This window comes from Nelumbo nucifera, chromosome 2 (assembly GCF_055504915.1).
Source record: "Nelumbo nucifera cultivar China Antique chromosome 2, China Antique-T2T, whole genome shotgun sequence".
Taxonomy (NCBI): Eukaryota; Viridiplantae; Streptophyta; class Magnoliopsida; order Proteales; family Nelumbonaceae; genus Nelumbo; species Nelumbo nucifera.
Window position 1 is genome coordinate 109,034,931 of NC_142650.1, and position 65,169 is coordinate 109,100,099.

At 39.0% G+C, this 65,169-nt stretch overlaps 2 protein-coding genes across 8 annotated transcripts; both read left to right on the forward strand.

Annotated features, from left to right (window-relative positions):
- Positions 1 to 27,346: 27,346 nt before the first annotated feature.
- Positions 27,347 to 41,822, forward strand: LOC104590093 (outer envelope protein 80, chloroplastic-like). Of its 7 annotated transcripts, XM_088897654.1 has the most exons (9): positions 27,349 to 27,456; positions 27,538 to 27,929; positions 28,437 to 28,530; positions 28,662 to 28,744; positions 28,823 to 28,911; positions 29,014 to 29,096; positions 33,471 to 33,541; positions 33,681 to 33,759; positions 33,873 to 41,822. In XM_088897654.1, the coding sequence occupies exons 1-4, from the start codon at positions 27,450 to 27,452 to the stop codon at positions 28,715 to 28,717; spliced, it is 549 nt and encodes a 182-aa protein (XP_088753780.1). In that variant the 5' UTR covers positions 27,349 to 27,449; the 3' UTR covers positions 28,718 to 28,744; positions 28,823 to 28,911; positions 29,014 to 29,096; positions 33,471 to 33,541; positions 33,681 to 33,759; positions 33,873 to 41,822. The 7 variants fall into 7 exon arrangements, 6 of the variants coding, with proteins under 6 accessions (XP_088753781.1, XP_088753780.1, XP_088753779.1 ...); XM_088897655.1 differs by having other exon boundaries at positions 27,347 to 27,456; positions 28,854 to 28,911; positions 33,681 to 41,822; XM_088897653.1 differs by having other exon boundaries at positions 33,681 to 41,822.
- A 10,811-nt stretch (positions 41,823 to 52,633) lies between these two features.
- NTT (C2H2-type zinc finger family protein) lies at positions 52,634 to 55,063 on the forward strand. Its single transcript, XM_010248625.3, has 2 exons — positions 52,634 to 53,352; positions 54,348 to 55,063. Exons 1-2 carry the CDS (start codon positions 52,771 to 52,773, stop codon positions 54,783 to 54,785), a joined length of 1,020 nt encoding a protein of 339 aa, XP_010246927.1. The 5' UTR covers positions 52,634 to 52,770; the 3' UTR covers positions 54,786 to 55,063.
- Positions 55,064 to 65,169: the final 10,106 nt, after the last annotated feature.

Below are 65,169 nucleotides of genomic sequence, written 5' to 3' on the forward strand. Positions count from 1 at the left end.
AGGAAAAACATGAATTTGGAAACTTTCTAATAAGTCTATAATTAGAATGCATTTATTTTAGTTGGAGTGACAGTAAGAATTCAAATAAATCCAAATTTATTGGGTTACTTCAGATAGCCAGGACCAACATTGGGTAATGGCCCTTCTATAGTGTAACCAGAAGCTGAAAGAAGCCAATGCCTTTGGCCTACAAGACCCCTGCACTCACTAGATCAAACAGATTTTTTTTCTTTTTGAAGAAAGGTAAACTATGTTGTATTAAAAGCAAAAAGAATATGGTCCTCTATACAATGAGATGCTATACAAGTATAAGCCAAATAAGGACCTCAAAAAAAAGTTGAAAAAGTATCATCTTTGGGTTGGGTTAACTGTCTATATCACCTAGTTGTGCATCTTTTGTCCTCTAATCTAGGGCCACCACCATCAATTTTTGGTTTCTCTAGGTCTGGATAGAGGCATTGAGCAATGACAGGAGTTGGAGTTGGATCTACCCTTTTACATGGTATAATTTTATGAATTGTTTTACATTGTATAATGGAGAGTTTGTTTCTTAATTGGGTGATAGTTAGGCTGTTGTAAAAAGCACTTGATTTTCTATGAGATACATACATTTCTTGCATTTCCATACACTATTTCTTTTTCCTATCCATTTCATATTTTCTTTTATATCTTTTTGAAGGGCTACATGACCGGGGGGGGGGTAGCCCATCCACCAAACCAGGTGCAGGCGGGATTCAATCCCAAGTCTCCGCTACGACCAGCATGAGACCTTACCAACCAGCTGGTTGGCACATTGGTCCTAGGCATTTCATATTATTAATCAAGAAAGAATATTGTAAAGTGTTGTTTATTCTAAATTCTCCCGATAGCCTTACCCTGCGCTAATGCTTCCAACTGCCAAAACTATCAAAGAGATGCTCCCAATCAAATATGGCACAAAAAATGATGCCAACAGGAAACATAAAATATCAATCAGTGTTCAAAATGAACCATTCTCACAGCTCAAACAGAACATATAAAAGCGGTTCTATCCTAGCATGTAACTTAAATTGAAAATTGTACCCTGTGGGAATTTCATAAACTAGATGGACTAGAAAAAAAAAAGAAATCCAAGGAGAAGATCAAATTAAATTACACACTGAAACAGTAGTTGCTTTTTCAGCCATTGGCCATTCGATTTTTGTTGCACTATTATGGGTAAAAAATAAGAAAACAGTTTAATTCACTATCATTATCATGATCTTAATACCACAATAATTTGTACAATTCTTCATATCACCTTTGATATATATATATATATATATGGGCCATTGTACTCCTCAACTCATATGGTTTTTTATTTGTTTTAAAAAATCATGTTAAACAAGTTAGTCAACCATAATTAACTCATCTACCAATGTACCTTCAAACTATGATTGGAATACTATCCGGTCCTAGAGCATTTCCTACCTTTATCTTTCTTAGGGCTTCTTTAACTTTTGAAGATTTTATTCAATGACCATTTCTATGTTTGCAACTCTCCATATATTTCCTAAGGCCTTTAAAATGTGAGCTCTTGATATGCTTTTTATTAATCTTCTCATTCTTTATAGGAATCCTTTGATCTCCACTTTCGATGCATCTAACATGATCTAGGTCTCATTTTCCATCTCTCTCATCCTTAATAGTTTGTACATATTGTTTTTACCTTCTTTTGTACTGGAATACTGGTAAAGTTCATCAGATTCTTTAACCTTAGCTTCATTTAATAATTTCTCAACTTGCTTCTTAGTATTATTTTTTCTATTTTGTCCATTTCTACTAATTTTCCATTTTTTGGGTCTGATGTAGGCTTGGACCCAGGCCAGGCCTGGACACAAAATCTAGGCCCAAGCCTGGAAATTTGTGGACTGGGGCAGGCTGGGCTAGAAATGATCACCCCTTATGATGAAATGGCTAAACTGATGTGGTCATGGTTTCTCATGTAGTACGTCGGAGTATTTGGATGGATAGGAGTTCAGGAACTATAGAATCTATGAAGATAATGGAAAACCTTTTGTTCAAACATATGCAGATGTTTGTTTCCTCACTGATGGGAAACCATGCTAAAAGATTTTTTATTTTTCAGATAGAATTATATTTTGGGTGTAGAGGGTGGTGGTACACTGAACTAAAGAAGAAATTTTGAATTAGTTAAGTTTTGTACATTCTTATCATTAATAAAATTTTACAGAATAGAAAAGTAATTAATAAGCTTTTTTGGTTATTTTTTGATGAGTTAAGCTTTTTTGGTTATTAACCATAAACAGAAGTTAAGCCAACCTTGGAATCGCTGTTTATCAAAAATTTCAAATGTTGAATTTTGAAATAAAAATGGGAAATGTACTAAATAAATTCTTTGCTCACTTCCTACCAATAAGCTAAGATGCGGTTGCATGTTGGTCACGATTAACAATAATAATAATGCAACTCCAACCAGCCATTTTCAATTTTGCACCAAGGAAATGATTATTAATGATAAGATACTATGGTCCATACCTATAATTTAGTTTCAAAGTCCTCAGGAGACCAGTGCATCAAATTACATTCATGATTTAATTCAAGTTCTCCAGCAGCAACCTGCAGAGAAGTAAGATCAGAGGTGATCGATATACCTGTTAAAAACAAAGTCACCACTGGCAATGAACTTGTAAGTGAATAGATGTAGGGGTTTCATAAAAGAGGCTATTGCCTGGTACAATAGAAAAACCTCTTGCTGACAAGTGAGATTTTAGGTGAGCCTGAGAGTGGACACTGTAAAAAATGCCAAAGGTAACTTCCATATTCAGTCCATCCCTCGCATGACCCTAGATAGATTGGACAAACATTGGATAGTGGCCCTTTTAGGGCTTCTCATAATTTTGTTTGCAGAGTGATTTCTGGTCAGGTCATTCAGGGAAGAAGCCTGAGGAGGTGTTTGCCTACGTGGTCATTTCCTTGAGGGATTTCTCAAGCAAATGGGACCAAAGTAATTAATGTGTTTTCACTACCTTCACAATCTGTAAACGGCAAAAGTCCATTTTTTTCTTTATTGTCTGTTTTCATTCTCAGAAGTGGGTCCCAAATACTGTGTCAACAAAAGATGATGGGTGGACTAAACAATGATTCCTATGGTGAGTAAATGGGTTCCATAGATCATTTGGTGCCAACCTTACCAGAGGAACCAACACAAGAATCAACTACTTATTTGAACTTAAGATTGTTTTCAACCTTTCTCAACTCCACCACTTGTTGCTATTGAAAAGAAAAGGGCAGAGTAAGAATAGAATACCAACAATAAAGAAAAGGAAAATGTTCAAAAATATATAATGAAACAGGGAGGAATGAGGTTTAACCTTGTACAACTCCTTCCACCATATGTCCACTCTTGTTTGTAGTAGCCTCCATTCCATAAGCAACCACCATAAAATGTAGATATTGCTCATTTCTGGGTAAACAAGAACAACCGCCATAAACAGTAAGTATTAAATAAAAGAAAGATAACCCCAAAAACCAATAGAATGTAAAAGCAACATATATACAGACCATGTCCTCATGCGGCATTTGAAGTCTAACTTTGTCAATGAAGAGATGCCCAACAAAGGCAGATCGTTTTCTTTGCAATGCAGGATTTGTTCTGCTACCAATTATAAGAGATCTACAAATAAAGCAAAGCCACAAAATCAGACTCCTGAAATATGAGAAATCACATAAAAGGCAAACAGTTTTAGTACCATGTCTGCAACTTATTATGTTCTTGTCATACAGCCCATCATATAATACATATTTCTTGTGTTTAATTTACGGCTTTACTATCAAAATATAAAAGATTCAAAGGGATTTGAGGAGAGAGAAAGAAAAGGACAAAAGAAGAGGGCTCATACATTTTCTTTTTCCTCTTTTTGTTTTTGAAATTATCTTTTCTTTCACTAAACAGAACATGGGAAGAATATTAGATTTTTTTTGTTAAAATTTTCTGTCATTATTCTCTCTCTCTCCCCATCTTAATTCTTTTATTAGTAGAAAACTACAGCCTTGTTTGGCTCCTAATAGTTTTTTACATCCAGATTCTCTATTAATTGCTTTAACCATGGAACCTAGTTGCAGAATCCCCTGCTAGATGATGAATCCAACCTATCATTTCTTTCCTACCATAAAGAAAGGAAAAACTTGTTTGCAGCTGATACTCTTCTGCTCTTGCACCACTACATCCAACCCCATGCAACTAAACAATGGATCAGGACTTCATGGATTCTTTAAACCATCACCAACACGTATACGTATGCATGTCTTCTTAGACAATATTTCTCATGGGTTTATAAGGTAGTAAGCTAGGATGGAAATTAGAAAAAGTTCAAGTTTACCTTATTTGTCAGAGATGGATCAACTAGAAAGCTCTGTGGCCGTACTTTTTGAGCTAGAGATGTAAGTTTGGGCTAGCATGAAATCGAAAATAATAAGAGAACACAGGGTGTTCACTCCATTCTTCTCAAAATCTGACAGAACTTTCATTACTAGATTCTATAAATTTAGAGGAAACTAAAAAAATCTAGAGCACCATGTTACAAAAATATACTATATGTATTAACAAGATGAATTAGGAAAAAGAAATTTTGATTTATTGATTTGTTAAAGTACATTACCTCTGAAGACGAGATAGGGGGTTGGCACGCTAATTGGTATAAGAATGTTGATGGAGCCAAACAGGGGGAAAAGGGAAAACCTAAAAACAACAAAAAAGACAAATAGAACAACAATTGAAAAAAAAAAATCAAAACTTCTCTAAAGAGATTTCAAGAAATGGAAATTAATATAGCAGATATTGCTATTGTTGGGCCTAGAAGGATTTTACCATTGAAAAAGAGAGAACGAACCAAGCAAACACTCCCTCAAGGATTCTACCTTCAGCCCCAACCTTATAAGTGGTGTGTCCGGAAGTGCGTCGTTAAACACTTCGGAAAACTAGTTTAAATATTTATAAAAATTTCCGACTCTCAAACAAATACTAACGCAGTCAATGGATGAGAACGGGTTGTATCCATAGGGAAGCGAGGGAAAAATTATTACAAACCTTAATCCGGGTAAAAGAATGGAAAGGGAAATTGTAGAATCACAAAACTTGCATTAATTAAATTGGAATTAAATAGAAATGGAGTTCGAACACTGTTGAAAATGAAATAAATAACAACAATAAATAAATATCAGAAATTAAAAAGAAGAAAGCTGCAATTCGATCAGGGGTAGTAGTCTTTGGATCTCGCCATTGACCCTCGAACTTCTTGAGCTAGGCCTTCTGTCTTACCTGGCTGAATTTCAGATCTGCAGAAAAGAAATAAAGTACAAATTAAATCTAATAAAAGTAAAATTTGAAAGAAGGAAAAATAAACTAGAAATTAAATAACAGAAAGTAATTCTAAAACTGAAGAAAAAATGGTTGGGATTCAAATCCAGAGGTGGCAGTAGTGGTGTTGGCGAATTGCAATTAGGAGCCCCTCCTCTTGCCTGGGCATCCTCCTCTTCCTCTACCCTTGAATTTCTCAAGATCAACCTTCATTCTTATCTGAGTGAATTGACCAACCCCTTCTACAGGGCCCCTGGAACCCTTTTAATAGAGAAGCGTGGACACAATTGAAAATAGGGAGAAAGATGGGGAGTGGCAGTTGGGATTTAGCAAAGTTAGGGATGCCCTAGGGTTTCTAATGGATGGCTAAGATGATTTTTGGGTGATCCTATGGCTAAGAATGGAAGGAGAGGGCGCCCAATATTATGTAGGGCTGAGATTTGGACACCCAAAAATGGAGGGTGTAGATTAGAACATCTAGGGTTAAAGGGTTAAGATTAAAAGAATATGTGGCACCCTATATTGAATGGTTGGGATATAAAATGAAGGGAGTGGCTGAGATTTAATGGTAGGGGATTAGTAGAATAAGTGGTGCCTTAGGGATCAAAAGCTACAAAGGAGAGCCCTAAAATGGATGGTGGAGATTACATAATTGGGGCGGCAAGGGTTAGCTAAGGAGGAAAAGAATGGGTTAAAAAGGCTCCCTCCTATTCTCAGTTCTTTACAAAAACACCCCATTTCTTAGCTGGACTTTACACCAGCTTCCCAAAAACTATACTTCAATCATAAAAACTTTCCAGTTTTCTACATAATTTGCATAGAAATCTTCAAAGGTCATTTAATTGATTTTAACTGGAAAAATGGTGCACTTTGACTAATCTAAGACAAAAAATACCCCTAAATTGATGCTTTTAAGGCATCAAAATGTAGGATTATCAATAAGTCACATGCAACTCTGAGACTTCTCACTCCCTCATGTCTACCCTCATTCCTAATCAATTTCAAATCTGCTGCCTCTACTTGTCGCTGTCAAGGATGCCATCTGATGAAATATGCTACTAACCTCCATCGCCACCCTGCACTTCATCTACCGATTCATGCGAAGAGGAAGCATGGGTTTGGGCCCTGATTAAAACTAAGGCTTACAGAAACACCGAAGCCAAACTCGCACTCACCAGACTCTCGCTCACTTCATCTCCTTCAACCTCAGCAATAAGCTCTACTTCTTCACCCTCCTCTCCACTCTCCTCTATGATCTCTTCCTTAGCTTCTTCTCCATCAATCCCTCTCTCCGTTCTGCCACCGTTGCTAACCGGCCTCCTTGCTGACCATTGAAAATGTGGGAACGGTTTAAGGCCTTAGGCGAGTGAATTCGCACGTGGAATATTATTTGAGTGCACGAAGAGTTTTTTATCAACTAAATTGGTAGTGTATTTTTTTTTTTTTTTTTGCTTCAAAATCGGTGGTGTACTTTTGCTCGGTGCTTTTTATACATTTTAATAAAATATTTAAATGTGCATAGTGGCAGAGAGTAAAGCGCAACTTTTACAATTACCGGCAGTTGCCGTTTAGCCCCCTTTAAAATTGCCGCTATTTATCAGTTTTCCTGTAGTGGCATTATAATGACAATTTCTAGTTACTAATGTGAATAGGTTCTCTTGGGAAATCTGGGTTGTAGGAGAAAGGGGTCATAGTTGTTGCAATTTTGAAAATTTTTAACAGACTTATAGTTCTTTCAGAAGAAAATTTTGAGAAAATGTGAGGGATCCATTGTTAAGGTCGAAATAATTGATTATCCTTGTGGCTGCCTCCATAGAAATTCATTTAAGTTTATGCTTTTCTCATGATTATAAAACGTTACTAATTCATGAGTGGGCTTGATGCATTACATGGCCATAGATGCTCCCTTAATGGTTTAGTCCTCAAGGGAAAAGAGAAGGAAAAGATAGAGTAGGATTTCAGACTTGGAACACCTCATAGTGCTTTCACTTCACATGCACCATTTCAAGCATACCATAGGTAGCTAAGTTACAATAACACATTAGGCTCATAGCTCTACACCTTTTCTTCTATTACTCGATCTAATTCAAGGACTTTTATTGCATTGTTGTATTAGACACAAAGATTTGCATCTTCTCATTATTTCAAACTCGAAGAACAACAATACATTGTCCTCATTTTTTTTTTCTTTTTACATTAATTGAGGGAATTTAGGAACCTAAATTGCATTATAATCTCAGCCACATAGATCTGCATTTTCTAACTGTTTCATTTTAAGGAGATAAATTATAGACATAGGTCACATTTCAGCTGGTTAGGCTTGTTGACAAGGAAGTTAATCCTTAAGTAAGAAGAAAGCAAGAGAATTAGCTAATAATATGGGTTGCTTTTTTCAAACTTGTAAGCAGAAAATCAAATTTCATTATGGCAGCTCCTTAATCTTAGCCATTATTGAAAAATTCAGGTTTGATTTCAAAAAACAAAAAAAAAAAATCATTTCCTTTTATATGCTATTGCCTTTCGATTTGAACTTGATGAAACCAGTTTCCTTTTTCTATGAATCTATTGAAGGTTGGATTCAAGTAGCAAATCCTTGTTTGGTTAAGTTCTCTCTTCATTAGTTATTTAAGTTTCTATGGATAAATTGTTTAATAATTAGATTTGATTGGCAATAAATCCTAAATTATTGTTTTTTCTGCATAAAACTTTAAACCTAGTTTCTCTTAAAACCCACATGTGGCCACCTAAACACTTATAAGATTGTATGTAAAATTGGACGAGTAGATACATTTTCCCCTTTTTTCTTTAGCTTGTATGTTTTCATTTAATACTGCATGCTTAAGACACTCACAATAACACACACTTTCATGAAAACTAGTTCTAGAACCCATGACTACCCACTATAGGAGGATAGTAGGTGTATTTCCGCTGGACTTTGGTCCTTCTTGGAATCCACCAAAACCCTCAAACCAGCCACCAACCAAAGAAGCCCTTTTATTCACGGGTGGAGGTTCGAAGGCTGGTGGCCTTGATGAAGACTTTGAGTCTATAACTAAAACCCTAATAACCTCATGTATTGCACTAAGTACACCCATATTTGGCATGCTTAGTTGGAAATGGGATAGAGGAAACTTAGAATTTAGGATTAGGATACCCAATGTGCTTCACTATGTAGTTTCCATCCTTAAAAGTAAGGTCAAAGTAAAACCCAAATCTTATCAATATAATAAGAAAGACCAAGCCCAAGACAAGGTTATCTTCCAACTTCTAAAAGAGCCATTCAAGAGTAATAAAGCAGATCCTCCATTTTAAACCATAAACCAACTCTAAGTATTCCTAACTAACATCTTAAACGAATTCCAAATCTAAGGTATCAAGTCTCGAACCACCAATTTCGAGTTAAACATCCATAAGACAAACCATGATCAAACCACTAACCTTAGGCAATCTTAACCTATTTAAATTAAACCCTTGATTTCAAACATCTAAAGCCTTAGATCAAGATTATATAAAAAATCGTGAATGTTGAAATTCACCTAAGGGAAAACATAAACTTACAAAATTCAAGGTGGCTAAGTAATCTATAGTTTTCTTAAAAAAAATTACAGAACCCATAGTCCTATTGCCTATCTTTGTTCATCCTTGGTCAAAGCTGAGTAAATGCACGACCCTAAGGATCAATTCCTAGGGAATAGCATCAAAAGTCACTTTTTTTTACCTACTCATTCTTGTAGAATCTGGGAATGTCTAGTAAATACATGTACGGTTAGGGATTAAATCTCCCTAAACCAATGTCAAAAGACATCTCCATTAGATCCATAATCTCTTTGAGCCTAATCATCCCTTTAAAATTTGCTTGTCAAGTAGATCCATACATGGTGTAGGGATTAAACCTCCCTTCACCAGTATCAAAAGGCTCCCCTAATCTCCTACTTGATCTTTTAAGAAACCAGACACCTCTCAAACATGTCAAGTAGATGTATGAGTCTAAGAATTAATTTGTAAGGAATAAATACGTGTATAGTTTATGGATAACCTTCCCTTAACTAGTATCCAAAGACATTTCCGTCCTCCCCTTCTCCAGTATCCTCAAGTCATCCTATTTGCATCTCTACTCATTTGGGTTCTGAAATGGTTAAAACAACTAGAAATATTGCAATAATAGCCATTTAACTCTTCAATTGTAGTCTCAGATGGATCAAGGATTGTTCGGGTTATGAGGGTGTTGTAAAATTCTCTATGATAGGATTTACCAAAAGGATGATGATATTAAGGCTTTACATAAGGCTGTAACTTGGGGAAATATAAGGGATTTGGCTTTAGTACCTTTAGATTGGCGTTTGTTGAAGGCAGCTATCAAATGTTGGGACCTGAGTGTATGGTTTTTTGCTTTGGAGATAATCAAGTGTGTCCTACATTAGAAGAGGTGGCTTATCTACTCCACATGAAAATTGAAGATGATATAGCATTTCATGTAGCTAAATAAGGATATAAGGCACACTTGTGTGAGTTCCTTAGATGCAAAAAGCCTCAAGTTGAGATGGTAGACGAGGAGTCTCTTTCTATTGGGTTCCTCTTAAGGTGTAGCATTCAGACTCTTAGACCTAACAACCTTACCAAAGATAAGGAAGGATAGAAAAATGCTCTCTTCATGGCAATTGTAGGTTACCTACTCTTCCCATTAGATTGCAAAAGGATCCACGCACGATTGGTGACGGTACTACAACAGATCAAAGGAACTCCATTAGTAACTTTGGTTCCAATGATCTTGGCAGAAATCTTGAGAGGATTAACCATGTTACATACCCATCAATTATGGCCATTTCGGGGTTCTTTACAGGTTCTACAACTATGATTGATTCATCACTTTTCTTCTTTGGTCATTATGGGTGGGAGGCATATGACCCCTTGACCTTCATATCGAGTGAAGGAGGTCTTACATACGAAGCCTCAATCAACTTATTTAATGGATAGAGAATATTATGCAAAGTTGTAATGGGTAAAAGAAATTGAGATCGAGTGGAAGATCAACATTTCTATACAAAAGGGTTGTAATCAACCCCTATTAGCTATAGAACACCGACAAAGCATGGTCTTAGCAGAACTTTATAGATCCTCTCCCTATGTCCCTATGTCCCAACAATTCCATGTATCTCATGTACATTTTATGAATGACATACACAGTTAATCATAAAATATCTAATTTTTACGTTTTGTATGATAAATATTTTAAAAAATGCATCAATGAATTAATATTAACCAATAAATGTTAATTTTTATAAAACAATAGTAAAATAATTAAATAATTGTAAAATATATATTAAATATTTAAAAAATATTATTTCATTGATAAAAATGTTAAAATATTAATACTTAAATAAATTAAAAAAGAGTGAAAATGAGCACCATTGGGCTTGTGCTAGAATTAACATTAAATATATTATTTTATTGATAAAATAATAAACAAATAAAATTAAAAAATTATTACATTAAAATTTAAAAATTAAAAAGAATGAAAAGTATGTAGAAGAGATATACTGTATCAAAATACAGTATGGAAAATGTTGTGGACCAACCACATCCACGAAATATAAGCATGGCCGAGATTTTGGGCTGTGGACAAGGACGGTCCATGATATATTATGGACTAATCTTGTCCACGACCAATAGAATGGTGAATTCACCCCATGGCGTGGACTGAAATGGTCCATCCACGAGATGAACACACTACTGAATGCTACCTTATTTACTTAATCAATATTTCATTAAGGAGTGTTTGTTTTGCTATTAGTCTCATTATTTTTTATTCCAAAAATACCCTTAATACTTTTTTGTATAAAAAACAAAATTGACCAAATATAGCCAATAGAGTGGTTGTATGTGTCTTATTAAGGGCAAAAATGGTATTTTTATTTTTATTTTATTTTAATTAAATTTATTTAAATGAACATTAGGGTCAACATTGTCATCTTCCACTATCATCTGACGGAAGATTGATTAAATCCATTGCCAATTATAAGTGGTATTTTAGTAAAATGCTAACTATAGGGTAGATTTTAGCAAATCCATGAAACTATAAGGGATATTTTAGTAAATGACATTTTTCAATTATTTAACTTTTGCTTAATAAATCGCGTGCATCGCACGAGTCCCTACTAGTATATATATTAAAACAAAGTGGTCAAGAAATTTTTTCCTTTTTTTGATTTTTTTGTTTTTTTATTCCATGTCATTTTTGAAACAACCAATGAGATGCACTTTTCCAATAACCTAAATAATCTCTTATCCTAAAATTTTTCCTAAACTACCTCCCGCAATTTCTCCATAATTATCTCTAATTCCTATTTATCATCTCCCCTACTTTTTATCTATATCTATCTAAAGAAAGTTTGGATTAAAAAAATTAAGAATTATTTAAATATTTTGTGTTATATAATAACTTTAAAATATTTATTAAAATACAAAAATAATTTTATATTTTACAAAATATATCATGAAATTATGTACTAACAATTTAAATTATGTTTTCTCGGATTATCAATTTAAATGCTTTTCAAATATTTAATAACATGTAATAGCTTTAAATAAACAAAATTCAACTAACAAAAAATTTAAATATTTTATATATTATTTAAAAAGTTAAATAACTAAATATTTATAATAACTATATTTTAAATAATTAAAATAACTAAATTATCTAATAAATAATTTTATATTTTTACAAAATATATCACGAAAATATGTACTAAAAATTTAAACTATGCTTTTCAAGGTCATCAATTTAAACTTTTTTCAAAAATTTAATAATATGTAATAGCTTTAAATAAATAAAATTCAAATAACAACAAATTTTAAATATTTTATATATTATTTAAATATTTAAATCACTAGATATTTATCATAACTAGATTTTAAATAGTTAAAATAACAAAATTATGTACTAAATTTAAAGATTTTTTTAAAGCAGAGAAATAATTATAACACTAGCGGGGATCCGTGCAATGCACATGATTTATTAAATGAAAGGTAAATAATAGAAATGGTCATTTACTAAAATACCTTTATATTTTTATGGATTTACTAAATTCTACCCTATACTTAGCATTTTACTAAAACACCACTTATAATTTGCAACATTTAATCAATCTCCCATTAGATGATAGTGGAAAATGACATGTTGACACTAATGTTCAATTAAATAAATCTAATCAAGAGAAAATAGAAATAAAAAAGCCATTCCTTTCATTAATAATGATATTATGTAATAATAGTAAAAATTATGATTTTATGGATAATTAAATTCCATAAATAATTAATATTTTAAAATTAAATTATTTTACATATTATCTAAGTATTTAAATAACTAGGTATTTTAAATAACAAAATATTTAACATAACTTGATTTTCAATAGTTAAAATAAAGAAATTATGTTATAAATTAAAAAAATTTCTGAAAAGTGGAAAAATAATTATAACATAATATTGAATTAATAATAATAAATTTAGAAACGAAATGATTCCATAGTCAAATAATAAATTTTTAAAAAATAGAAAATAAAAAGAATCATAAAAATAAAAAAAAAGAAAAATTGGGTACATATCTAATGTTATATATTTATAAAAAGTAAAATATTAAGTACATCTCTAATACTATAAATTCATTATATTGAGCAAGAATAAGAATTATACATAAAAAATAATTTTATCAACGATGGAAATGTAATACAAAATTTATTGTCAACCTAGAAATCAAACTATTTTCCTTGGGTGGTATAGTGGTTTGGGTCAAATGGATTAATCAATGCTATGATAGTTAAACAACAAATATTTAAAAAAATAAAAAAGTACAAGTAATCAAAATAATATATATATATATTATATTTATAACAAGTAATCAAAAATTACTTATAATTTAAAACTAATTTGAAAGCAAAGCTATTTTCTTATGTAGATGGTGGCTCAATGATCCAACTTTTCAAAGAAACTCATGATGTCATAATTGAATAATAAATATTTTAAAAAAGATAGAACGTAAAAAAATGAAAAAGTACAGAATTTTGTCAAAAACATTTGGAAACATTTCTAATATATATTCATCATATTAAATAAAAATAATTGTTAAAATAAAACTTATTTTTATTTATGACAAAAATGGAATACAAAATTTAATAATAATAATTGTTCATGAAATTAAAATTTCCATGTGCAATGCACATGTACATTACCACAAGCATTTAAGTTTATTTTTAATTAAATTGTTACTTTTGTTAATTTTCAATTTCTATCTTAACTATGATATATCTAAAATTCAATTAATTAATATGAAGAAAATTTTCTTACGTGCAACGCACGTGCTTAATTACTACTTTAGTGAAATGTATGAACGGGACAGTTCTGACTTGAACTTGGGCTCAGGCCAATCTCAGGCCTTAGGGCCTAGGTTGAACTTAAACCTGGCCCAATCTGCCCAACTTGCACAGCTATATAAAATCAATGAATAACTTGACCATGAAGAAGAGCAAGAAAATGCAATCTCTTTAACCTGATTTTAGTTCTAACATGCAAAAGAAGAGAGACCTCTCGGATCTGGTACGCTATTAACTACATAGGAGAGCAAGTTTAAAGAATTTATGTCTCAATCCCTTCCGTTGGAACACCTTCTTCCACTTTTATTCGAATTCTTTGAACTATTCATTTCTTCATAAGAACCAACATTAGATTCACGTGAGCTGCTGATATCAATCCAGTGGAAGAAATGTCGAGGTTATATGCTAATAGGGTGAAAATGAGTCACCGTTTTCTGGAACAACGACATCGATGTCAAATAGACGCTAAATTAAAAGGTTGGTATATAATGTGGATTAGGGGAGGGGAATGAACAGATGGACCTTCAATGATAGGGTCTGTAATCCAATGGGTGGATCCGAATGCCTCGCATTTACTCCACATTGGCCAGCTAAAAGAACAAATTCTTTGGAACTATGTTCTTAAGAAATCATAAAATATCATTTTTTTCCTTGAACTTTGATTACGTTTGCAAATGGATCAGATTTAATCTGATAAAATTTCAAATCCAATTCATTTAAGTCATATTTTAGATATTCGTTTATCAATATTGATATCTGAAAATGACCGATTTAGTAGTTAAATCGAATCCAGATATTCTTGAGAAATTAAGTGGGATTTGGGATTTGATAAATCTAATTTTTACATTAGTAGTATATACATACTTCTTGTTTTATATTTTTCTCCAATTTGTAACAAACACATTTATTTTTATATTTTTCCACCGATTTGTATTGATCAACCGAAAAGGTTTCATATAGAAACAGCAATTGTAAGAAAAACTGATCAAGGATCTTTGATAAATGAAAAATTCAGAGCATTTTCTGTTTAGAATGAACAGAGAAGCCATCAGGATCAAAAAAGCAAAACACAGAGAAAAAAAAAAGCCAAATATGAGTGGAAATGGTGGAAAAAAAAGTGCCATTGATGAGATTGGAGCCATTTACTGAAGTCTAAGTCAAGATATGGTGGGGAGAGAAGAACACTGAACACTCACTTCACGGTCAAGCAGGGGATACTGGACAAAGACCGAGAGTGATAGACACGTTGAGATCATGGAAGACAAAGACCGATAGGACTTAAGACTTGGTTGTGTTTTTCGATAATTACTACAAGACCTAGATCGCCTGTGGTCAATTCTCTCAAGAACAGAGCATGGTAGAGACGACTGGACTACTTGTTATATTGCTTGGATGGTGAAGGAAGACAGTTTTCAACATCAGTATATAAGTTATTTTTCCCATGTCATAGACAAGAAATCACCTTTCTTCTGAGTGATGCAGATAGTGATCTCGCTATCTACCTTTGTCATTCCCCAAAGTCCCCATGAAGATTGAGCTCCCATTGGTTTGCTCCAGTCTGTTTCGGTTATCTGCAATTCATGTGTTCTTTCTCTTGTTGTGTTCAGAAGGTCCCATCACCACCAATGCTACCCCCATTAGGAAATGAGACGGATAGACTGGCCTTGCTTCAGTTCAAGAATGCGATAACTAATGATCCTTTGGGAGCTCTAAGTTCCTGGAACGAGTCTCTCCATTTTTGTGAGTGGCAAGGGATCACATGTGGTCGCCGGCATCAACGAGTTACCGTATTGAATTTACAGGGACAGAGCTTGGTGGGAACTGTATCTCCTTGTATTTCGTTCCACTGAACTCGGAGATAACAAATTCCACGGTGCAATCCCCCAAGAAGTGGGTCGTTTGCTCCGTCTACGGTATATCAACCTTTCCGATGCCAATTTTGAAGGAGAAATTCCAAGCAATCTGAGCAACTGCTACAATCTCAAAGTGCTTTACCTACGAAGAAACAACCTTACCGGAAAAATCCCCTTCGAGCTGGATTCTTTGTTCAAGCTTTCTGCAGTGACTCTTCGTACAAATCACTTGACTGGAAAAATTCCACCTCCTTTTGGGAACCTGTCATCGCTCCAAGATCTTGATCTAACGGATAATAGCTTGGAGGGAAGCATTCCAAAAGATCTTGGCCGATTGACAAGATTATCGATTCTCTATGTTGGTGTAAATGAGTTGTCTGGTATGTTCCCTAACTGGATTTACAACATGTCATCTATTACTTACATTAGTGTTATACTTAATCGATTCTATGGGAGAATTCCAGTACTGGATATAGGACTCACTCTGCCAAAACTTTTCGGACTAAACAATTTCACTGGGCATATTCCAGTTTCTTTGTTCAATATTTCGGGACCTGAATTTCTTGAGCTTGCCGAAAACAGTTTTGTTGGACCAGTCCCTCTGAATATCGGTGGACTTCAAAATCTTCGGTATCTAACTCTTGGTTACAATCGGTTTGGAATAGGGCAAGCTCGTGATCTAGCTTTTCTTACTGAACTCACCCACCAACTGTAGTAATCTAGAAATATTGAAGCTACATGCCAATAACTTTGGAGGCTCTGCGCCCAAAGCTATAGCTAATCTGTCAACCCAACTCACAGTACTATTACTTGGACAGAACCAACTCTTTGGAAGCTTACGGAACCTCATGAACTTGACTTATTTGGGCATGGAGGCAAACTTACTTGGATGTAGCATTCCAACTGCTATCGGAAAGCTCCAGAAAACTACAGTAGTTGTTCTTGGGTGGAAATAGATTCTCAGGAGAGAAATTGCCAAAACTTTCTAGCCTTAACCCTTCATTCTAACAATCTTAATGGATCCATACCAAGACAAGTACCAAGACAAGTTATTGGTCTTTCTTCTCTAACGAAGATCCTCAACTTATCTTACAACCGGACCCATCCCTACTTACATCCGTGCATCCCACGTGTCGTTTTCCCGAGTGAAAGTTGTTCCACAACCGGCGCATGTTAGCGTGTTCAACTATACATTGAGCAGGCCTTCGTGTATCACACTTCCCGCTAAACGGTCGAAAAATTGCCGCTCGTGCTGTTGCAGTAGCAATGCACATAAGAAAATGGCGGAAAGCTAGGGTTTATTAGAGAGCTTCAATTGTAGGATTTTATTTATGCTCCAATAGACCTGTAAAGACCTCAATTACGCTGTAATGGAGAAAAATGAAGGCGATCAATTCATCTCATCTTCCATCAATCTCTCCCCGTCTAAAGTTCACCACCCTCTCCACTTATTCTCTAATCTTCCATTGCGCTCTCATACACTCTGATCAAGGGAAATTTGGCCCGACCTCGCAATCGCCCGACGCGTGGCAAAAGCAAGCAACTCGGGACAGTAGAGTGCCCGAAGCGAACATCGGAAGCAAGTCCAAGCTCACTACCGAGCCCGAACTCCAGACCGCTCTACTGAGTCCGAGCTCCCTACCAAGAGTCCGAGCTCCCTACTAGGAGCCCGAGCTCCCTGGTAAGAGCGAGCTCCCTGTTAAGGGTCCGAGCTCCCTAAGTAAGAACCTGAGCTCCCTAAGTCCGAGCTCCCTATTAAGAGCAAGCTCCCTATTGGGAGTCCGAGCTCCCTATTAAGAGCGAGCTCCCTATGGAGAACCCGAGCTCCCTGCAAGGAGCACGAACTATACTGGGCCCCAAGCCTCACAAAGCTGACCCGAGTTGGCCCATGGCAGCTCGGAACACTCCAAACCGAACTCAAGACACCTCGCTCGCCACTCCACTTCGCTTCCGAAAACACCAGGCTGACCAAACGTACCCGACACCAAGGACGTCCGTATCCAAGGTCGACGCACCTGACTGATTTGGGATCTGACGCCTGACAGCCGCACTTCAAACGGCTTCCTACTACCGCCACTTGCAACCGTTGTCACTAGCCGCAGAGACGGCTCCGACAAAAGGAACAGTGGCGGTTCTGTCCGGCCAGAGGAAATGACATCCGAACTACAGGGGTTCAGAAGTAATCATGCCCGATCTGACGGAAGCCTGGAAGTGAGTGCGCGAGGTGGTTATAAAAGGCTCCTACCCCCCAGGAACGAGGTATGCTAACTTTGCGCTATCTGGTTTATCTTGCCTTTGAAGGATTCTAACTTGAGCTTCAGAGCCCTTACGCCGGGTTCTCCCCGGAGCTTCTCTTCTCCTTCCGTTTCAGGTCCCTGTTACTCAGTTCAGAGGCAAGATCATTGACAGCTAAGACCGGCCAGATTGTGCATCATCAATTGGCGCCGTCTGTGGGAACGCTTCAAAAGGCCTCCCTCCAAAACTTTCATACCCTTTTCTTCTTCCTTGAAAAATTCAATACTCATGGCCTCATCCAGCAACGCTAGACGCGGCATAGAGACAAACACCACCGGGGAACAGCCCCAAGTTCCCGTGGTGTGTGTTGGGCAGTTCACCATCCCCCTCTCGGTGGATGGAATCCCCAATCTGACTACGCCACAAGCAGTGGCGCCTGTAAGCCTACCTGCCGCAAACATCCCCTTCCCTCTTCCCATCGAGACTACCTTCACTGAACCAACCGCCGTTCCCCTGGCAGCTAGCCAAAATCGGTTGGACGACCTAATGCAGTGCATGCGGGCAATGCAAGCCCAGATGCAACAGTTCCAGCAACACCAGCTTCACCAGCACCAAGTGTTGCACAACCTCTCCCAGTACCACTATCAACAGCAGTTCCCCCAGCTGACACCGAACCAACCACTACTTCCACCTCGCCACCCTGCCCCGAAGCCAGTCAAGGCCTCTCCGCAGGATGGGCGCCTCCACTAAGGAAAGGCCTCTAGGCCCCAGAATCCCCCAAACAGCCAGGCCTCGTCCCCAGGCCGGAGAGAAAGAAAAGTCATCCCCGCCTCGCGGCTCGCAGGCGGATCGGGAACCTCGCCCGCGAGATCGGCACCTCGGGGCTCCAAACCGGAGTCCCCACTGGTGGAAAACCGATTCGGCGCACTGGCAGCAGCAGACTACCAGCACTCCGGGCCCATCGAGCTTGGCAACACGGAGGCCAGTAGCGCCAGTACAAGGCCCACTCCGCAGCGAAGGCGCCGTCGAAGTCGACGAACCACCACCCGCATCCTATCAGAGCTGAGGGGAAAAGGCGAGACGGGCTCGGACGAGGTAGGAGTTGCCCCGATTCTCTCAGTTCCTTCCCCCCTCGCATCAGAACTCCTGGCAGTCCCCTTGCCTAGAGATTTCAAGCTCCCGCCCCTAGACAAGTATGACGGGTTCTTCGACCCCAACGACCACGTGGACGCTTTCCAGTCCCAAATGCACCTCGCCAGAGCCAGCGAATCATGCATGTGCGTGACCTTCACCACCACCCTCAAGGGGGTAGCCCGCACTTGGTACAGGAACCTGGCCCCCGGATCAATAAAGTGTTGGGCTCAGTTCGTGCAGGTCTTCACTACACACTTTGTCACCAGCAAACGGTGCCCCAGAGCAGAGGAAAGCATCTTCGGGGTAGTCCAAAGGGAATGAGAACCCATACGGGGCTACATCAAACGATTCAATGAGGCATGCTTACAGATACCGCGGTTAGACCCCGCGGTGCAGCTCGCCGCAGCAAAAAGAGGGGTGACGCACAAGGAATTCAAGTGGCACATGGTAGCTAACCAGCCCTCGACCGTGGCCGAGTTCCTCAAGCTCGTGGACAAGTTCATGAGGACTGAGGAGGAAATCAACCAAAGAACCGAGGGCGGAAACAAGAAAAGAAAGAGGGACGGCGAGCCCTCTAGCTCGGCCGACCGAAAAAACCCGGCCCGGGACCCAAAACCGAACCAGTCGTTCCGAGCTCCCCTGCCAGTTTGGACGGATTACACACCACTGAACACGAGGCGGACCGAGATCCTAATGACGATCAAGGCACCCCATACGTGAAATGGCCACCTCGCCTAAAGGGAAATCCGAACGAAAGAAACAAGAATTTGTATTGTAGTTTCCATAGGGACCATGGTCACAGTACCGAGCAGTGCAATAACCTCCGAGACGAGATAGAGGGGCTCATCCGTCGCGGATACTTAAGAAACTTTGTACAGCACAGCAATAATAGCAACAAAGCAGATCAGCCAGGCGAGCACTTAAAGGACGCCCCCGAAACTAGCAGCAGGCCTGCCGAACCGATGCAGCGACAGCCTCCGGTAGAAAGGCCAGTTCGGGGAACCATCCATGTAATTGTGGGAGGTTCGGTGGTAGCGGGATGCACATCGGCGGCAGCCCAGACTTCAGTTCGCAAAGCGGTCCTCGAGGAGCGGAACCCTCCGAAAAGGCCAAAGACCGAGGAGCCAATCCTTTTCACAGAAGACGACGCGTGAGGAGTTCGCTACCCTCACGATGACGCGCTTGTCATTAAACTAAGGATCAGCGACTTCGAGGTTAGGCACGTACTTATAGATTCAGGCAGCTCGGCGGACATCCTCTTCAAATCGGCGTTTGATCGGCTACAGCTGCCGAGGAGCGAACTAAGGCCTGCAAGCACTCCCCTGGTGGGCTTCAGCGGAGAGGAAGTCAGGCCCCTTGGGAAAATAACGGTGCCTGTGGAAGTCGGCACGTGGCCTTGTGCGGTCAGACTCAACCACGACTTCTTGGTGGTCGCGACCCCCTCCCCATACAATGCCATAATAGGGCGGCCAATCACGCATATTCTACGGGCGGTGGTCTATTTGGCCATGAAATTCCCTACGGACTTCGGTGTGGGGGTAGTGCGGGGCGACCAGCTCGAGTCCCGCAAGTGCTACGTTGCCGCCCTAAAGGGAAAGACCAAGGCGGCCGGCGACCTCGATCTGGAGCGGCCCGCGGAGCAAGGCGAAGAACGAGCCTCGCACACAGAAGAAACAGTCACGATCCCAACCTCGCCTACGGACCCAGCTCGCGCACTCCAGATCGGTGCTTCTGTCAAAGAACCCCTACGGACCGAACTGGTAAGTTTTTTACTCCAAAATTTAGATATTTTTGCATGGTCCGCGGCCGATATGCCCGGTATTGACCATGGTCTTATAACTCACAAACTTAACACTGACCCTTTAGTCAGACCCGTTAGACAGAAGAAACGGAACTTAGCCCCAGAGCGCTGGAAAGCGGTCGATGAGGAAATCGAGAAGCTCCTCGCGGCAGACTTCATAAGGGAAGTCCATTACCCGAGCTGGGTGGCCAACCCTGTGCTGGTGAAAAAGGCGAACGGCAAGTGGTGCATGTGCGTCGACTACACCGACCTGAACCGAGCTTGCCCGAAAGACTGCTTCCCCCTTCCTAGGATCGACCGTCTAGTGGACGCGACCTCGGGACATGAATTGCTAAGCTTCCTGGATGCCAACTCAGGCTACAACCAAATCTGGATGGACCAATCCGACGAGGAAAAAACCAGCTTCATAACCGAGTTCGGTCTATACTGTTACAAGGTCATGCCCTTCGGGTTAAAAAACGCCGGGGCGACCTTTCAAAGACTTGTAAATAGGCTGTTTCGGCCCCTGATCGGCAAAAGGATAGAGTGCTATGTAGACGACATGGTCGTCAAAACACAGTTTTCACAAGAATTTATACAAGACTTAGATTCTGCCTTCCAAATCCTGCGTCAGTATAACATGAAATTGAACCCCAACAAATGTGTCTTTGGTGTCATCTCGGGCAAATTCCTGGGCTACGTTGTCAATCGACGCGGTATCGAGGCCAACCCGGACAAAATAAAAGCCATCCTAGATATGAGACCACCTCGAAAAATAAAAGAAGTCCAGAGGCTAAACGGCCGCATAGCCGCTCTAAACCGCTTCATGTCCAAGTCGACAGATCGCTGCCTACCCTTCTTCAAAGCAATAAAAGGCAAAGGGTTCGAATGGACCCAAGACTGTCAGCTCGCGTTTGACGAGGTAAAAGGCTACCTCGCCAGTATGCCAACCTTAGCTAGGCCCGAGGAAGGCGAAATCTTAGAACTGTACCTCTCGGCTAGCGACAAGGTGGTCAGTTCGGTACTAGTAAAGGAAGCAAACCGGGTCCAATGACCCATATATTATGTTAGTAAAATCTTGCAGGGAGCAGAGACAAGGTACCCGCAGATAGAAAAGCTAGCGTATGCACTGGTAGTAGCAGCACGGAAACTCCGCCCGTACTTCCAGGCTCACACCGTCATCGTCCTGACCGACAAACCTCTGAGACAAGTTTTACTCAAACCCGAGGTTTCCGGCCGGCTGACGAAGTGGGCCATCGAACTCAGCGAGTACGATCTCCAGTACAAGCCAAGAACTGCCATTAAGGCCCAAGCCTTGGCAGATTTTATCGCAGAATGCACGTTTAGCCTCGAAGCCCCCGAGCCGGTCGAGCCCGAGATCCCCAGTTCGGGCGAACTCGGAGCTCCCAAGCCAAACGAGTCCAAACCCCGTGAAGTAGCAGCCAGTGTGACATCCCTCCTAGTTAGACCAAGCGCGAACTGGGATGAGGAGCCCTGGATCCTTCACGTAGATGGCTCCTCGAACCAACAAGGCAGCGGGGCTGGAATAGTGCTACGTGGCCCGAGCGGAACAAAACTGGAATACGCACTACGCTTTGAGTTCGCGGCGTCCAACAACGAGGCGGAATATGAGGCACTGATAGCCAGGCTAAACCTAGCACACAAGGTCGGAGCAAAGCACATGGTTATCTCCAGTGATTCCTAGCTCGTGATCAACCAAGTTACAGGCGAGTACGAAGCACGCGAGCTCACTATGATTGCGTACTTGGCAAAAGTAAAGGAAGGTCTGCTCAACTTCCAGTCACACTTCATCAAGCAAATCCCGAGGTCAGAGAACGCTGAGGCCGACGCCCTGTCCCGACTGGCTAGCACGAGCCACAACACCAGGAGAACCGTGTACGTAGAGGACTTACCTCGGCCCAGCATTCACGGTGGGGCAGAAGAGGTCGCTCCCGTCACCGAAGCAGAGCCGAGCTGGATCGACCCACTCGCGAGCTTCCTGTTAGACGGAACCCTCCCCGCGGACCGCAACGCAGCCAAGAGAGTGCAGCGCCAGGCAGCCAAATATGTCATGATAGAGGAACGGTTGTACCGACGATCCTACACGCTCCCCTATCTGCGATGCTTGCGCCCAGTCGAAGCCGAGCTGGTACTCCGCGACATCCATGAAGGCTTGTGCGGCGGACACCTGGGGGGCAGAGCCCTCGCCCAAAAGGCACTTCGACAAGGATACTACTGGCCAACGATGAAGACAGAGGCAACCGAGCTCGTCAGAAAATGTGACAAGTGTCAGAAGCATGCCAGCATCCACCATCAGCCCACTGCCGACCTCAAATACCTCACCAGCCCATGGCCCTTCGCCCAATGGGGGATCGACCTCCTGGGGCCATTCCCACCAGCGACAGGCGGGAGAAAATTCCTAGTGGTGACAGTAGATTATTTCACAAAGTGGATAGAAGCCGAACCCCTGGCAATAGTTACAGCCCGAAACATACAAAACTTCTTTTGGAAGAACATTGTATGTCGCTTCGGGCTACCTCGGGTATTGATCTCCAACAATGGCAAACAGTTCGAAGATATCAAGTTCCAAGAATGGTGCCGAAGTATGGGAATTAGTCAGAACTTCACATCGGTCGCACACCCACAGGCAAATGGCCAAACAGAAGTAATGAACAGAGCCATCCTCCGCGGACTGAAAGCGCGATTGGACCGAGCCAAAGGTTTGTGGGCAGACGAACTACCAAGTGTTCTATGGGCACACCGAACCACGGAAAAAACCGCCACAGGTGAGACCCCCTTTAACCTCACCTACGGCACCGAAGCAGTGATCCCGGCGGAAATCAAAGTGCCTACGTTGCGACTAGAAGCGTACGACGAACAGACAAACGAGGGCGAGTTACGCACCAACCTCGCGCACATCCGAACTGCGGCCTACCAACAAAAGGTAGCTCGGTACTACAACGCGCGAGTAAAGAAGAGGGACTTCCGCGTCGGTGACCTGGTTCTCCGTAAGGTCATGGTGCCCGAACCCAGCGTAGGGAAACTTGGACCAAACTGGGAAGGACCCTACAGAGTAATGAAAGCACTCGGTGGGGGAGCATACGAGCTCGGAACCCTAGAAGGAAAACAAGTACCCCGAGCGTCGTCAACTTAAGAAGATACTACCTATAAACCACAAAGGCAAGCACCCCGAAGTCTAGGTAGAAAACGGACTGAAGGACCGAAATGGTCAGTTCGGCAAAAAACGCAGCTCGACGACGACCAGAAAAACAGCCGTCAGAAAACGAACTGAAGGACCGAAATGGTCAGTTCGGCAAAAAACGCAGCTCGAAGACAACCGGACTTGAACAAAAGCCATTTCATTTCAGAATAGATGTGTACATTCGAAAAAAAAAAAGCCATTGCAAGCCAGGGGCCACTTCATCATTATCAGAAGCCACTTCGACAACGCCCGAAGGACCTGCCTCCCCCTCGGAGTCCGGTTCGGCATCCGCAGCATTAGCCATCTCTTGAGTAATGCGCGAAGTGGATATGGCGCTGGTATCGAGGTCGGGGTACGTATTCCAGATCATCCACCGGCTTAGCTTGAAACCCCTCCTGTAGGAGTCCACCATCAGATCATCGAAATCCGGCGAAGCAATGTAATCACTGACAGGTTTCTTCTTCGCATCCTCGATGCCTTGAGAGAAGATCTGAGTCCTCTCCCTGATATCCTCCTGAAGATACTCGACCTGGTGCTCCAGGTCCAGTTTTAATTCCGCCATATGCTTCACCACCACTCCCATGGCCTCGGCATCTCTCTGAGACCTCACCTGCCTAGACCGCGCGCGGCGAGCATCAGCCTCAGCAGCACGAGCATTCTCCTCGGTAGTTCGAGCAGCCTCCTCGGCAGCTCGCGCCTGCCTCGAGCATCTCTCCACCTGGTTCGCCAAGGCGTGAATGGAAGAGTTCACCTATCAAAGGAAAGCAAGATCAAAGGAACAAATAGAAGAATAAAAGCCGAACTCTAAAGAAGGGAGCACTTACCACCATGGCATGAGTAACAGCACGACAGGCCACTTGGTGCAGAGGGAGCTCGGTCCACGCCGCAACTTCCTCGGGAAACATCGCCTCCTTACTCCGTTGAAGAGCATGAATAGGCGACAGCACGCTCCTGAAGTCCCCCGGGGCTTCCGAGCCCGACGGCTCAGCTCGCGTATGGGCAGACTCAGAGTAGGCGGGAGCCCCCATGTGTGTGGTTTCGGCATAAGGAGCCCCCGCCGGCTCCTGCATAGGAGGAACCATCTCGGGCTCCTCTGCCGGATAGTCCGGCACCTCGGGCTCCGCACCCTGGGATGGCTCGGCGCGAGCTCGCTTAGCCACCCGTTTTCTCCTCTTCATGCCTTGGAACAAGTGCCCACCTCGGGTCCCTCGAGAGTCCATCGTACCTGCGAAAAGGAGTTCGGCATCAGTAAGACACGTAAAAGAAGAGCAAGACAGGATCACTAGGGAAAGAACCTACCCGAACTCAAGCCCGCAGCAATAAGCTTGGCCTCTGTCAGATACCATTGACAATCCAGCCCAAGCCGCACCCATTGCCGGAGGCCCTTCGCCGTCTCCTTATCAAGTGTGATGCCGGAATCGGGAGCGGCCATCCCCCAGCCGGTCTGAAACGGCCACCCCAGCGCACTTCACACCCCGAAATAGTTCCGGTTCCACGCCGGGACCTTATTGGGGAGTCCGTGTAAGAGCTTGAAGTCCGGGCGAGGAGACAGGTAGTATGCCCGCCTACGCCCAGGAAGGGGACCCGCTTGTTTTTTCAGCATTAAAATAGAGGAGAAAATCTCCAGATCCAAAGGAAAGTTCTCGTCACAAAATAAGGAGATCGTCCCCACTAAATTTCTAATAGAGTTCGGGTGAAGCTAGCCGACCGTCACACCGAAGTGGTTTAGAACCTCGACGAGAAGAGGATGAAAGGGCAGTCGTAGCCCCGCAGCAAGCTGTTCCCGAAAAATCACGATCTCATTAGGACCATGTTCCTAAGGGAAGCTGCCCGTAGGGATGAAGTAACCGTGCTCCCCGGGCAAGTCGTAGTAGTCTACGAGGGATTGAAGCTCCTCAGGCGTCATAGTCGAAGGGCCGAACTGATCTACAACCCGGCCACGACGGGAGGTGGACGCCGACCTACCCGAAGCACCTCGGGCTGTAGGCCCGACCCCTTCCTCAGGACCTACATCGGGCTCACTTGAACTACCGGGGGACGCAAACTGGTTCGAAGAACCTACATCAGACCCGCTTGAACAGTCTGAACCCTCCAAACTAGACATCGGGAAATGGAACGGGATTCCAAAAGCACTCACCCGGGAAGAAGACTGAAGCAGACCATGAAAGCTCGAACAAGCAAGGAACCTGGGACGCGAGCTGAAAAGCCTGGACGCGAGCTGAAATTTAGGCGCGAGCTCAAGATGTACAACAGTAGCAAGGACGGCCCCCCCCGCGCGCTATTTATATCCACAGCGGCCGGAAAGCGACGGCCCAGATCGAAGCCAATCCAACGGCCCACAGCCGCGCTAAACCGCACGTCTTCCGAGACCAATCAGCGCACGTCTTTCCAAAACTGACGGAGCGTCGCACACGTCCTGTCAGAGGACGGGTGTCAGTACGCACCTTCTCGAAACTGACGGGGTGTCGGCGCACGTCTCCTCGCAATAAAAGCATCTGCAGCCCAACTCTCGAACGACTGCCGTCACTCTCCCAAACGCGCGCCCTTTTTTGAAAGTCAAATTAAATTGAGCGCCCTCAGCACGGACCAAAACCCTCCTGCTACCTTACGAACTCCCCGCGCCAAGACAGGACCGTTGTCGCAGGGAGTGGGGGGCAATTGATGAAGGGAAATTTGGCCCGACCTCGCAATCGCCCGACACGTGGCAAAAGCAAGCAACTCGGGACAGTAGAGTGCCCGAAGCGAACATCGGAAGCAAGTCCAAGCTCACTACCGAGCCCGAACTCCAGACCGCTCTACTGAGTCCGAGCTCCCTACCAAGAGTCCGAGCTCCCTATTAGGAGCCCGAGCTCCCTGGTAAGAGCGAGCTCCCTGTTAAGGGTCCGAGCTCCCTAAGTAAGAACCCGAGCTCCCTATTGGGAGTCCGAGCTCCCTATTAAGAGCGAGCTCCCTACGGAGAACCCGAGCTCCCTGCAAGGAGCACGAACTATACTGGGCCCCAAGCCTCACAAAGCTGACCCGAGCTGGCCCATGGCAGCTCGGAACACTCCAAACCGAACTCAAGACACCTCGCTCGCCACTCCACTTCGCTTCCGAAAACACCAGGCTGACCAAACGTACCCGACACCAAGGACGTCCGTATCCAAGGGCGACGCACCTAACTGATTTGGGATCTGACACCTGACAGCCGCACTTCAAACGGCTTCCTGCTACCGCCACTTGCAACCGTCGTCACTAGCCGCAGAGACGGCTCCGACAAAAGGAACAGTGGTGGTTCTGTCCGGCCAGAGGAAATGACATCTGAACTGGCAGGGGTTCAGAAGTAATCATGCCCGATCTGACGGAAGCCTGGAAGTGAGTGCGCGAGGTGGTTATAAAAGGCTCCTACCCCCCAGGAACGAGGTATGCTAACTTTGCGCTATCTAGTATATTTTGCCTTTGAAGGATTCTAACTTGAGATTCGGAGCCCTTACGCCGGGTTCTCCCCGGATCTTTTCTTCTCCTTCCGTTTCAGGTCCCTGTTACTCAGTTCAGAGACAAGATGACAGGTAAGACCGGTTGCATCATCACACTCTCCCTAAATCTAATCAAAATCAGAGATTCTATCAACCGTTTCATCTTGTGGATAGGAAATCGAAGAAATGCTGGGCCTTTTGCAACTAAATCTTCCATCATCTGCTCCTCTTCTTTAGCTTTGGTTCGACCGAGGAGTCGAATCAGAATGTGTCGTAAGGCACAGAGCTTCAAGAGAAAGCGTATTCACCGAGCCAGTACGGAAGAGAAAATGAAGAGAAGGTTTTCAATTAGTGAAGTTTTAATCCGGAACAAAGACGGGGAGGAACTCGAGAGGAAGGACCTTGAGGCAGAGGCAGCAGCGGCTTTGAAGGCTTGTCGCCCAAACTCAGCTCTCACTGTGCGAGAAGTTCAAGAAGATGCTCACCGGATTATCGACAGTGGGTACTTTTTCTCCTGCATGCCTGCCGCAGTTGATACCAGAGATGGGATTCGGTTGATTTTTCAGGTACGTTTTGTTTAATTCTCTTTTTTCTTTCCTTTTTCTTTTTCTTTTTCTTTAGGTATGCCAGAACATTACATAAAGAAACAAGGTGGGACTTGGGATCTTCTAGAAAAGAAAGAGTGCTGTAAATTTCGTTGCAGGGCCTTTTATCAATTAAGAAGTATTTGGTTGCAATAAAGGAAAAAGTGTTAGTCGAGTTCCCAAAATATTGTGCTATGATGATTACATGGTCGTAACCCCTCATCGATGCAGTGTGACTTATAGAATTATTGTTGGAAGTAGCAGCTAGATGTTAATTTGAGTTTTCAGGGATATGTATGATGCCTTCTGCTGTAAGCATGTTGAATTCTTTTCTGAATAGAATTCCGTGACGATGAACTGCAAGGGATTGGTTTTACTTTCACTGTTATAGTTTGGTGGGCAAAACGAACTTCTGTAACCACATTTTTCTTATTTGGTTTAGCATGGTATAAGCATCTGAAGTTCTGAACTGGTTTTCCGTGATACAAGGTAGAACCGAACCAGGAGTTCCAAAGGTTAATATGCGAAGGAGCCAGTGCTCTTTCCTTGAAGTTTCTGGAAGATGCATTCCATGATGGATATGGTAGGTTTCTTTTTTAATGGTTCTGAGCTATATACAGATTATATTTTCATTCTTTGTTTTACTCTTTTATCTGGCCATGCATCAAGAAATGCTCACAACATGCCTAATCTTTTTGGCATCGAGCTATGCAGGAAAAGTGATCAATATCTGGAGTTTGGATGAAGTGATAAGCTCCATTAATGGGTAGTACATGGAGCGAAGTCTACTTGGCATGGTTGGTGCTTCATCTGTACACGATTGTTTTGTTAATTTTAACATGCATTTCTTTTTTGATGGTTATCACTGGTTTCAGATGTTGAAATTCTCTCTGGTGGGATCATCAGGTTTCAAGTTTCAGAAGCTGAGGTCAACGATATCATCATAGAGTTCCTTGATAGGAGGGTCTGAGAACTTGTCTTTGGTGTTTAGTGTTTACTGAATAAAAGCTGAAAACTATTTAAGTTGCATTTTTATGGCTAATAGACTGCCTCATGATATCTTCAGTGGTGAGTTGATTACTGCAAAGACAAAGCCAGAAACTATACTTCAGCAACTGACCGCAAAGAAGGAAAATGTTCATCAATTTGGTAACTTGTGGTTGACTACTTGTGTAGGGAGGAACATTACTTGTTCTTAGGAATTAAGATACAAGGAACATTGCCTTAAAAAAGATGTCTATTTTTCTTCTAGTAAAGTTTATTCTAATTGTGAACTTCATTAATTCTTGAAGGTACTTATCATAATTGTTTAATTTTATGTTTGAAAGATAGATTGTTATGAACTAAGTCCATATGCTCTTTCTTTTTTTTTACTTTTTCATGTTGTTTTGCTTTTATGAAAAACATGTATTACACCATGAAGAAAGCGAAGATCATTAGATTGAATCATTGAAGTGTGTTAAACTTTTTAATCCAATATCTTTCTTGCTTGCCACAAGTTCATTGTTAGTTTGGCTAGCATTCCTTGATTGTGGAGTATTGACCTCCATCTTCCGATCTTTTTTCCCATTAAACCTGAAATTGAGAGCTATGCAATTTTTTTTGTTAATAAGAAATGAAAAAAACTAATATCATTATTATTCACAAGAAGTGAAATAAAGTGTTTAGATACAGTGCTCCATGCTCCAATGTTTAAAGCAAGGGCTGTTGATCCAATATAATCATCATCATTATCTAGGCCTTGTTCCAGCTATATGAGGTTGGCTACATGAATCCTATTTTTCCATTCTATTCTGTTCAGTGCAATATCCATTGTTAAATTATGAGCACATAAATCATTTCTTACTACTTAAACCCACACCCATTTTCGTCTGCTCCTAGCTCTTCTAGCTTCTTCAACCTGTAACAAATCACTTATTGTTATGAGTGCTGTAGATGGTCTTCTATGCACTTCACCAAACCATCTAAGTCTACTTTTTCTCATTTTAGAACCTATTGGAGATACTCCTAGTTTTTCCACTCATCCATGCGTTCACAATTGTGCCACTCATTTTTTGAACATATTGTATACTTGGTACTTGTTGAAACCTTTGCTCAATTATTCTATTCCAAGGTTTAAAATGTCAATGTCAATGGAAATGTCGCTTACCAAAATATAGGACATATGTTGAAAATGTCGAGGGGAAATATTGTAAAAATTAGAGACATTGTTGAAATATTATGAAATATGTGGAAATATGCAATGATATTTTGTAAAATGATAAAAGAAGCATTAATACATATTTCTAGACTATTATCTTATTCCCAACCATTATATAAAGCTAAGAAACTAAGATCAATAACAAATTAGTAAATGACGATTTACTGATTTATTATGCATTTTGATGTTTTCACAAGGTTATTTGATATTTTCTTTTGTTATTTTTAATTCTGATTTATTATAAATTCTAATATATTTATTTCACACTAGTAAATAGAAATACATTTATTCTGATTTTTTAAACATTAAAGTTATAATACATTATGTTTTATTATAAATTTAATAAACTAATTCTCCTTTTTGTAGTATTAACTATTAAGATTATGATAAATTCTGATTTCTTATAAGACTTAATGAATTTCCCTAAGTAGTAATAGTAGTAGGGCCCTAAACATCAGAGTGAACAACTTGAAAAGGAAACTCAGCCATTTTATTACCTAATGGAAAACTTGTTCTACAATGTTTGCTTAAGGACAAGTAGGACATTGAAAAGAGAACTCAGAAACAGAATTAAATAATTCAGGGAACAAGACTATGAAGAAGAAAAAGACATATGGCCCAAACGGTAATGCCATAGTAAAATCTAGGCTTTATTACAAGGACTCTTAGACTGTCTCACAAGATTTGTTGTATTATTCGCCTTTAAACCAGAAACATCCTCCAGAGTGTAGAGACCAACAACATGCCTCTTTCCAATCATTCTTCCAAAAGTCAAATCCTAGAAACACAAGAATTAGAAAAAAAAAGGTCACACCACAATTCAAAGATTGGGTAATACAACTAGCAGATAAAAGATTTATGGGGAATTTCGAAACATGATGAAATGAGTTCAAGTTAACACCATTCGGTAGGGAAACAATTCCATGGCCAATGGTGGTGTGAGAATCATTTACTAATCTCACTCTATCTCTACCAGAAAGCAAAATGGTAAGCTGAAAAAAGGTTTGGCTTATTGGTCATGTGAGCCCCAAAATCAATGATCCAAGGGGATGAGGATAAAGTGGACACATTGAATGCAACAACCTGGTTACCTGAGGTTGATACATGTGAGGTAGGAGTGATAAAGATTTCCTCAAGATGATGAAGTGTCCTACCATATTCTTCCAACCGATCATGTGAGGCATTCAACATTCTCTCCTTGGAGTTGGAACCATGGAGTTATTCTACTGCAATGAACCACAAGACACTACATTGGTTGAATTAGTTTTCTTCCCAAGCTGCTGTTGGTTCTGGAAATTCTGGAAATTCTAGAAATTCTTCAGCTTGCCAAGGAGATACTAAGGTCTCTTTGGTGTGTCAAGAGATTCAAGTCCTATCACAATGAGACTATCTCAGCTTACCCTTCTTCATCATATAACCACCTTTCTTACCATTACCATGACTCTACTTAGCCAAGGAGCAAGAGAACACCCCCCCCCCCCCCTTCATGCCAACCCTCTTGCTCTTCTCAGACTGAACAAGAAAGTACACATCCTGAATGGATGTGAGCTTCTTACTGCTTAATATCTGAACATGAATAGGCTAGTAATTAGGATTAGGACCCACAAGAAAGGCAAATATCCATTGCTGATGTTTTTTCTGTAGTCCCTAGCTTCCAACTCATCTCTCTAGGCAATGGTCTAATAATGGTCAAGTTCTTTCCACATCGAGGTGAGGGTAAAATAATATGAAGATAGCCTTTTCTCCCCTTCAACCTGAAGTTCATACAATGAGCATAATGTCTTTGTGCAGAAAAAAGTAGCCTGAGTTGTATAGTGACCAGCAGCCAAGAACATTAACACCGTTTCACGCAATCTAAAAGAGCAATAGAAACCGGAAAACTCCCAGTTTCAGCACTTGAGCTGATGATGTTTATCCTCCAGATACCCCTGAAATAGAAGAATCTTCAATAGCAGATTTGAAAGTAAGAGAGTACTAACACCAAGCAGCAGTACACAATCTGAGTGTAGCAGATTTGTACTTTTAACTACATCTCCAAAACTGACCCCTTCTACGACCAAAGAATGTAAGAACTAGGTTCTCATGCAAACAATACTTTGAATAATACAAACTGTTTGGTCAACCCAAGCCACTTGCAAACCAAAAGCAGCAATGAAATAAACTCTGAACACCAACAATAGCAGTCTGATTATACAGTAATCTAAACCTGTCAACTTTCTTCACAGGCCAAAAAAGGAAAGAACAGCCCTACAATTGATCTTCATAGTCCACACACCTCTAGCAGACAGTTTTGTCTAAAAACAGCTAGGCACCCAGAAACATCACTGATGGATTCCACTTCTTGATATTCTTGTGAAAGATCCATAAACTAAGGTGCAACACTGGCTGAATGGATCTCAAATTGCCAGCACACAACAAACTGGAAACAAGGCCTCTTTATTCCTTAACATTTTAGTCCACCATAGAAGGAAAAGAAATAAAAAACCAGATCTTACCTGATCAGAGTTTCTTCCAATTTGGCTAGTCCCAGACTCCCAGTACTCCAAGAGAGAACAGAGGAGAAGAAGATCCTATAGGTTATGGAAACCAGTGTTGTAAACTTGGACTGGACTGGATGGTTGGACCATGAAAACCAGGAACTGGCAGACATTCTGTATTTTTGGAGTTTTAAAATTCTGAGAAACCAGATGATCCCTGTCAAAAAATGGTGACAACTGTCTGGGTTTCAATGACCTAGCCAATTTTCACTAACCCAAACAGGTAATTAATTTATCAGAAATTATAAAATGACTACAACAATATTTGAATCTCTGACCTCTTCCTTGTGTATAATAACACCTTCCTTGTGCCTGAGGCATTTGGAAGCCCTTGCACCTTTAAAGTGCTGCCCTTGGATTTTCGAATCAATGAGCTCCAATAATCTGTGGAATGCTTCGATCAATTGTCCTGATAGCCCCAAGAGAAATTGTAGAACATGCTCTAGTATGGCACACTTCCCAAAGAAGGTAGGGAGGGACTTCGACTATCTTTTCAAAATTTCTGGATGCTATCCCAGATGGCAGTCACAACGCCATAGTAAATACCTGTATATTTCAATTGTTAAATGCATATTTGTAATTGTCTATTGAAAGCTAATTATGGGAAAATGTGTATAGTTGCTATAAATTTCACTTTGTCATCATTATTCTGAATTATTTCTTTGTATTTGTTCAATCCTATATAGTAGTCCTATTTCAAAAAAAAAAAAATGGAACTTTGTTGTATTTATCAATACATTACCTTCTCAAAAAAAATCCTAAGTAGTAATTTCATTTCCCATGCAGCATGCTGGTGTGCATGATGACAAAGGAGACCCCAAGATTAAGGATCATTATGGCAGCCCACTGACTGCAAGGTATTCACTTTTAAATACTGCCCCTTTCTGAACATTTTTGAGATTCTACAGTACATATTCATTATTTGATTATGCTGTTCGATTGCCACTTGTTCTCACCATATGTTTTATTCTTTTCTTTTGATTCATTTTTTTGCAGTGGAAATACTCAAGATGATATGCTTCTTGTAAAACTTGAATGTGTCTACACTGGGTCTGCCAACCATGGGTCTTCAATGGTATACTTCTTTCCAATTATCACTACTGGTCCCTCTGTATTTTGGAGAAAATAAGCAGCATTTTTGTGCTGCTATGCCGTTAGCCTCTCATTGCTATCTTCTATTTTCTCCAGTTTGTCTTCAACATGGAACAAGGACTTCCTATTTTGCCCGAGTGGTTGTGTTTTAACATAGACTGCCCGTGCTAGAAAGGGTGTTGAAATTGAACCTGCATGTATCCCTTTTAGATATGATATCCTGTATGTTCTTTTTTGTTCATGAGAAGCATTTCAGCTGCAGAACTTGCTCTAAATACGCACAACTGTAAAGAGGTGTGCTGCAATTAAGCTGATATTTGTATGTGGTTGGCTGTGGAGAGATTTCTTTTCCTATGGTGGGTGGCAAGCATAGCCTTCATTTTCTATGCATTTTGGTTTTGGTTGCATTCTTGTGTCTTCTTTATTTCTGGTAGAAATTTTCAACCTTATGGAATAATTATATATCGAGGGATCCTTCTCAAGACTATGGATCTAGAAAGATCATGAAATACACAAAAAGGAAAAGAAAATGGATAGTCTTGTTATTTCACAATCTACAATATCTGTTTGTGAAACTTGTCCTTCTCATGTTCTTATACTCTTTTTTTTTCTTAAACTGTAAAGTAAAATAATTTCATTAATAATCTTAAAACCATACAACTATGAAAACCCCTGTACAAAGAGAAAGCCTATTATCCATATTTCGACTGCTGCTACAGTAGTCCGAATAGGAAGAGGAGAAGAAGAAGAAGAAGAAGAAGAAGAGGAAGAGAAGAAGAGGGGTCAGTCGAAAATCTGATGGATAACCCATCCAGTCGACCCCCTTAATCTATATTAGCTTCTAATCATGTTTACAAAGACAGAAATGCCCTTACTTAAGTGTGGGGCAGAGTAACTCTAATAACACAGCCACATAAGCAAGTTACTTAATAAACAGAAGAAGACTAAACTACCCCTATTCGACACATCTTAACACTCCCCCTCAAGCTGGAGAATATATGTCATATAATCCCAGCTTGTTACATAGATAGTTCACTTTCCCTGAGCTTAGAGCTTTTGTAAACAAGTCTGCCCACTGGTCATTGGAGCTCACATGTTCTGTATTTATCTCTCCGGCAAGAACCTTCTCTCTCACAAAGTGGCAATCAACCTCTATGTGCTTTGTTCTCTCATGAAAGACAGGATTGGAAGAGAGATGGAGTGCAGCTTGGTTGTCACAGTACAATTTCATAGGTTTATCCATGTGAAACCCAATTTCTTGTAGAAGATTCCTCAGCCACACTAATTCACAGGTAGTGTGAGCCATGGCCCTATATTCGGCTTCAGCACTGCTTCTGGCTACAACCGTCTGCTTTTTACTCTTCCATGTCACAAGGTTTCCTCCCAGAAATGTGCAATAGCCTGTAGTAGATCTTCTGTCACTCACTGAGCCTGCCCAGTCTGCATCTGTATACCCAACTACTTCAAGTTTTCCTCCTGGTTTATACAATAGCCCACGGCCTGGAGCTCCTTTCAGATACCTCACAATTCTAAGGACTGCATCCCAGTGAGGTATACGAGGGTTTTGCATGAATTGGCTCACCACACTGACTGTAAAGGAGATGTTGGGTCTCGTGATAGTCAGATAGTTCAGCTTTCCCACTAGTCGTCTATACCTTCCAAGATCTTCAAATACTTCTCCTGTATCACTGCTCAACTTAACATTTGGTTCCATAGGGGTCTCAGCCGGTTTTGCACCTAACAGTCCTGTTTCTTCCAATAGATCAAGGACATATTTCCTTTGACACAGATTCACACCTTGTTTTGACCTGGCAACCTCAATTCCCAAGAAATACTTTAATGTTCCAAGGTCCTTTGTTTGAAAATGATTTTGCAGAAATGCCTTTAGTTTGCCAATCCCCAATTTATCACTACCAGTGATGACAATATCATCCACATAGACCACTAATAAAATCTTCCCAGCTTCTGAGTCATAGCTGAACACGGAGTGATCAACCTGACATTGCTTCATTCCAAAACTCTTCACCACTTCACTGAACTTCCCAAACCAAGCACGTGGAGATTGCTTCAACCCATAAATTGCTTTCTTCAGCTTGCACACCTTACCACCCTCCCCCTGAGCAACAAACCCAGGTGGTTGCTCCATATATACCTCCTCCTCTAGATCACCATGAAGGAAGGCATTCTTTATGTCAAGTTGAAGGAGAGGCCAATCATACATAACTGCCAAAGAAATTAGAACACGAACGGAACCAATTTTAGCCACCGGAGAGAATGTCTCCATATAGTCCACACCATACGACTGTGAGTAACCTTTAGCAACAAGTCTGGCCTTCAAACGCTCCACACTACCATCTGGCAAGTATTTCACAGTATACACCCATTTACAGCCCACAGCATGCTTCCCAAGTGGGAGAGTAGTGAGTTCCCACGTTTGAGTATGTTGAAGAGCAGAAAGTTCCTCCTCCATTGCCCGCCGCCATCCAGGTGAACTAAGAGTTTCTTGAACATTGTTAGGTATGGAAATAGAAGACAAAAGTGAAACAAACTGGCGATGCGAGGTAGAAAAACGAGATAATGAAACAAAATTGGAAATGGTATGGAGTGTAGAACTACGTTTACCTTTCCGTAAGGCAATGGGTAGGTCAAGATCTGAAGGTTCAGCAATAGGAGCCATGAGAGGATCCGCAGACGAGGTAGAAGTAGGAGGAGGGGCCGGTGTCGTTCGACGTGTATACACTTGTCGGATCGGTGGTCGTTCAGTGGTGACCTGCACTGGATGAGGAGATGAGTCTACTCCAACAACAGCCTCTGGAACTGAATCACTGACAGGAAGAGGAAGAGGAGGTAAGGGTGAGGACAAGGGTGCTTCAGGACGGGAGAAGAAGGGAACAGACTCAAAAAAGGTGACATCAGGGCAGACATAGCACTTTCGGGCAATGGGATTATAACACTTGTACCCTTTTTGAGTCCGAGAGTAGCCAAGGAAGACACATTTAATTGAGCGTGCATCTAGCTTGTCTATTCCAGGACTCAGATTATGAACAAAGCACACACAACCAAAGACACGAGGAGTTAATGGAAATGGAGATAAAGTGGGAAACAAGATGGAGAAGGGTGACTGACCATGAAGAATAAAAGAGGGTATCCGATTAATGAGAAAACATGCAGTGAGTACAGCATCACTCCAAAACCGTTTAGGAACATTCATGTGGTGAAGCATAGACCGAGCAATTTCAAGAAGATGACGATTCTTCCGTTCAGCAACCCCATTTTGTTGAGGGGTGAAAGCACATGATGTCTGATGAATAATGCCATGCTGTTCTAAATACTGTTGAAATGCAGTAAGAAAATATTCACGACCATTATCTGAACGGAGAACTTTGATTGGAACACCAAATTGTGTACGTATTTCAGCATGAAATTTTTGAAAAATGGAAAATAATTCACTTCTTTCTTTCATTAAGTAAATCCATGTCATTCTTGAACAATCATCAATAAAGGAGACAAAATACTTGTACCCATTGTAAGACTCAATTTTGATTGGACCCCAAACATCTGAATGAACCAAAGAAAAAGGACTCAACATGCGACTCTCAACTCTCGGACTAAAGGACACACGACGGTGTTTACCAAACTGACATGACTCACATTGTAAAACTGACAACTGACTCAATGATGGAACCAACATCTTGAGAACCTTGAGAGATGGATGTCCCAGTCGACAATGCCATTGTAGAAGAGTAAGGGAGGTCTGAAGTGCAATTGAAGATCCATCGCCGTCAAGGTAATACAATCCACCAGCTTCATGCCCCCCACCAATCTTCTTCCCCGTCTTGAGATCCTGAAAAACACAAGTGGAAGGAAAGAAGGTAACAGAACAGTTAAGAGCTTTGGTTATTTTACTAACAGACATAAGATTGAATGGAAACTTAGGTACATATAAAACAGATGATAAGGGGACAAAAACCAAGTCAACATTACCAACACCACAAATGGGAGATGAGGACCCATTGGCAAGTGTAACAGTTTGTGATGTGGAGGTTTTAGAAAGAGAAGAGAACACACCTGGAGTCCCGGTCATATGATTTGAGGCTCCAGAGTCAATAATCCAGGAAGGAGTTTTAGATGACATGCAAGCAATACCTGATTGGGCATATGTGGCAGTGGTATGCTGTGAAGTAGTTTGAAGGAACCGTTCATACTCATCACGCGGAACACTCACCATCTCCCTCCCAGAAGTAGATGTAGATGTGGGAGGTGTTCGGTCTGCCAGTTTACTGTCACTAATAGCAACCTCGCCTGCTACAGCATGATTAGCCCATTTAGAGGGAGGGCCATGTAGGTCATAACAGAAATTCACTGTGTGTCCATCCCTACCACAATGAGTACATTTCCTTGTAGAATTATTTTTTCCTCTACCACGGCCTTCCCTTGAATCACGGCCACCCCGACCAATCATGGAATTGCCACGGCCCCCTCTGGAATGACCTCCCCCTCTTGTACTATGTCCACCACCTCTAGCTGTCACAAGTGCTGATCTATCATACTGTGTGGGGTTCTCTGTCTGGCCCAAAGAAATTCTACGAAGTCTTGAGAATACTTTCTCAAGTGATGGAAGAGTAGAGCCCCCCAATATTTGAGCTCTAATTGGTTCATATTCTGACTTCAGCCCCACTAAAAATCTTGTAACATCAAGTTGCTCCTTTTGCTGTTGCTGAACTTGAATATCTGAAGTAAGGGGATGATAGACATTGAGTTCATTCCTTATATTCTTCATGCAGGCATAATACTCTTCTAGTGTTTTGGTTCCTTGTTGTAGATCAAAGTACTCCTGATACAGCTGATATACTCTTGTTGTGTTGTCTTGTCCAGAATATAGCTTCTTAGCATGCTCCCATATATCCTTAGCCGTATCAAGGAACATGAAGTTGGCACTGATTTTGGGTTCCATACTATTCCACAGCCAAGTCATGATTTGAGCATCTTCTTGTTCCCAATCATCAAACCCTGGAGAGTCAACCGGTGGCTTCTCATCTCTTACATGCTTTACTTTCTTCTTTGCCTTGAGAAAAACTTCCACTGATTTAGCCCATGGAACATAGTTCTCTCCATTTAGCTTAATTGAGGTCATTTGTACCCCTAGGTAGTCGGAGGAAATTACTACACTAGGTTTCTGATCATTGTAGCCATCTCCTATTGCTGCCATTGTACTCTTTCACAGTTGTCTCTAACTTTACTTCTCAGCTACAAGCTGATTGATGTTGTTCACAGTTTGATATTTCAGCACCTATTGCAGTCTCTAAACACCACAGTGGAAGCACACACTTGGTCTTATTCACACTACTGCTGACTTCACACACTTACGTCCCACATAAGAATCAGTTTACCATTCATTAATCACAAGTAGAGGCCCTCTTACAACCACTCAAGCACCACAACACAGCCAAATCTGCTGCACCCAGTTCAGACTTGTTCAACACACTTAAGAGGGCATTACACAACCACAAGGAGTTCGGCAAGTTCACTGCATTCTACCTTACACCACTCAGCCACTTACAGCAGCCCTAACACCATTCGGCTACTGCACACACAGCTATTCAACAACTTACAGCAGCCCTACACCATTCGGCTACTGCACACACAGCCACTCAACAACTCACAGCAGCCCTACACCATTCGGCTACTGCACACACAGCCCTACCTAGGGCAACAATGAACCTAGTTCTCTAGGTTCTACTCAATACTAACAGCTTCTTGTAGGGTTTCTACCCAGAAATATAAGTAACACTAGAAGAAGAGAGAACCGACCTTCCTTTGAGAATATCAATCAACCATTCACTGCTGAAGTTACTTTCCTTGTTGAAGAGAGTTATGCACAGCAGAGAGACAAGCTGTAATGTTTCTGACCTAGGGCGAACCAGTCCTCTCCATCGACTGACCAGAAACGAAAGTGAAGAGTCACGAACAACACTGAGGTGCTTTACCAACTGACTTAGATCAGGAACCTTGCTCTGATACCATATTTCGACTGCTGCTACAGTAGTCCGAACAGGAAGAGGAGAAGAAGAAGAAGAAGAAGAGGAAGAGAAGAAGAGGGGTCAGTCGAAAATCTGATGGATAACCCATCCAGTCGACCCCCTTAATCTATATTAGCTTCTAATCATGTTTACAAAGACAGAAATGACCCATCCAGTCGACCCCCTTAATCTATATTAGCTTCTAATCATGTTTACAAAGACAGAAATGCCCTTACTTAAGTGTGGGGCAGAGTAACTCTAATAACACAGCCACATAAGCAAGTTACTTAATAAACAGAAGAAGACTAAACTACCCCTATTCGACACATCTTAACAATCCATAATAAAGTAGCATGTCTATGCAGATCCTTGAAAGAAAGGATCAAAATATCAATACGATACACCCCATATTGGGCCTATCATCATATCCAAGGTCTTGAGACTCATGGATACACCGATACACACAGGGGTTAGAGGGTTTTGAAAGTTTGGGATGATAGAAGGCATCCCTCTCATGCTGATAAAAAAAAAAAAAAAAAAAAAAGAGTATCAGTCTTATCAATATGCACTGATACCCATTTTTTGGCATTGAATGTTATCAATATTTTGATTCTTGCTTGAAAGTGACCTCACTTTCCCTTCAAAAGTTCTTCCCCTCCTCAAATGGGGTAACTCACTGCAATGTTTTTCCTATTTCCTGAAAGCAAATGTTCAGCCAAAGTTGCATATTATAAGTAGTGATTGAAACCAGCAACCGATTCTGAATTTTATAAATAGATATTTGCTCATGGGGACCATTTCCTGGTTTAATGGTAAAATCTCGGATGAAAAGTCTGACTTGCAGGTTCCTGTCTGAAAGCAGCCACAAAGGAATCCCCAAATCTGTCGTGCCCATGCATGAGTTTTGCTTATTTTTTAATCTAGCATATTAGCTTTCTAGGAGATATATTTTGGAAGAACTTCAATCTGTCTTTAATCAAGCATGTTAGCTTTGTATCTGACCTTAAATAACAGAGAAGTGGTTCTTTGGCCGTGAGTATATTTGTTTAGTTGAAGATACTTGAAGATGAATGCTGCTAAATTCTTTGTTTTTAGCACCAATGTTTATTGTGCCTCGTACGAGTTCAATGAAATAGTTGGACTACATGTTTTAACTAAGGGGAGTCTTTATCTTGCCTAAGGGCCATTAGCTCCAAGATTTATTTTTTGATGAACTGTGCGTGGAATTTTATTTTTCCCCCTTGCAAAGTCCCAGTGTTATATGTACGGATGACTGATCATTGATCATTTTTTATTCCCCTGTTTTTCAGCTTGGACCAGTTGTGGGGGCCATTTTTACTGACTATGGAAGCGATCTTGGATCTGGCCCTACTCTGCCTGTTATATTTTCTATAACTATATCTAGTTTCTGTTTTGTCAATCAGACTAGAAATGGATATGAGCGAAAGAATGCTTTAGCAGAATAGCAGTATAGCAGTCAAAAATCTAGGAACAGGAATACTAGTCGAATAAAATGCACTATGTATTTTCTGATGTTAAAAGGACTGGGTGGTTGTCTAGTACATCATTTCCTGCTTTTTCTTGGCCTTTCAAGTTCCATAATTCCTGGCCTATTCAACTGAAAACTGCAACCTATTGGCAGCATGGTGCAACATCCAGATGCCATACCTCTTCTTCCCCTTCTATTTAATTTTGTTGCTTCTTTACCTTTCCAGGTGATCCAGCTGGAGCAAGATCAAAAACCTGGAAGTGGTAACGGTTATGGGTTCGGGATCCGTGTAGACTCCCCCTTGGGGCCACTGCGGTTGGAATATGCATTCAACGACAGCCAGGAAAAGAGGTTTCATTTTGGAGTTGATCGCCGGAAATGATGGTTTCTTTGCTTCATTGGCATTGCTAATTCCGCGCTATTTGTTGTTCTTTTCTTTACATTATCACTGCTAATCTATTGGCTGCAGTTTTGATTCTCGCTATACACATAAAAAAGGGTGAGAACAAAGAAATAATTAAAGAAAATCTCTGAAAATATCTGTCATTATGGATCCTCTTCCCCCCATCATGTGGATAACTTCTCGTAGTCGTTGCAAATCTGGATGGTGAATGAAGTCAGGACTCAGGATGCTGTTGAGAAAGAGAGGAAATTTACCTCGGCATATTTTTGGTGGCTAAAACCCTAAATTCTCGAGGTGTAAGTTTTCTTGAAAATGGAACAAATTACGAATTATTCAGTCATAAGCCTCTTCACCTAAGAGAAGTAAACCTATTGTTGTGTTTGGGATAAAATCCGTTTAGGTTATTAAAATGCTGAAGCAGAGGGCTACAGTTTTGGCTGCATCAATTTCGGTCGAAATTCACTAGACTCGTCGTCTGTTGCTGGAAAACGGATGATATCTCAGACTCAATGCTGGCTTCAAACTCGTACTTCATATAAGCATATCGCTTTTATGATTGGTTGTACTGAAACTAAGGTTAACGCTTTCCATTTCTCTTGCAGTCTATTCATGTTTGATGTAGCTCTGTAGATCAGTCATGGAATGACCATGTAATTTTTTTTTTCACTGCATAGGCTTTTATGCTTGTCCAATTGAATTGAATGATCTGAATTTACATATTGGACTATTCAAATGCTGCCTATCTATTTTCTATATCTGAATGAATCTGATCAGACAGTAAATTCCTCTCGCCCAGATGGTCCTGATTCTCATCAAAAGATTTTTGTAGTCGATTTTGTTGATTTGAAACCCCCCCTTAAGAGAATTTCTTTAGTCTTGGGCACGACTGCGTGGAATCTCTGACAGGCCATATTGCATTTAAATCTAATGTTATTGCAGTAGCCGGTGGGTTGTCAAAGAGTTCCTGCTGCCTTTTCAGTGTCGCTATCTGTGTCATTCAAAATCAAGACACCTTTCCGTTTCTACAGGACCACTGTTTCATGAGGCCTTCTTTACTGGGTTCCAGAATGAATTTCTTTGTCTTCTCTGTCTTGTGGGCTGTTCACTTGAAACCAAAGTTGAGAGCAGTCTTGCACGTGGACGGTGGTCTCTGCACTCTATCACCATGGTTTTAGGATCATGATGTGATCACCATCCAATCTTGGCAAGTGGTAGTGCCTTTCATTCTCCTTTCCTCTTGGCTTTGTTCTACCTGGGTTGACTCAGTGCAATAGAGTGGTCGTGCCTTCATGATTGATGCATTTCATCAGTGCTCTAGCACTAATGTGCCACGACCATCCTGTCACTTGGGCTGTAAATGGATTACGAAGATCAGATACCGATTTAACTTTAATCTGATTATCTCACGTTTGGATATTAGAACTTGCATCCAATTAATAAACAGATAAGATGCGAATTTAACCCGTTGGTCCGATTAAAATCTAAAGTCTAATAAAAAGTTATTATTTTATGTATATATGGATATTATTTATAATTATATAAAATTTATATTTGATAAACTTTAAATATAATTAGTTTTTTAATTGTTTTAATCATTTTAAAATAGTTACGGATTAAATCTGAATTTGATCCAAAAGTTGACATAATAATGCAGATGAAGCTGAAACCGATCCGTTTATAGCCCTACTTGTCACCAACATGCATCTTGTCCTCACCCACATAGCATTTCTCCCTCTTACCATCCCTGAGGGGTAAGGGCTGAAATTGAACAGAACCAGCAAAGTCTGTTTGCTGATAACAATTGCTAGCTGCCTAGAAACAAAGGAATCAAACAAGATAGAAAGATAAACCATTGGTAGCAGGTGATCTACCGGGCAAAAGGTGCTAACTGCTAGCAGCCTAGCACATTCTCGTCTTTGCCAAGTGTGTCTCATTCTATCAATCCAAGCAGTCTTGCCTGATACTGAGATAATGCTTTAATGGTTATATTCCTCTCTTTATCTCAGGCATTTCTTACACATGGACTCTCCCATACATTGGTGAAATGATGCCCATGTTGCATGGATGATGGATCATTTGATGTGACTGGGTGTCCTGTAACTCGGCGGAGGAGACTTGACTCCACATTTAAGTTAATAGCTCAGCAGTCAGCAGCCCCATGCCATGTTCTTAACAAACTTTGACGGATTGGTATGATTGTTCATCCAACCCTGCATCCCCTCTTAAATGATAACAATAACAAGACCCACTGAAAAAGAGAACAAAACCACATCCACATCACATTGAAGTGGTGGCATCAGAGTTCAGGAAAAAAAAAAAAAAGAGGAGCTTCTCCTCTCATCTGTTGTTTTCTTGGATATTCTTTCCCCAAGTTAATCCCTTGTACTAAAAGGAATAAACAAATAAGAAAGGATCATGGTCAACAAACCAACAAGAAAAAGAAAATTGAATGTTCTTTGTAGTTTTTTTTTTTTTTTTAATTCCTCACTGTTTTTGTAAATGTGACAAAACATTTAGAAGTTTAATTACCTCGGTTGGTCCGCTTGTGTTCATCTTCTGAACCGAACCCACATGCCACATCTAATAGAAAATATATAAAACCTATCAGCTTGCTTAATCTCTTTATTCTTGTCAGTGGTTTTGTTCTACTTGTACCCTCTCCTTTACTTCTGAATTTTATTCATTTATTTTCCTTCACCTAGACTAAAACCTTCCAAGCCTCTCACTCTTCTCGCCAACCTTCAAACAAGCACTAATAAATATAGGGTGTCATCACTTAACCAAAACAGTTACTACTGCATGTCCGCACCTGACCTAACTGAGTCACAGAGAGAGAGAAAACGACAAGCAAAGATGAGGGGATGGAAGATTTTGGGTGATGTCATAGTTTTACGTGAACAGTGACTGCCAATCATTTCAAATTTCCCACAGTTTCAACCTTTCGCACGTGTCATCCATTTATACAACCGGTTTTTTTGAGCCTAGTGTTATTTTGATGTCCGAATTTTAAAATGTAACGATTTAGTATCAGAACTTTCAAAATGTGTCAATCCAATACTAAATACTTATTGCTAAGTAGTTATTAACCAGCTGTTAAGTAGCATTTTAGAAAGACATAAATGTCCTACGAGTATCATCTAATTTTCTTTATAAACCATTCAAACATTAACAAAAAATTGACAGTCCCAAATCCTTGCCTTTTTCATCTTGAAATTACTAATTTTTAGTCAACGTTTGAATGGTTTATAAAGAAAATTAAATAACATAGGAAGGACATTTATATTTTTTTTAAATACTACTTAACAGCTAGTTAACAGTACGTAATGAATTGACTTTTTAATGAGTTGTTACATTTTAATTTTCATTCAAAATTAATTGAGAATTAGAGTACTTAATTGAGAATTTTCCTTTTTTTTTTAAATTTTCTGCAAAATTCAACCATACAGCTGTGGTATGTGCAAGTACGCCCATGCATGGATTCATTGCATGGGCCTTGCTTATTAACTATCAACACGTTAACACCTTTGGGCTTTCCCTCCATTGAAAATGATGAAGTGGGCCCTTCAGCTTCATCACACTTTGAATATTACTTTTGGGAAACCAATCAAACATCCGATCGCAATGGAGACTACTGACTTGAGATAAAACGTTTCCACAGTGCCCATGTTGCTCAACCATGGTTAGAACTAAAAAACTACGCGCCGTTTGGTTTGCAGGAATCGGAATTAGATTGGATTATTCTGACTCCAACTGTTTGGTTGGGCGAAATCAAAATCCCATTTTTATTCTTGTTGAGGGAGTGGCTATTCCATGCTCCTTCCTTGATAATAAAATCCCATTCCTGCTTATTTCAATTCCCATTCTTATTCCTGTTTTAAACCACACAGATTACAGGAATAGACCATTCCAATTATGATTCAGAAGAATTTCGATTCTGATTCTCATTCCAAACCAAACAGACCCTTAAAAACCGATCAACTGGGTTCCTACATATCCTTGATCTACAGTTAACAGCCGTCAGATTGCATAATGCACAACCCTAGAACAATCAAATTTCAAGCCCACGTTGCATCACCACCGTGAACGAAGGAAAAGGAACGTGAACCCAACAGCATAGAATTGAATAAAACACAATTTGCTTGTCTTTGGGGTGTTAAAATAGTAATTGATAATATAATCCTTCTGGAATTTCGTGATCATGGAGGCAGAGATGTTTGGGAGTTTGAAAACAGAACATGGACAAGGAGACTCAAAAGTAATCCCACACACTCGTGCTATCTTGGGAACAGGAAGGGATAGAAGCACGGATGGAGACTAGTCAAGAACAGGAAGCTCGTCTGAATTGCTGGTCTGATTTTTTGTTTTGGTTACCGTTCATTTAAATCCATTTTACAGATCTCTAGTCTCTGGGGCTCTATACCCAGATGAGATTATTAATTAGTTAATTCATTGTTCAGATAATTAATTAATGTGCTTGGCTTTATGTGTTTCTTCTTTCTTGTTGGTAAGATAACCCTAAGCCCAGAAGCATTTTAATGTCTCCCACCCATGTTTCTCCCTGTATTGAAAGTGTGCATGAAATGGGAATTCCTAAATGAATTGCTGCTTGTCCAATCCCCAAGAATTTTGTTAATATTAACACAGAAGAGGCTTTGAGCTAAGTAAAGAATTCTTCCATATTGGCTTGAGGTGCTTGTCATATGTCAATCAATCCACTGGTCCTTCAGTAGGGGATCCATCCAAGAAAGGTTCTTGTGGGTTGAATATAAACAAAAGTTGGGTCTTCTGAAAAAACGAACAAAGTGTTATTGGATTTCTCCAAGTGTTGATACTGGGAGTACTATCCAGAGCATTAAGTACTTGAAACTAAAAATTGGTTTTCTAAAGAGAACTACTTCATGTATTGGTTTGGTCTATGGTTACAAATCGAGATGTAATTAAGTCTTAATCCTTTCAAATTGAACATGGTTTTGAATTTTCTCTCTTAGCTTGATATTTCCAATGCCTTCCTTGCAAGGATCAAATAGAAAAAAAAAAAGACATGAACATGAAAAATGCAAGCTTCGGTTTCATAGAAGAAACATCAGCTTTGAAATGAAAATACACGTTTAATGATAAAAATAATTATCACATAAACTAATTTAATTAATTAGTGCTTTTGGGTTCACGTGATCCTCAAAACCCATTTACAGAAGCGAAAATTCATGCTCATACAAGGCTAAAAATGGATGGAAATGGGGCACACATCTGACTGTTTGAAATAGTAACTTATTACACAAGGGATATTGCTTCGAGTCTAGCACAAACTACTATTTGGTGGTCTAAGCAATCTTGTACAATGTGGCAACTATTATATTTTTTAATCCATGGCAGAGCCTATTAACATCCTTTAACACATTCTTAGCAAGAACTACTTAAAATTTATAAAATAATTCAATTGACCAGTTGTTTATACAACAATGTTGATCAGTTTAATACTGTAGCCATATTGCTTGCAATTATATATAATTGATTAAAATCAGCAAATGCATTAGAAAAAAAATGAGATTTTATGAATCTACTGGCTTGTGATTTTTAAGCCAATCATGAAATGGAGAAAGTATCAAATTTCTCATCTTCATGTAAACTTTGTCCTATATGGGGGAGCTACATGGTTCCTGTTCCACCACTTCCATCTTATTCAATACCATATCCATTGTCAAATTTTGGATCCTTAAACCATTTCTCACTATTTCAATCCATGCCCTTTGTCATCTATTTAGTGCCATATCAAAGCCGCCTGTTGAGTACCTCCTGACATTTGAACTTTGATCTACCCAAAAAGCACAATTTCCTAATTAGCCACCAATGAATTTATCAAATCCATATTTATATATAGAAAGAAAAAAAAAAAGGTATTCTGAGCATAAGGCCATGTTTCTCATTTTTTTTTTAATTCTGGTTCATTCTAAGCAAGAGTGGCCAATAATGAATAACATTAGAGCGTTTGGTTACAAAATTCTTACCATGAGTCACATTCTTTCTAGAATGAAAAATCAACCCCATAGCACAAAAATTGAGTAGCCTGCAGCATGAAAAATAATCATGCCCCATATTGCTCATTTTCATTCTTAGGAAACTCTGCTTACAAAACTACCACCATAGATATTTACTTTTGTAAAAGCACTTTTACAAAAGTACTTTTATGAAAGCACTTTTACAAAAGTACTTTTATGAAAGCACTTTTATAAAAGTACTTTTATATTAAAGTATTTTTACAAAAGCATTTTTATAAAAGTAAATTTATGAAAGTACTTTTGCGAAAATAAAGTACTTTTACATTAAAGCACTTTTCTGAAAGCATATTTATAAAAAAAAAATACTTTTATAAAAAGTACTTATATGAAAGTACTTTATATAAAAGTGCTTTTATGAAGGTACTTTTATAAAAACACTTTTACGGTAGTACTTTTATGAAAGCACTTAAATAAAAGCACTTTTATGAAAGCACTTTATATAAAGTACTTTTACTAAAGCACTTCTACGAAAGTACTTTTATGAAAGCATTCATACAAAAGTACTTTTATAAAAGCATTTTTATGGTAGTATTTTTACGAAAGTACTTTTTATTAAAGCACTTTTATGGAAGTAATTTTATAAAAGGACCTTACGAAAGTACTTTTACAAAACATCTATGCCAACAATTTTGGAGACCTAGGCTGGCGGTTTATGAATACTGACACAATTTTTTTTTTTTTTGAGGCTCTATTTGGAAGGAGTACAAATACAAATATGTAGTGTACAAAACCTTGCATTTTGTATGTATTTGCACAGTACATAATTGTATTTGTTCTCCTTCCATAGCCTGAAGAATGAAAATGAGCAGTATAGGACACTTGTCAATCTGAAAAGAATCTGTTTAAGGGAAAAATGTGTTTGGTTCATAGCAATATTTTGTCATTATGCCTATTTTTCCTATTCTTGTCCATTTTAGAATTTCATCTTCGATAAGAATGAGAAAGAACGAGAATTGAACCAAACATGACCATGTTTGGTTTGAAGGAAAAGGTAGGAAAAGAAAGGAAAAGGTGGAAAAACCTTTACAAATCTTGTATTGGTTTCCTTACTTCTCCCTTCCTTTTCCTTCAATCCAAACATAGCCTAAACATCCCTCTTTTAGCGTGTTGGTTCTATCTCTGAAACTGAAAAACCTACATATGCTTAATTAATAAGTTATTGGGTCACCATTCATCAACTTATTAATGGTGCAGAGATAATTATTTAATTCCTTTACTCCAGAACTTTTGTAATGACAAGAATACCTCTCGTACTCATATTTAAATATATAGAAGAAACTGCAGTGTCCACTCTGATCAGCAACTCAAATATGATGGTTCACCAGACTGCAGAAACAAATTCGATCTTCAGAGTACATTAAAAAATAAGCTCTAGCTCTCATCCCAACAAGATCTAATTAGACTATAGAGGCATATCAGACTGCTTCTTCTTCTTCTTCCAAATACGATCTCACCCGTCTTGATAAAAGAGAATGAGGAAATGAATTTACCACAGGGATTTTGGGAATTGACCCAGTATACCTCATTATTTACATCACGCAACACATGCATTAACTTTGTGAATAGATGTTTTGCTGTTCCTTTTTTTGTCCAGACTGGTGATGAGACCATGAATATGACATGGGAAATCTTTCTGCATGCATGGCTGTCTTTTTGACTATACATTCATAATATTGGCTGGCATGGCCTTGGATCAAATGATTTCCCTGGAAATGTGGGATATTTTGAAGCTCTGGGATATAATTCTGGGTGAAGTGTCTCGTATATTTGATAGGAGCAAGTGATGGAAGCCAAATTCACCAGAGTTTTAATAGCTTCCCTCTAGTCCTCTTGGCTTAAACGCCTATAATATTTAAGATTATGTTTGGTTTTGGTGGGTGTTTATTGTAAAAATACCATTACATCAGTGCCACATAGGTGTCTGTGTTTATTATATATGAAATCATTGTTTGGTTTCACCATTTATTAAATAAACATTAAAAAATTTAAACGCTTTGGTTTGTGCGCATAGGGTATTTGGGGAAATATCAATTTCTCATTTCCCCCAAAGACATTTCTTGAAATTAAATGCTGATGTGGTGCATTTTAAGCTGAGGTGGAAAGCAACTTTATGGGGTGTCACTTAATCTAATAAACACTCTCAATAAACGCCCACCAAACCAAATACATACTAAATAACCTCCAAATTTCTCAATAACCCACTATCATAGTCAGTTCCTCTGCTACTAGCTTGTTTCAACTTTGATTCTTTTCCTGTATTGAGAATAAATTTTTTTTATCATTATTTTTGTAAAAAACCCTACAGAAAAATTAACTCCATTATAGAAGAAGAAGAAGAAAAACTAGTCAACCAGAATATATCATAATAGATAGCTAGAGATGTATTAATGTAATTCCACCATGCATGAGTCATCATCTTCATCATCATCTAAGCTTTGCCCCAACTCCTCTTACAATATCAAATAAATGGGGAGCCTTTTTAGTGTTAGGTTAATTACTTGGATGGTCAATCTCATCACAAGCATTAATTTGAATCTACTTTTATATCACTTTACAACACTGTATCCGGCCTTAAGCATGCAAAATTTATATTAATAATAGAAGGAAGACAATTGGCTTAATTTTCTTAAGTGACAAACTAATGTAGTGGGTTGGGAGCCATAATTCGCTACAGATGATCAATATCCCTCTGAATAAGGTTTTGGGAACCGAGAGTCCAAACTTGAATAGTTGAATTAGACTGGTGGTACTACGCTCAACAGTTGTTTCTTTAAATTCCTTTTGCTTTAGTGAGATGGGGAAATTGTAAAAAGCATTGAATGCTTAAACTGTAATCTTCTGATCCACGTTATAAAGGTAAGCCAAGCTAAGCGAGTAAAGCCTAGATTGATGGTGCAATCATTCTTCTGGCTAGCAATCATCCAAAATGTCTCCAGTCTCTAAGTTTTTCCCTTTGACTCTGTGTGTGTGTGTGAGTGATTGTGATTGTGAGTTTTAGCGTAGCTAGGGGCCAACAGAAAGTGATTTGGGTGGTAAAGGTTGCAGCTAGCAATACGTTTATGGTCTCATGTACTTGATGTAAATTTTAACCCACGTATTTGCTTCTTTCCCAATCTCTAAAAAGCCAAGGGACAAACAGCTGTATGCCTATAAGTCATCGCTTTCTTTGCCGGCTTCCCGGCTGAAACTTGCTTTCAATCACTGGGCTTATATTTGGCTTTCACTTTCTCACTTAAATGGGAGCTCCCCACCTTCCCTCCATTTGTTATTTATTTCTGTAGAGACATCTCTAGGTACTATGCTCCAACAGTTCTATCATGTCCACGTACTAAATGCAACACAAGCAAGATGAGATAGACCCTCAAGGCTCAACCCACGAGTACTGGTGCTTAGTATATAACATTGTTATATATTGATCTTCTCATCAATTAACCAAACTTTGTTGATTAGAAGAGAGATCCATCACACTAATAAGATCAGCATTAATCTCAAAACTTTATAAAATGCTTTAAACAAGATAGAGATGATCATGAATTTTATGTAAGGTAATTAATTAGAATTATATATCACACATCTATCATCAGTTGGTTGATTACCTAGGGAGAAAAAAAGAAAGAAACCAATATGCCCATTTTAAGATGAATATATAACAATAAATGATGCCTGCTTCCTTGATAAAGAAAATTAAGCTGTTGATTGATATTTGAGATAGGCCAATGAGTTTGTAAGGGGATGATTAATTAACAAGTTACACTGCTTACTTTCATGATGCGTGGATCAGAGTCCAGAGAGAGATCATCAGGATCATATATATATATATATGAATCATCACCCAATAATCATCATTGATGGAAGGATCCAAAATGGGTTTTAAGTAGTAAATCATAGTGTTTTATTTAATGGGGTTGCAGCAACAATATCATTAATAAAGATAGACCCACAAAGCATAGCTGCTTTCCTCAATCAATCACCCCCCCCCCCCCCCCCCCCCCCTACATCAATTAACCAGTTGCCTGAAGGGAAGACATGAATGAAAACATGGTTGTATATATAGGAATTACAGTCGTAGCCAGTACATAATGTATACCAGAAAAGGCATCTCAAGAACCGTAATAAATGTGGTTATTGGTTGTTAGTGAAATCTTGAAAACACAAATGTTTCTGTTATAACATAACACAGCATGCACTTGAACTACTGAAGCCGAGGCTGAGCTGTTGTAATTATAAACTCCAAATGGGAAGAGCCAGAAGGCCGCAGGAGGGAAGTGGGTGACGGCAGGAGCAGTAATCGATCTGGATGTGCATATATGGAGTGTGAACAGTGGTAGATGTATAAGACAATGAAGATGAGAGTGAGATTGGGACAGTCTCTCAGCTCGTACTGAGCCGAGCCGACCAAAGCCCGCCAACCGAAGCAAATGCCGGCATGGAGTGAAACTACATGCTTCCTGAGCAAGAGAAAGTAAAGGGAGAGGAGAAACAAAAGGCCAACTCTTGTATATGTATGTCTGTAGTTGTACCCACTCTCTCTCTCTCTCGCTCTCTCTCTCTCTGATGAGTCTTAGGCATACAACACATTCGTGTGGGGTGGGAGACAAATTCCAACCCTAATCTCTGACTTTCTCTTTTTCTCTTTTTCTGAATTTTCATTTTTTTCTTCTTACATACTTGTTTTTTTTTTTTTTTAATTTTTCCCCTTCTGTTCTTGGGTTGGTGTGGGTATTTTTTTTCCTTTTCACACAGTCTCCAACAAGGAGCTTGTTCTTTCAAGTCCCAAGATTATCTCATTCTCTCACTAGCCGATCCCTCCCTCTCTCTCTCTCACTACTTTTTTATTAAATCCCAGAAACAGGTGATTTCTTCTCATTTATATATCAATATTTTATTATTGTTGTTTTAAAATTCTCTCCAGTGTCTTCTCCTAAACTTCTTTATTTTACCATCTACTCTTTAGAACTCTCTCTCTCTCTCTCTCTCTTTATAATAACCTAACCCATCTACCCAAATTCTCTCCTCACCTTTCACCATGGCCGACCCCTACTCTAATTTCTTCAATGGTTGGTTCAACTTCAACCCTCTTCTTCACCACTTTTCTTCCTCCACATCCTCTTCCAACCCATCTCATCATATTCCTTACGCCTACAACTACTACCCCAATAATCTAATCAGCAGCAGCAGCAGCAACAACACCTTTGTTCACTATCAGTCGCCGCCTCCTTCTCCTCCCCTCAGGGAAGCTCTTCCCCTCCTTAGCTTAAGTCCATCTAGACATGTAGAAGAAGAAGAAGAGCCCTCCTGCAGCGCCATGGATGAGGACAAGAACAAGACGAAAGATGAGAGTTTTTCTAGTACTGCTGACGACGAAACCGTGACTGTTGCCCTACATATTGGGCTCCCCAGCCCTAGTGCTGCTGATCTGATCTCTAGGGTCTCTTCCTCTACAGAAATGACAGACAGGGAAGAAGTTACTGTTGCTTCAGGATTCACAACGACCAGACTCAACAAGGGTCAATACTGGATCCCTACCCCTTCTCAGATACTCATTGGTCCTACACAGTTCTCATGCCCTGTTTGCGGCAAGACCTTCAATAGATACAATAACATGCAGGTATTTTTCATGACATGAACCACGATTCAGGAACATTCCTTTCCTTTCTTCTCCTTTAGGTTCCTCTTTATAATTTATTAAAAAAGAGGAAAAAAATCCCATCTCTCATCTTCATCTTCATCTTCTTCATCTTCTAATTGTATCTTTATACTCACTGGTATATTTTTACTTTTGTTTAAGCTTGCATGGTTTATGAGTCTTGGGATTTGAATATATACACATTTGGCTCAGATCAGTGTCTTCTTTATGTGATTGACCTACACATGCAATTTATTCTTTGGGTACTTCGAAGTTTGTGTTCCACACAACATACAATGGCACGCGTATAAAACTGAAAATTTGTTTTTCCAGGGTTCAGATGATCTTCGTCAAAGAACAGAACTTCCCAATCTGCACACTCCAGTCTGTAATAAACCAACCCACATGCATGAAAAAACCCTTACATAGGAATAGGATAGCTCCTTTCGTTGATCCAATACCAACTTATGACAGCTTCGGAGTTCATTAATTTTTCTTACTTGAGCACCTGGTCTCTCTCTTTCTTTTTAAAACTTGACACAACCTTTCACTTAAGTCCAATTATCAAATATTTCGTGGTTAAGGATATGTTATCTCCTTCTCCTTCTCCTTCAAGTTTGAGAGAGAGAGAGAGAGGACCCGGTTTTAAGGATGCATTCTTTTGTTTCTGTGATGTTCAGATACCTACATGATTTAGATGATAAATGCTGTTTCGTATCCAGTAAGATAGCAAATTCCAGAATCCGTCGTGGTTTGAACAAGCAAACAATACATATCCTTAAAGTCTCCTAAAGGAAAGATTAGAATTGGAGCAGAAAGTTCAACTTTGATCCACTAGATAACATTTTTTTTGTGTAGTTTTCTCGAATTCTGAGCGATAGTGGGTTTTGAATTTGTAGTTTTTGATTCGTTTTGTTCCCTCCCCCAACTCTTAGTGGAGATAGCTAGACTTAGTATCTGGGTGTTCTTATTTGCAGATGCATATGTGGGGGCATGGATCTCAGTATAGAAAAGGGCCCGAGTCGCTAAGGGGCACCCAGCCTACAGCCATGCTGAGGCTGCCTTGCTATTGCTGTGCACCAGGGTGCAGGAACAATATCGATCACCCAAGAGCCAAACCACTCAAGGATTTCAGAACCCTGCAGACCCATTACAAGAGAAAGCATGGAATCAAGCCTTTCATGTGCAGAAAATGTGGGAAGGCCTTTGCAGTGAGGGGTGACTGGAGAACCCACGAGAAGAACTGTGGGAAGCTGTGGTACTGCATTTGTGGGTCTGATTTCAAGCACAAGAGATCTCTCAAGGACCATATCAAGGCCTTTGGGCATGGCCACGCAGCTTACGGCATTGACTGCTTTGAAGAAGAAGATGAACCTGCGTCAGAAATCGAACAAGATGATGAATCCTCACAGTGATACTCAGATGACGAAGGTCTATAAGGTTAATTATAAGTGATTAAGTATTTCGTCTTGTGAGCTAGCTGGTACTCGGCCTAGACAGTTTTTTCTCTGAGTAAGAACAGATTAATTAACGTCTAAATTACTTGTGAGAGCTGTTTTTCTTTCCCTTTTTTTCCTTCTTTTGTTACTAATTAATCCTAGTATCAGATAGACAAATACGTACATCAATGTAAGCCCAAGTTCCTGTAAATCCATTATTTGGTTTAGCTTTCATGTATATGGTTTTCATTGTTCATCCCTTTCTGCTTTTAAGGTGTCCCATGGACATCATGGTTCTAAGGAAAGATCGGTTAATTGCATAACAAAAACTCATTAGTTTTGCACTCTTAAAGGGAGAGTATCTCAGTTGAACTCATTGTTAGTTAAAAACTGCAGAACAAATTGAAGCTCAGCAGCACTTGAAGGCCCATCTAGCTAAAGCTAGAAATCAAAGAAGGAAATTCCTTATAACAAAGAACCTCTTAAGTCATTAAATTACCAGTCTTTCTCATGTATTACATCCACACAAAGTCACAGAACCATAGTAGAGACAGAGTACATACGTACAAAGTACAAACATCTATGCTTCTAACAAAGAACGGGTCCCCTCTGGATGATGTCTCAAAAATAAACCGATCTCTTCTGCTTTTGGGGATGAGAGTGCATGGATTATCCATTTGGATGTTCTCATCAGCAACTTTTGTCTGCAATTATTTCATTTTTTTTCTTCTGAAACAAAATCTTTATATGGGTTTTCAGCATCACACTGGTCCTGGAATCCACAAGTTGGTAAGGTACAAGCTCCTGGATACTGGATAGCAAAGGCGAGTGAGGATATAGTTGGTCCCAAATGAAGTTGGGGAGGCTTTTCAACCTGCAAATGCATCAGCTTTTTAGGTGCATATGATGCCCTTCGCTTTGGGTAGTGGAGAGATGTGTTTGCTGATGGATGGAACTTATACCATGTGAGATTCACTGCCTCTTGGAAATTCAAATTAAATGATTAGCTTGGAGGGTTGTGTGGGGAGAGAGAGAGAGAATGTTTGATTTGCATGATAATAAAGCTGAAGTTTAGGGTTTGTGATTAATCATGTTAGTACCAAACTAGGTACAGATCTCTATGGTGACCGGAGGATATCACAATCTACCACGTCATCCTGGTAATGTCGACTCACGTGCACCTGGCTGAGGTGGTGTATCTTGATTGGACCAGTATTAGCTAGGTGTAGAACTTTAGATGACCAGAACGTACTCCCAAACTATACCCAGTAATATAAGATACTAATAAGGTTGAAGGGGAATGAAACTGATATTGGTGGCAGATTAGTTTAAATGTTGGAGAGAGAGAGAGAGAGAGAGTTAAACAGTGTGGAGCCAATCTTCCATTGGTTGGGGTTATTTGCGACACACTACTGACAACTCCGCATAGTACATACATAACCTACTATGGATGTATTGTAGTTTGAAATGACATTTCAATAGACCTTTGACTGATCTCTCTCTCTTCTGGTGTAGCACCTTTGCGTTTTCACTTTCTAACGAGGTAAGTATGGCAGTCTTTAATTGTTACTGGTGATGCTGTACCATAAATCTCTTTAAAACAACAGTCAATATTAATGATGAATGTGATGATAATTATGGTCTCTACAGATCAACCATTATTATATTTAGTTGTATTGCCTTTGACAACATTGGATTGAATTGGGTTGAATGATACATAAAAGCCTATTTCCCACTATTTGCTTTTGCATAAACATCATACTAACCAGTACTGAAAAATAAATATATATTCAACTTACTGCTGCTGTTAGCCCATATACAGTACTGAGAAACCAAACTACAGATTATTCTAGTGTGAATTTACTCCTAGCTCACTAATGAAAACACTTCAGCTACTACTATCATGATTATCCTTAGTTGTAGTATAATTACCTTCATTTTAATTTCTCTCTCTCTCAGAATATATATTGTTAATGTTAACATGATATGATTATTCTATCATCAAAGGTATGTCCTTGCATAATTTTGTATTTTATATTATCTCCTTTAATTTTCTGGAAGGAATTACATAGGATACACAAATACCTGCATATAAAAGGGAATTCCATCCTTATTTTACTTTAATTTTGTATATATATAATAAGAGATTGAAATGGCTGTGTTACTCCAACCATTTCTTTACAACGAGATTGGTCACATGCTGACAGTAGAATTCATTGTCTCCAGTACTCAACAACAAGCAATTTGGTTGCAGCTAATCCTCTACTTAAAATCCCAAGACCCTTCTCTCTTTCTTTTAAGGTTTAGAAATTATATGTATTGCAATTTTTTGGCCTTTCTAAGGAGACCACTCCCTTCTATTGGCATTTCAACACAAGGAGACAATTTTCATGGTGTTTGGAAGCGTGGACGCTTCTTGGGACTAATTTTCAAGAAAAAACATTCATGCTTTCAAGACCCGTTTTTCATAAAAAAATGTTTTTGCCACATGGGCAGTGAGCAACATTATGCTGTTTGGTAAGATAATTTTCATCACTGTTTTTCATGTATGTACTGATAGGTAAGCATCATCAGTCAACAGTTGGGGGAAACGGCGTTTCATGCATCGATGAGGTCCCGATTTTCGAGGCATACCCAATTTTTTAATAATCAACTAAATCAAACAATGAGATGCATGGACATTTGTTGAAACGCCTATATGAATCTGACGTGACACCGTTTTCTTGAAAAACAACCACAGTTCCAAACATCCCTTTTTGTCTCCTTGGGCTAGAATCACAAGTCTTACCCAGATTATTTCTCATCTCAAAACAAACTATAGATTGAAATTTACAATTGAATTCCACCACAAAATATGATGAGATATATATTTGTATAGGTACTCAAAATGTCAACTTTCGTTTTCTGGTAAACTTGCCATTTGTTTGATAGAACCCCAAATAGGAAAAGGAAAAAAAGAAAAGGTAAAGGCAAGATAATATTGATCCATGATCAACCTTTTGAAGAACAAAGAATAAATAAACAATTAAGATAAAAAAAAAGAATTGAAAACAAAATCCTTCTTTTCGGACTATCCTTAGAGATTACTTTATTTTGTTTTTTTTTTTATCATCATCGTCTTCGTCATCCTCATCATCCATGCAATATATATGCTTGGTTTGATCCATTCTCTTCTACTAAAGTTGTCTCGCTTTGGATGTATTGGCGATTCTCCAAGTTGTAAGTATTGGGTGATCACTTTGTCAAGGGAATATATAGAGTCTTCAAACAGAAGAAAGATAAATGAATGTGAGAGAGAGAGAGAAGGCTTTTCTGGAGTCAGGACTGAAGAGAAAAAGCTACATTTGACGTTCTTGGCCATGATTCTAGCAACTAGAAAGATCCATTTATTCTGAGAAACAAATACAAGATCTAGTTGCAAGAGATACTACTTAAACAAAGAAAAACAAAACACCCAAATCAAAAGTTGTAAGAAACCCATCTCCAAACACCCTAGCTTAAACCAAACCCACATATTCATACCTTAAAAGAAGTACTACACGAGGAAATTGCCAAGATCTCATAGCTTTGGCACTTTTTCTGATGTCTGAACCTTTGCTTTTCATCTCTTTTCAACAAGAAAACCTTTTAAATTTTTTTATACTTTGTATTGGGGTATGTTTAGATGCATCTAATCTGTAATTCAATATACTTACGAGATAACCTAGTGTTAGTAAAGACCCACTTTTCTTGTTTCTCCTCGTATATATTTTCTTCGTGAAAGAACAACAGCTACCTTTTATGTGATGCACCTTTTTTCTTTCTTCTTCTTATTTGTTCAGCTTTAAATAGGAAAAAAAAACAGAAGAAATACTCTAAAATCTGTTTGTTTTGCTTTATCCAATCCAAATTTCAGTGAGGGAAAGACATGGATGGCCCACCAAATCCTGTCTTCCCATCCGTTCGATCATCAATAACATGGTCCATTTGCCTATGTGTACCAGTGGGACCCATAACTTCTCTCTAGGATAAATCACCCTCTACGTAGGATATCAAGCACTGGATCGATCATCAACCAACATTTGCCAAAAGAAGCAATTTGTCCTTCTTAGTGGCCATTATTCCTTTTATTTTCTTTATGCAAAAAAACTTACCCAAAAGAAAGCAGTCCAGTGTGACCTGGGGTCATGCATTCATCAAACATCGGCCCCACCCATTGAATGGTCTTGATCGCTGTGTTAGTGGGCCGTCTGAGCATTATGGTCAGTAGGGTCCAGTAAGAGATGGCCTCAGCTTCATCATGACTTTTTGAAAAATAATCAAATAAAGATTAAAGAGAAAAGAGCTTTAAGGAAAGAGCTTCTTCACCAGCTTCCTCGAAGGATCCTCTCTGCATTAATTCTTCTCATATAAACTGAGTTGGAAAAGGAGGAAAAAACGGGGCATAATTTGAAAACGAAATGCCACTACAAATTCTTCTTTAGGAATAATCTATGTACTGTTAACCTATTATAAAGCTAGGAAAGGATTTTCTTTTTTTCTTTTTTGTTTTTGCTTTTATGTTTTTCAATCTGCACTGTTTTTACTACTGTAATACTAATGATTTTATCTTTCCTGCTTTTAGAAAATGCCCAATCAGAAAATAAACCATAAAACATTCTTCTATGTGTGTATTTTCTCAAAACAATGTGAAACCATTTTCAGTTTGATTTGAAAAGAAAATAGATAGCCTTGTTTTTTGAAAACCAAAAAAAAAAAAAAACAAGGATTTAAACATGCTTGTGAAATAAAAAAGTCCAAGAATGCATTCATGGTTTCACTTCACCTTTAGGGCAAAAAAAATCCAACTAAAGAAAAGGTTTATTTGTTTTTGTTTTAAGAAAAACAACTGTTTGTGGGGTCCAATTTTTCTTGAAATAACAACAAAAGACAAACAATTCACATTGGAGAACACCCCCCAACTCTCTCTCTCTCATTCACACTTTTAACTTTTTAATTCTATGTATACTTTTGCCATAGAAATGATATATAAAAAATAACAGATAAATCCTTCACCATGGAAAAGTTATAAAGTGTAGGCAAATTAGCTCTTTTTTTTATTTAGAATTCTGTCAAAGAAAAGGAAGAGATAATTAACAATTATTTTTAGCAAGAAATCAAATAGGTAAAAGAGTATTCACGGGAGTGGTTGGGCAAAACATGATAGATCTAAAGGCTAATTACCAAAGGCATGGTGTCTTCATTAAACTTAAATAAGAGTATGATTGTGATTTGACAACATTAGGATACCAACCGACGACATGGGTGTTAATCCTGTTTATTTAACTCATTGAATACAGAAAGAAGGAAGAGAGAAGTTTAGAGTTGAGATGAAATTTCATAAGGTTCGTTTTCAATCAATGAGTGATAAGCGTGGAGAAGTTGTAATCAACAATAACCATGGTTTTAAATTCTGTCTTGAATTACAATCCAATATCTCACCTTTTTATTGATCCATATCTCTCTTTTGCTTCTCTTACCTAATGATCATATCAATATTATTTTATTTTGTTATTTCAATTCCTATTTCATTTTATATCTCCATATATGTTTATCTTATTTCTTCTCCTACATACAATCAAAATTCTAGTATTTTGTTTTGAATTTCATTATGGTAATCCTCAAAAGCAAACATACTACTAGAATTTTGAGAATTTTAATGAAATCCAAAATTGTTTATTATAGAAACAATTATGAGACAGAGCCTAAAAAAGGAGAGGACTTTTCAGTAAATAAAATGAAAACATTTTAAATATATAGTTTACAAAGTACAATATCTCATGGTTTTCAAACTGTAGTTGATTCGGACGGTTGACCCCAAAAGGAACCGCCCAAGCAACCAGTTCCGTTTTACCCCAAACCAGATCCTTGGTCAAAAATTACTAAATCAATCAACAACCTGTTGATCCGGGCGGACTAACCGTCAACTCATCGACCTGTTCAATGGTTTTTAGCCATTTTTTTATTTTTTAATTATTTTTTTAAATTTTTTAAAAGAATAGGCCATCCATTCTAACCATATAGTTGAATCGTCAACCCAAAAACCAGTAGCCAGAATAACTCCATTTCTGGATAATTTTTTTTTTTAAACTATGCAATATCTTAACATATTTATCTTTCAGGTTAATGTGGGTTTAAAATATTTTTGTTCATATAAACAAACAATGATCTCCGTTCACATTAATTGTTTCTTAATTGGCCATCATCTTTCTTTATTGGTTAATTATATTACACTTAAGCATTATGATCATAAATGCTACTGGTGCAAGCTATTCAGATGGGTTCGAGTTAACCTTGCCCCCAACAAAATAACTTGGGATTGGGTTCGGATTATTAGTCTAATTTCCTCACTTCTTTATTGGAATTGATTGACTAAGATTGATTATAGATGGGGACAAAGGTATGGCACTTTAGGAGTACCATACTTTATGTTACATAAAAGAAAAGGAACAAAAAAAAAAGTCTTTTGCTTCTAGAATTAAAATCATTATTGGTACATTTAAGAGTATTTATTGTCTATGTACACATTTATATGACATTTATGTATGAAAATACAAAGACATGTCTAGGTTGCCCAAGGCCCCAAACCCATGGTGAGGTCAGATTCATATTATTGAACCCTAACCCTAATTCAGCCTTCAACACAACCTAACTTCTCTAGTTTGGATTCAAGTTGAGTTCATGCTAACCCAATCAAGTTACACCCCAAAGAAAGAATGAATTTATGTATGTATGTGTGTATGTATATGTATGTATGTTTATTTACTTGTATATATATATGTGTAAAGATATGAAATTATATATAGATATGCATATACATACGTAAATATCATTCATACAATATTGTTGATTTTGTATATACAAAAACAACTACCATGCTGTGAAAACAATCCCTATCACTATATGCCATAAAATGGGTCTCTCTCCCTCCCTCACACATGCATGCACACAACACAAGACAAAAAACAACTGTCACATTTATATGTTTTTTCTGAAAAAAAAAAAATTCTCAAACCACACCTTGAAAATCAAAAAAGGTGTAATTTGAGAAAACATCCTTTCTGATCTTTTTTTTTGTTTTTTACTGTTGCTAGTTACAGTATGCTGATGTGGCATTAAAAAATGCCTATGTGGCAGCAACAACAGTCTCAAACAAAAATTAAAATTGTTTTCAGAGAAAAGGGCATGCCAATGTAGCACCATTTTCTCAAAAAAAAAAAAAACCTCTGGCATTGGTTTTCAAGCATGGCCTTAAATTTTGCACAAACATCATTATATAATTGGTTATCCATTACTCTAAGTTGAAAGGAGTTTGAAAATGAAAATAGAAATTGGACTTAAAGAATTACATCAATGACCCACCATGAAGAAAGAAGAAATATTTGTTCAAAGAGAGAAAGAGAGAGAGAGAGGGAGTACTGATGAAATGGAGAACAAAATAGTGATGATGATATATGGGTCATCTTAGTGGAAATTACTATGTTAGTGTTTGGAATCAATGCTGATTTCTTCTCAGAAATCGACGCCATATTAGAGCCACATCAGCACTTCCAAAATTGTCGGTTATTTTGTTGGTAAAATCAGTTAGAAATTGATAAAATGATGATTCCTCTTTCTAAGCCGATTTCAATTTTTTTTTGTTGATGTGGCATCTGACATGGATAGGGTAAAAATATTACTGATAATCAATATAAACAAACTCATAACCTATTTCTACGAAATCTGCTGACATGGAAACAATGTACTAAACAAGTAATTTCTTTGATTTCTGAAAAATCGATGAAAAAATCTCATAAGAAGAATCAACACCGGTCCCAAACATCTCCTATATATCTCATGCACACACAATACTAGTCAGAAAATTTAATCAGCCCAAGAATATTATACATGCACTGTAGTACTTTTTGACCTAAATGTGCTCCACCCGTTCCTTATTACAGGCTTCGTTCACCATTCAAAACCGGATTAGATCAGATGGTCGGACCAGAAAAACCAGGAATTGATTATTTTACCAATTCTGTTTTACTCCAAAATTGATTTTTGACCAAAAAATATTGATTTGATTAATAAACCATTGACCCGAACAATCAAACCATTTAAATTGTTCAACGGTTTTTAACTATTTTTTATCAAAATGGGACGTACCATTCAACTCAAAAACAGGACCCCTGAATGGTTTATTGTCAGATTTGGATTTAAAAACCTTGAGATATTGCATTCTACATATTTGTATTTATACTCAGAACCTATGGAAATAAAGTTTAGGTACATGAACATATCTCCCTCTCAATTATTTATTTATTTTTGCTTTTCCATATAATTTGCATTTGCTATATTGAAAAAAGGTTTATAATCAGGTCAGGGAGGTGCTTCCCTGCATGACCTCATCTATTAGATAAGGGGTCTACTGAAGAAGGCCACGTGTTCAGTCCCTAGAGTCATTACCCCACACGGGACCTTGTATTAGATTTAAATTTTGCCCACTACATAATAAATAATATTCATACTTCTTTGCTTCCAATTAATACAAAAATGTTTGGCAATGAATCGGATTCAGTATTACCCCAAAAGACACCCTGCCTTAAAATTTATTCAACCAAACCCATACTGTCCCTCTAAAAGAGGTGCATGCAGGATAGGGTAAGCTGGCCTGGGGTAAGAAATAATATACGAGAGAGAGATCTGGTGCTGCCAAATGGAAAGAAGCAAGTTTTTTTAAAACTAAATCAGACAAAGAATCGGTTAGGGTCCGGTTTTCAGGTTGAATAGTTCGATCATTCGAATCGAACAGATGAATTGTTCTGATAAAAAATAAAAATTAAAAAGCTAAATCGTTGAATGATTTGACCGCCCGAATCAATAATTTGCTGATCAAATCAACAATTTTTGATGAAATAATAGTTCTGGGATAAAACATAACCGGTCATTGAACCGATTTTCAGTTTTTTCAGATCTAACCGTATGATCCGGTCCGATTTTGAATTTTTGGACAAGATATTCATTGCATTTGATCTATAAATAGAAGAATACAAACATCCTCTCTCTGGTGTCCGATACTAATTTCCTAAAAAAACATGATAGATAGTTAGATTTCCTAAAACCCAAATTTGTGATGAATCAGCATCTTAATTGGAAACAATAGTGACAGGAAAGCATGGTTTTCTCAATTAACTCATTCTGGTCCTAAGCACGTAGCACTAGCAAGGTCCTTTGTCTTGAATTTTCTTTTTTTTTCTCATTTGGAAAGGATGAAGATAGGAAAAAGACTTTTTTGAGCTCGAAATTAGTCATTTGGTTTAATTAAAAAAAAAAATAACTGAAGCTATATGGAAGACTCCAGGAACGCCAGTACTATGGGAATTTAAGCCCAAAATGGATTCCCTTAAGGCTCAGTTTGGAAGGAGTACAAATATAGATATATATAGTGCAAAACCTTCTAATTTGTATTATTTTGTATGCATTTATATTATTTATATTTGTACTCTTTCCAAAGTGCCATTAGGGCTGATGTGGATTGGGGTGATTGAAAATCTTGCCTATCTAGAGGGTCTCATCTATAAATGGATTGCAAATGGATTTAGTAGTTGGATCATGTAATGAGTTTTCCTAAATGATTGAGGAATCGTGCACTTAAAAACCAGTTTAATGCTCAAAATTATTCTCCAAGTTACTTTCCCCACCTTCAATTAATAAAAAGAAATAACTTTTGATGGACAGGAGCAGTATTTTCAAGTTTCAACCCATCGTTGACCTGGCCCGTTGAACCATTGGAACCATCACCAGCCATGGTTCTATGCCCGGTTTGGCTACAATCTGGAATTTGGTCAAAACCCGTTGGTGTGGTAAAAAGCCATCCAACCCGATTGAAGTTGATTCATTCAATTCAGTCACCCCATCACAATAAGTTGCACAATCAATGTATATATATATATATATATATATATATATATATAAAGCCACAAGTCTGCACTCAGATCTGCAATTGGGGTCATCTTTTCTTATATTTTAGATAATTTTTCGATATCTATGCATCCCAAGGTGCCTTATCCCACTGTTTTCGTCAAAAGAACTTTTTTTTGGCTTCAAATCATTTTGTTACAAACAAATTTTAAAATCTGAATTATATATATATATATATATATATATATATATATATATATATATATATATAAATGACGAGGGTTTTTAATCTTGTTCGTTTATGAATTTTGCCTACCATGGATGATATGCTAATGTTCATATGGGGCTACAAATTCATTGAAGTCAGAATCAGATATTCAATATTTATTCTAATTGGATTTGATCATTTTAAAATATGATTTATTTATTTATTTGGTAGGAA

Coding starts and splice junctions, on each gene's coding strand:
- LOC104590093 (XM_088897655.1), top strand. Junction 27,930..28,436: donor GGATTCGGTTGATTTTTCAG/GTACGTTTTGTT, acceptor CCGTGATACAAG/GTAGAACCGAACCAGGAGTT. Junction 28,531..28,661: donor TGCATTCCATGATGGATATG/GTAGGTTTCTTT, acceptor CGAGCTATGCAG/GAAAAGTGATCAATATCTGG.
- NTT (XM_010248625.3), top strand. CDS start 52,771: ATGGCCGACCCCTACTCTAATTTCTTCAATGGTTGGTTCAACTTCAAC. Junction 53,353..54,347: donor ATAGATACAATAACATGCAG/GTATTTTTCATG, acceptor TCTTATTTGCAG/ATGCATATGTGGGGGCATGG.